Source organism: Haemaphysalis longicornis, unplaced genomic scaffold (assembly GCF_048455015.1).
Source record: "Haemaphysalis longicornis isolate Haplotype H1 unplaced genomic scaffold, Haemaphysalis longicornis Haplotype H1 scaffold_3, whole genome shotgun sequence".
Lineage (NCBI taxonomy): Eukaryota > Metazoa > Arthropoda > Arachnida > Ixodida > Ixodidae > Haemaphysalis > Haemaphysalis longicornis.
In genome coordinates, this window is record NW_027526335.1 from 134,607,330 (window position 1) to 134,679,418 (window position 72,089).

A 72,089-nucleotide genomic window follows, 5' to 3' on the forward strand; every position below is an offset into this window, starting at 1 on the left:
AAGCAGATGAGCGGCCAATTTTTTTGACGCCGTATGCGTAATCCGGACGTTCTGTCTGATATTTCATTACTTCCGCCTCTGCTTTCGGTCTTGGTGTTTCGATTCCGCACACTGCTCTCCCACGCAAAGGTGCGGACGTTTACGACGTACCAGTAACTGGGTGACAAAAAACATCAGACCCTCCAACACAGCCATTGGGGGCAGGCGGGAACGTACCGTGTCGGTCGACCGGGGCGTTGTTTCTTGACTCAGAAACAACGACGAGCTGCGGAAGTGAGACCGGCCAGATGGCCCCGCAGGCTCATGCCCCTCGCGTACGCCCTAAAGGAGTCCTTGTTTTTGTCGCGCCGTAGTACTACGATGAATTAACAACTCGCCAAACACGGCACTCTGCACACTTTGCCTTCCCGTCCGTGATGGCGTTGCCGCATTGCAAGGCAGGCACAAACTCATCCTAAGGGGAGGCTAAATGGGAGTGATAGTAACATATTACACATCACTCCAGCTTTGAGCGTGCTTTGAGCGCAGCTTCACTACAGAGTAGCTTTGCAACGAGGTGTGAATGTTGCAGGAGAGCGCGTACTTTCCAAACTTTTGACGTCTTCAGGGCATCTGGTTTGCTGTCGTTCTTGTTGCTTAGGCGTGACATAAGGAAATGCAGAAATGATAACAGTTAGGTTAATTTTGTACTCTCTGCGTGACGACGTCTCACTCAGCCACGCCTAGGAAAATGTAATCGTACCGGGTATGTGAAAAGGCAAGGAACGTTTGTTGACTAACATTTTAACCCGTCGTCATGAGACGTTTGTTAAAATTGTGGAAGTGGAGCTGCTTTCAAGTGAAATTTAACGCCATTAGTTTCTCTCCCAATTCAGTCCAGGACAATGGCGCTGAAGTTCAGTTACCTTGGTGTGGGAGCGTCAATTTAAACAACTCTATTTGCGCGACCACCTCCTAGGGCGACCATGTTATAGATGACAAACACCAGTTCCACAGACCGTAGGCCGGATGGCGCTCCGGGCCCAGCCTCGCGAGGAGGCAGCGGCAGAGTGAACTGGCTTTGTCTCTCCAACAATGTTGTTGCCAGTATAATGCGGGAGCAACCGTCAAATCTTGTTTCCGTTCCTGCAAAACCGCCAATTTAGAAGCCAATGTAGAACCGTATGAAACTACAGTGAAACATGCCTGCAACAACAACATGCTTCAAGGCTAACCGAAATATGTCCACGTTCCCAATTAGATACGAGTATAAAAAAATTGTCGCAGGCTGCACTAGTGGTGCATGGCTGGAGAAATAGCAAAGCTGGCGGCCCCTCGTCCTTTGTCGGCGACCCGGAGGTTGCGTCATCATCTTCAGCAGCCCGCTAGGACCACCGGAGGATGAAGGCCTTTCGCGCCGATCTTTAACCGCTCTGTTCCCGCGCCGTTCAAGTCTATTCTTTACCTCCGAAAGTTTTGCGAAGTTATGCTAGATATTTATAGTTTTTTTTAGCCAAGTAGTAAGCCTTGCCCCGCAAGGAATTTAGTTTAGCTCGGCCGAGTAATCACGCAGCCATGTCGGGCTTTAATCACAATTTATTTAATGTAGAGCTATGCACAGCTACGTACAACTATGTATAGCTATATTACAGTCGTAATCATACTCGTCCCGGTCATTTTTATCATCGAACCTGGACGGGGAAGAGGGCAAGTCTTCAGCCAGCACGTCTTCGCTATTCTGGACGTCCACGAGCCCGTTTGGGGATTCATGAGGCTGCGGCTGCAGACCTGAAAATCACCGAAGCACGGCGTGGCGCACTTTAGGCCACGTACCCAGTTTTCCCCAGTCGCACTGTGCGAATTCCATGGCGTAGAAACCCGTTTCCCAACGGCTCCCTCGCAAACCTTAGCCATCACGACCTAATGATCACGGTCTAATAATAATAACGACCTTAGTCATCACGGCATAATCGTTGCCCCTGATGCCCGTATGGCCAGGGACCCAAGACAAGCGTACCTCCTTCACGTGCCTTGGAACAAAAAATAATTGTGTGCGGTACAATAGAGAGTCGGAAGAGGACGTTAATGTCGATATAACTGCCATCGAATCGGATAATATGATTATTTTATGATTTTTGATACATGCTTCTGTGCTTTGCATAGAGTGAGAGCTATTTACTAAAAATCGCGCCATAAAAATGGGAGTGCAATCCGGGATTCGTAACGAATAAATTCAATCTAGAGATTGTGAAGAAGTACCAATTCCAGCTTTCTCACCATTTTGGGATGCATCAGTATAAAGCACAAAAGAAGCAGGATACTTGGATAAATATTAATTTAAAATAGTGGCTAATAGCGAGCGGCTGAGAAGTTTTGCAACCGAAGGGAATGGGTTTTGAAAGAAAAACTTCGTTTCTCGCTCAATTGTGGATACCAGAATAACTTAATAAAGCTTAACAGAAATGCGATCCAGTCATGATTGAACGAATAGCACTTGGGGGGTAATACGTTTAGGCCACGGAGATGTAAAAAATAAACTCGGATCACAAATAAATACAGGCTTGGAAGCTCAAGAGGGCGCTTCGTACATGCAGAGGTAAGTTTGAACCGTCAGCAAGATAAATCGGACCCTGAGTTCAGGAACGCGAGCCTCTAAGTACAGAATTCGGTTCGATACCAACCGAGGAAGGCCAAGGCAAAATCGAAGAATGCGCCTCTCCAAAAGGTATAACGGTCGCAGTTTGTAGGAAGGGCAACTGCAAAACAAGACTCACCCGAACTCCATGTCTGGCCGGACGTAGCATCGGTACAACAGCAAAAGTGTGTCCCGGCGCATTCCTGCTCGTTTCCCACATAGTCTTTTCATGCGACTAAATGCTCTCTCCGCTTTTGTGACTGATGAGGTAATATGTGTATGCCAATCAAGAGCAGAAGTGTACGTAACAATAAGACACTTCAGCGATCCACCTGCTCAATTACTTGATATTAGTAAGCGAGAGAAATTAAAACTGTTCCTGTAACCGGAAAGACAAGTAGAGGACTCTTCGACACATTTAACGTTAAGTAAATGCTGTCAAGTCATGTCTCCAAGACCGATAAATAGGCCTGAAAACGGTCATATAGCGAATGAATGTCGACTGCAGCCGTAAAAAACGCTATATCTTTAGCATAAACGTAGGTTGTTACACCTGGGAGTAGAGGAGCGTCAATCATAAGGATGTTAAAAAGTGAAGGCGATAAAACCAATCTTTGAGGCACACCTCTAGTTTGTGAAAATCTTCCTAAAAATGGCCTTCCGTTCGTACAAAAGAATTCTAGATCAGCCAAAAACTCCCTAATCCAAGCAAAAAGGTATGTAGGTAGGTTTATGCGCGCTAGTTTGTTAAGTAAGACACCATGCTCGACACTGTCATAAGCAATAGCTGCATCTAAGGTCACTAGTGCCGACACAAGTTTCCTTTTTTCTGCTAAGCGGATCTTCGCCTCTAAGTCCACATAAGCGTTTCAAATAGAACAACCCCGCCTAAAACCAATCTGAGCAGGACAGAGTAGTTGCCTGTCCTGCATGAAAGAAGCCAGCCATTTAAAAACTATTCGCTCTGTTAATTTTATCATGGTGGAGATCAGAGCATTCGGCCTTAGGTTGTGTGAATCGAAACCATTACCTGGCTTTTTTTGAAGCAAAAGTATCTTGGACACTTTCCAGTTGAGTGGAATCGAACAAACCCTGAGGGATGAGTTTATTACATTCAATAGAACCGGTTCAAATTCCTCACCCAAAAATTTAATAGCACCAACAGTCCCGCTGTTGGAAAAGGCCTCCATCAGATCACAAGATGAGACTGGCATAAAATAATCCGTTTCTGGAGGACTGATAAGATGGGAGTTACTACAACGAGAAGAAAAGCGAACCGCAAGTCCTCTAGCAGAGCGCTCAAAAATCCGGGCCTCTTCAGCAAAAGTCAATACCACTGACGACTGTAACTGCTTAATAGAAACCGCCCTATTGCTTGCCATGAACTTATAGAGCACTGCTTTATTTTTAGAATTCGAAAGAAAGTCATTGAGTTTTATAATATAATCCGTTTTAGCATTAGCAACTGTACGTTTCAACACTGCTGCCATGTACTTAAAGTTTATCCAATTTACAGAATAGTGATTGTGCAGAAAAGACCTTAGAGCTGCTTTTCTACGGGGATAATCTCGGCTGCAATCAGAGTTCCACCAGTTGAAGACCTTTGGCTTTGCGGTACAACGGAGTGTGAAGGGATGGCTTTACAGATTCGTCGTCTTCGTCTACGGCGCGACGAACCTGTGGTGCGTCGCTCTCCCCATGAGCCGCGTAAGCCCACGCGCAAGCCTGGACGATGCGGGCGGTAACCGCGAGGCACCCGCACACATGCGTTCGGGGTTTTCTGTCTCCATTGGACGGATTTGTGACGGCCTAAACACCTCTGCTGTTAAAAATAAAGACACATTATGCTCAAAATGAAATGTAAATTTCGAGCAGGTGGCTGTTACGAACAATGTTAAAGTTGTGAAAAAAAGTTGTTCTTATATAGTTAGGTATGTAGTTTCAAAATAATATTCCTTAAAGCAACATTTTATTGTCAAGTAGTCAAGGATGAGGCATAGTTCTTAAGAGAGTAAATTTAGTACAGCGAATTGGGGCTAGGCAAGGAACTTAATACACAAACAATGAAGAAACAGTCAGAAAAGTGACACCAAACGAAGTTCGGCGGAACGAATGGCACAGTGTTTCTTCTGCACGTATTTATCTACAGTGCTGTCGTTACTCTAAACATCAATTTAGATCTTTAACGTTATAAAATAAACAACAACGGTTTGCGAAACCAGCGCAACCCAGCAGGCTTTCCCTATCAAAACAAGATGCGCGGTGTGGCGTAATAAAGACGGTGTAAATGCATGCTAAACTTAGAACACATGATAGCAGGAAGGGGCCAGGAGCCGGTAAAAAAAAACATATATACAAAGAAGTCAAAAGTCATGCTTCGCGGCAGTGCATTTGAATGTTTGAATCAAGTAATCAATTTGATTAAACAAGCGCGTTATTTGTAATAAAAATGATGCGGACCCCGAAAATGTCTTGAACAAGTTTGCGAATAGTAATTTTAAAAATAGCCTAAACAATCTGTAGCAATAAATTCGGGTCAGAGGTCAAGCCGAAGAGGTTGAAAGAGCGGAAATCAAGGCGACTGACGGGGAGCACAGTTTATGAAGCGAATAGCTTGTTTCTGTGGTGTATTATAGTTAGAGGTGACAGGTAAATTGTGCAAGGGCTGCCCTACAATGTTATGCAGTAGCCAATATGGCAGTGAACGACTAACAAGTCCAGTCCTCAATATCAAAAAATCGGCGCATATTGCACTGGTGGTGCCAGGGTGGAGAAACAGCAGAGCTGTCGGCCCCTGTCCCATAGAGAACCGGCTGCTGCACCTCAGATAGATTTCCTAACTTGCCGCAGAAATATCTCCATGACTGGCCGTTCCGGATCGTTTCGATCACAGTCTTTCACATCTCTACCAAAGAGGACCGCGTTAACACCTGTTAGAACCCGCGGTCTAGTTCAAAATCAACGCTTGCGCAACGAAGCCAAAGGAAAAGAGGTGCGCCCTGAATGCCATGATAGCTGAATCGGACAGATGCCGACTACATAACGCGGGAGACCCAGGGCACTGGAAGCACTGTTTCCAGTTGACTGCACATGTTTGTTTTCTCCGCCGCTGCTAACCCCGTACCCCAAGGGCCTTTGGGGTGGCCCACTGGTTAGGTTGTTGATTTTATGGCGTAAATGTCCCGGGTTTGATACCCTGGACCTCCCGAAATACACTCTTTATTGACACTTCGAGGTTTTTTTACGCGACGGAAGGAAAGGTTCGCCCTAGGCAGATCTGCTGTTATAATTATTCACGCCGCTGTGGGGCCGCCCCTTCGCTACTCTGGGTGTCTTGTTGCAATATAGAATCGATGAAATACTGTTTTTTCTCCTCCCGACGGTTCCGCTCGGTACAATGGAAACCCTTGGAAAACTCACACAATGAGGTGATCAGCTGCCTGTGTGAGTCTTCATCTTGCCATTCGAGACGGACTTTATAAACACGCATACAAGATTCAATGGGGGTAGTTCCGTTACCTGAAGTTCGTGTAAGACTGTTCGGGATATCTTCGAATTTTCTCAGAAAGAATGTTCTTGCATTTATTGTTTCCTGTACAAGTAATTAAATCAAAAACACTCGAAGGATGTTGCTTTCTTATAAGATGAAATCCCGGTCTTCACGGTAACGTTCCCATACGTTACCACAGAGCTATCACTGCATGTTTCTTGTGGTAGAACAAACGTTTTAGCTGTTGTTGTTGGTTTTCTTGTTGTTCATAAACACTGGCCTGATTGGTTCGAAATCAAGACCTTTAAGTGGCTGTTGCTGATGTGCTTTTTTCGCAAAATTCCCACGAATGTGAACTGTTAACGCACAAGTTGCAGAAAAGTGCGTGTCCACGCTGTAAGAGGAAGAAAGAGAAACGAAGAAACACGCATCAATTGCGTAGTAGAAAACAAGCTGTACCAACCTGCATAGATGCTTCCCAAGTTTAAACTGTTCTTATCTGTTTAGCGGTCTCTTTGAACAAATCTAGCTCCCATTTCCTGAAGAACTTAAAACACAAAGCTTTCTCTAATGCAAATGCAAAGTCACCTATTCAACCAGCCAAGTTTCAAATCTCCGACAACGCGGAGCTAACCGAATGTGGTGGCATATTATTGTATTTATTAGTTGGTGATTGGTTGATTGGTTCATCTGAACGTGCTGATTAGCCTTACCCAGCGTTGTCGCTGATTTGCGCTTCTCATTCTTTAAGCGTGTGGGGTGTCTGCGCGCCTGTAAAGAATGTTATCATCATCAACATCACCATCATCGTCAAGGTCATCATCATCAAGCAACGGCATGACCCAAAACTGATTTTTTCATGTGTGTCTGTTAAAGATTGCCCTACGGCATAAGAAAATATCCTCATATGCACAACACTGCACCCGTAGCGCGCAAAAATTCGAGAAGAGACCGCTGCATTCGTCTACCACAATAAAACCCCTGATGCATGTAAAGACATCCCATTGTCGATCGGTGTGTTATCGATGCGCCCTAAACCCCTTGTGTAAAACTGATTCTCCTGGAGTAAATTTGGCTTTCCTGCAGGGAATTTTTCCAGACACAGCCACAAAAGAGGCAGAGGCAGTGTCAGTTCAAAACATATTTAAGCGGAAGCTTGTAAAGCTCTTCAGCGCAACGTAAGCTTTGTAAGAAGAAACTGCGCGCCCCATAGACAGCATCAATGCCTACAAAACACAGGCGAGATCAGGGTTGTCGTAATAGCAACTTATGGGGGTATGCTTTCGTTTTATTAGCCGCTGCTTATCCGCTTCACTGGTTATTTGTTCCTATAATCATAGCCAACCTCTTACCACCGGTTTAAATTTTAGACTTCCCTTCCCATGTGTTAATTCACTTTCAGTTTAACTAAGCCAGCTAGTATCCAACAGCAGTCTGCCAGCGGAAGAACTGCGGTTTTTGTTATGGTCACTCTTCCTATAATAAAACCGTGGAAACACCACCGACTTCGGCTGCGAAGCTAAAATAAACAAGAGACCAGATTAGTTGCAATGCCAACGACACCGGACAGGATAAGCTCCTGGCTCCAGTAGTCTGACGGTGTCACTCATGGGAAGCCGTCGTTACGCAGTTTTTACGGGCTTTTGCGCTTAGTGGTTGATACCTCATCACCCGACGTCGACGAAGAGTCGTGTCACGATTGACTGGGGCCGCTGCTAATGAACGTCCTCTGCAAGGCGTACCAGAGGATTAAATGCTGTAGGAAGCTCGACACACCCGCCCAATTCTCGCGGTCCAGATTATACAGCGAATACAATAGCTGGCGGCATTAGCTGAAGCTTCTTTTGCAGCCTTTCCTATAACACTCTGCAAACTATGATGACCTCTGCCGACAAAATGGTAAAGGGTATTATCTATATACAGTCACCCCCACGTGGTATACCTCACTACCCCCCATGTTGACCTACTAAAATTATTCGTTATTTAGACGAACAAAACGTGCTACCAGCCCACGAGATAAACAGTGGAAATTTTGGAGAATGCTGTTCGCGTCATAATCGAGCCAGTCGCCAAATTAAAAATAATAATTAAAACGACAGCAACGTATTGCGGACATATTACTCCCAGTGCATGTGAAGCGCGTTTAATGGATACGCGGAAAGCATTTATTACTTAACAAGACGTTGTTGGAGAAGAATATATTTTACAGGTTTTCAAATATACCACCATATCGGTACAAACGCATTCATAAGTGGCGCCTAATTTTGCTTCAAGTCTGGACATTGTATCCTCTCACAAACCGTTTATTCTCGTACTTTACACAAAATTGGTATGTAATAATACGTTTTTGTGGCTATACTCTTGTGTACCTCTGGGACTGCTAGGAGTGGATACATCGGCGCATTCCGCGACTGGCGCTAATTACGCTCTTTATTAGAACATTCTGCTTCCGACTTTCGCTATTGTTTCAGGTGGGGAGCGTACCTTTAATTCGAATGCGTCCTCTAGAGCCCGGTTCACATAACCGAAATTCGTATAGCAGTACACAGTATCGACCTCCTTCAAGCAGAGCTACTTGCACCTAAATATATATACGTTGCGAAGAAATGCTTGATTTCATTGTGTGTTTTCTCGCTCCGAACGTTCACGTGGACTATAAAACGTACCATATCGGAGGACTCCGGATCAATTTCCACTATCTGGAGATCTTTAAAATTTGCCAAAATCTCAACACTCGGCCGTTTTTGCTTTTCACCTACATCAAAAAAGCCACTACCGCGGCCGAGACGCCGAATACATGTCTGTGGCTAAGAGTACAACGCATTTGCCTCTGAGCCGTCACAGCGAATGTGAAGAAATGCTCAAGTTGTGGTTATGGCAATAATACAGTGTCAGTTCTCACAAACTGTGGGAATGTGGGCTATCGTCTACAACGCTTGAGTCGAATTTGGTTCAGCATAAATCTCAAAACAAGGAGAACGTGTCATAGATATGCTTTTATATATAACCTTTATTACGTCAATTCCAAAGCGAGTACAAATAAGCAGGAACAAAAATTTCTCTCGCCACTGTCGCCTGCACTGACACTGCGTACACGTAAACAAAACGCATAAGAGAAAAACTGCGAAATGCAGTCACGAGTAATACTTCGAGGAATTCACTTCAGTGGCACTTTGCCTCTTCGGCCGACCATACCAACAGATTACGCCTTTCGGCTGGTATAAATATAAGCTGAACTAATTAGAAAAGTTTCAATGCAACGATAAACTTCTCCTACGTTCGCACATTTACGGGTTCAATACTCCAGATCACAGTCGGGTAGCTCTGTCCTACTTCAAATCGACTACACAGGCTCCTGCGGGCTAATTTGCTAATTGAGAAGAAACATCAATTTGAGCATTACCGTAGGCACGAGGAGACAATCTAATTACTACCGGGTCTCTCTAAATGAGTGCAATTAGGGCTCCAAAAAGGGACGCCGGAAGCCATGCGGCGGAAGGGTTTTCGCCGCTTTCAGGCCTCCAGTAAAATACCCTTCAGCAAAAAACCCGAATCAAGCTTGCACGTGAAAGCCCCCGCCTGCAGTCTTGCTCCAAGCCAGAATGGGTTGAAGTATCGTTGCAGCAATTCTAGCACTGACAATAATTAGCATAAGTCCGTACAATTTAGGGTTCTTAGTACGCAGGTCGTTTCACTTATTGTCAGCTTTTTTATTCGGAGATCTTTTTTTTTCTTCCAAGCTTGACGCGTTGAGCCTTCAAGCGGACATAATGTAGAATCTCTCTACACGCCGTGGTTGCCTGACGGCAATGAAATAAAAAACGAGAAAGACTTTAGGAACGTGACTGGGAAGAGCAGCGGCTGAGTTTAGGTCGTGCTTTGTTTGTTTTGTTTTGCTCTGAGCGTTAACAGGAATGTTTTTCCTCTCAAGGTCCGCACAAAGTTAACAAAGTGCGATCAATTCCACAAAGCGCAAACAAACGACCTGTCAAACTTTCGTCAGACGAGCATCTTGTAGAAGGTGGAACTTTACGGGGAACAAGAAATCGCTAACACAAGACGAGGGAGCACCATGCACCTCCTGAATCTCAATACCGTGCTGTCAATAGGAATGAATAAGACTGTTGTTATCCTTAAGCTGGTGATACTGTACATCGTGTGAACTTATATATCATCAAGGGGACGAATATCAGCGCGTTGTTTTTGACAATTCTCATCAACGAGGCATCCAGATTTTTTTTTTATTACGGGGGAAAATACGGATTTGCGTTTTGTCGCAAGTGTCGGAATACTTAAGGACATTATGTATGGTTTTTATGCATTCCTTGGTATTTATTACCTTTACATTTTACAACTAGGACCAAAAAGTGTTGGAACCGGGCTTGTAGGTAAATAAAATCTCTCCAAATGTGTTCTTTGTTACGTTTCTGATGCGAAGGGAGCCGACAATACGTGTCTTTGGTGCCAGCAAGACCCGCAGGAACCGAAACTGTTCTATTCACGTGCTGCCACGTTCCTTTGACACGCGGTATGGACTGCTTTAGAACATATGTTCCACCGCTATTTGCGTGCAGAGTTAGTGCAGCAGTATTGCACTGGCCTGCTACTCTGGATACTCGGGGTGAAATCTAATTGGTCAAGACGTTTTTTTTTTATTTACTCTATACAGTGGCGTTCATTTTCTGTAGCGGACGTGAACAGCTACTTAAACAACAACGTAGGCATTTCGCTGAATGGGCACCTAGGCCTTTCGCGGAGATGAGACGTGCCGCGCGCTGCTGCTGACCGCACCCACCACGCTTCCGGCGGCTACGTCCCATAGTCCGGCGGTTTGGACAGCTAGAATGTGTACCTGTGCCGTTTGGATGAATTGTACGTTTCCACGCATCTTCTTTCGTGCGTTCTAAGTAGGTCTCCGTGTAGGTTGAAGCCGTATATTGGAGACTGGTTTTACCAAACAAGCTTAACAATAACTCAGAGCAAGTGCATCTATAAGATTGATTTATGATGCCCTTCCTGGGATTCCTGCGGATCGCACGTGGAAATTCTCTGCTATTTCTTTTTCTAATTTTTTATGAAGCCAGGCACTGCGCGAAATATTATACACTGTCGTGACAGAAACTTCTGATCTTCGCGCATTTTGTGTTGGTGACCTGCTGATCAAATAGTGCGTGTTTTCCACCGGTTTACGCAAATGAACATAATTACGCTTTCGCCCTTCTCTGGAAGTTTCGGCGAAGTTAAACGGCGTAACGTAGGTAAACTGAACTGCTTTTCTTTCAGCTGTGCACATGGCTCATGACGGCCGCTATTTACGCGTGATGAATTCTTTTTAGCAATTTTTCTCTGCAAGAAGCAAATATAAATCGCTCCAAATTACGGAAAAGGACCTTTAGCAGATTTTATCTATACTTTTGGGCCAGGCGTCCTCAATGCTTTGACATAGAGAAGCTAAGACATCACAGCAGCCCTTACTCTGTGCTTCTATGCTTACTTTAAAACTCTAAAAATGCGTGATTTTATTTATATGCGCGTTCCACCGCGCGCCGGCGGCCTGGGATTCTTTGGCTTATAAATGCACATACATGATTCTTGGTGTTGAAAAGCGATTTAAATTTCTCGATGTCATGGCGTCTTACGGACGAGTAGCTAGGGATGCTCCACGCGCTTAGACGTAGCACATTGGTTGGTGCTTGCCAAATACAAATAACAAGTATTATTATAATAAAGAAAACCTAGTAATTCCCATATTAAAAGGTAAATAAGGTTAGACATGTGACGCAAGATGCAATTTTACGTTTGGGTAAATGGGTACTGCGTTAACTCTTTCCCAATAGTCTTTATGTTATGTGCAGAATGTGCGTGTGTGCATGTGTTCGTGCGTGTGTGTGTGTGTGTGTGTGCGAGGGTAACAAAAGCAAGACATCGATGGTCACATCAGTAGCACAACACCGGGCCCTTCTTACGGCTCGTAGCTCCATCACGCCCAGTAATACGGGCTGACAGAGCTACGAGTAAACGTAGCAGATAAGGTTGCGGGGGTAGTGTGCGCCCTCAGTTGCGCAAGAAGTGGAACGCATCGCGAAAATTGACGCTTGGTGCAAAATGATTTTGATTTGATTTGATTGTAGGGTATGACGTGCCGAGGCAACGTAGGCGATTAGGCGCGCCGTAGTGGACGAATCCGCATCCATTTTGGCCACCTGGGGATCTTTAACATGTGCCGAAATGTCGCACACACGGGCGTTCTTGCTTTTCGCCTCCATCAGAAAAGTGGCCGCCGCGGACGGGAATCAAATCCGCGTCCTCGTGGACAGCAGCGCAACGCCTTAGCCACATAGGTGCAAAATGCCAATCTAACTAAGCTATTGGGGAGAGGGAGGCCGACAATCTGATCTTGGTTAGAGCCAGCAAGAAAAGCTACCGTGAAAGCAAAGTGTTATTATGTTTTAAATTATCCGAAAAAGGACATAAAAGCGAAATACTGCAGGAATCCCTCCCGCCCCGTCCAAATTCAACGTCAGTGGAGGACGCCTAATTATACAAACAGCAAACCATCGAATCGCACAAAAAATAACCGAAATTCACTCCTTTGTTCTAAGTCTTTTCCGGTAACTCACTAATGACCACGTTCCTATTCCCCAAAACGCGCCACAACGGTGACTTTCTCCCGCGCTAGTCTCCTAGAACTTCACGCCATGTGCACCGGCGCATTCGTCCAACTGACTAGGGATCTGGGTAGACACAGAGCTTTTCCTTTTCGCCTCGAACACTGCAATAACGTTTCGTTCACCACACTCGGAGCCGCTATTAGAGTTGTGTGCTCGCCCCAGACTCACTCTCAAGGCATTGTGAGGCACGACAGAGCCTCACCAAGCGCTGGAAGCGACAGCGGCAGAATCGCAAACTGCGTCTCCGAATCGCACTTCTAAATCAATAAGCAACAGTGTACGCCAACCATCTTTGAAAAGAAAATTGGCTACAGCTGTATGACATCCTCCAAACTACCCTGAGAACCAAAAGAACTTGGCACCTGCTCCGGCATCTCATCGACCCCCAAACCTATAGTAGCGCTTCTCATCGAGCATTGACCAAAACTCTTCATTCTTTCAATGGGCCTTATGAAGACCTCATGCGCGCATAGAAAATAAATACCTCCACACAGCCAGAAATTTCACTCCTCCTCCCTACACAGGCCAGCCAAATTCGGGCCTTGTTCGAGAATTTCAACTTTACGAACTCCGCACATCTTTTTCCGATTTCAACAAGAACAGCATTCGGGCCCAGATCATGTGACCTATCGTCTCTTAGCAAACTTGGATGATGACTCACTGGAACAATTTCTGCAGCATATTAACGCCCATTGGAAATCCGGAAAACTTTCCCCACAATGGAAAACAGCAGAGATCCGCTTTATCCCGAAGCCTAACAAGTCCCCCCACATGGACAACCTTCCTCTTCTTTCTTTAACATCTTGTGTGGCTAACTTGGTGGAGCGCATGTTACTCCGACGTCTACAACCCTACCTAGAAGCTAAGGATCTCATCCTAAATACAATGTACGGGTTGAGAAAACATATCTGCACTCAAGACATCCTTCTCCGCATAAAGAAAGAAATTCTCATATCAGTCTCCCGAAATTTACCTCGCGCAATTCTTGCATTGGACTTAAAGGGAGCCTTCGATAACGTCTCTCATTCTGCCATCCTCTTCCGTCTCAACGAAACAGGCTGCGGCTTGCGTACTTACTCCTACATTGCCGATTTTGTCACCCACAGACAGGCGATCCTGAAAGCAGGCGATGTGAAATCTGATCCAATCACCCTAGGAGATCGAGGCACACCTCAAGGTTCTGTTCTTTCACCTTTGGTTTTTAATATCGCTCTCCTAGTCCTCCATCATTAACCTAAAGATATTCCATGCGTTCATCACGCACTGTATGCGGATGGTATTACCATTTGGACTGACATGGGTTCCTTAGGTGAAATTCAAGATATCCTTCAAAAATTCATTGACACTGTAAAACAATATGCCTCATCAATTGGCCTTCGTTGTTCTCCTGAAAAATCTGACCTCATCATTGTACGGAAAAGCCCCCCTGCATTCAATAAAGAATCAGTTCAAATTACCCTCGATGGTCAGCTTATACATCCCAGACCTTCAGTCAAGATACTTGGTGTTACAATCCAGGCCAATACAGGCAACGATCAGACAGTATTCAAGCTCACCACAATATTTACTCAAGTTACCCACATTCTTCGCTGAATCACCAATCGATATCGCGGCATGATGGAGGCAGACGTTCTCCGCATTATCCGCGCCTTCTTCACATCACGGGTCATCTATATCGCCCCCTACCTAATTTTCAGCAAAAGTGACACGGAAGCCATTGATCGCCTCATCCGCAAAGCTACAAAGAAAGCTCTTAATCTTCCTATGTCCACCGCGACAACAAAACTGCTCCAATTAGGAATTCGCAACTCGGTCACGGAACTCATCGAAGGGCAGCTTTCCAGTCAACGTCTCCGCCTAACTCAAACAACAGGACTGGCACTTTTACAGGACCTCAAAATGTCAACTCCTCAGACCACGAACACAAAACCTCTTCCCCATAATTGGCGTCAATACATTCGTGTCCACCCTCCTCCCAAAAATATGCATCCCACTGGGCACTCCGGTCGTCGACACGCCTGTAGCCAAGCCCAAGAACAAATCTACGGAAACAATCCTAATGTTTTGTACACAGATGCCAGCCCTTACTCCAATCCCTCCCATCACTCAGCCATAGCAACCACTAAAGACAAGATCACCACCTGCGCTTCCATCTATCTGGGCCGCGGAAAAAATTGCTGTAGCCCTCACCATCACTCAAACACCCGCAACGATTCTAATTACGGACTGTCAAACCGTCTGTCGCAGCTTTTTATCCGGTTACGTGGCCACAACTACGTGGAACCTCCTGGCTCAACATGCTCCCAACAATAACATCGACATTTTGTGGATCTTGTGACACTCCTCACTAACGGGCAATAATTTTGCCCATAGACAAGCCTGCGATTTCTCCTCCCAGGTCTCTGAGGAAACACGAGCCTCGTTCCCCTGCTCACATTTCACGACATTACGCAACATTACCGCACATTAAGACAACATTTTCCCCCTTCTCACCCGCAGCTTACTAAAACAGAAGAAGTAATACTCCGAAGGCTTCAAACAAGCACCTTTCGTCACCCAACTTGGCTACATCGGATGTACCCCACCCAGTACCCTGCCACATGTAAGTTCTTCCGTAACCCATGTACCCTCATACACACGATCTTGGGGTGCGCACACAACCCAGCCCTCCCACCTTTACCCGCTTCCCTTCCCCTCCCAGAGCTGTGGGAGAACCTGACGACCATTCCGTCTTGGATGCAGAGCAACTCCTCGTGTCCACGGCTGAGACAGCAAGGTCGTCCCATGGTCTCCTGGACTGAGGAGCCACTCCCACATCACCAGGCTCACAATAAATTTTTTCCTCCTGCTCCTCCTCCCAGTCTGGGCCGAACGTCTACGTGGCCCTTGAAACGTAAGCTCCTCTCTTCACGAATCCTCTATTTTGGCTTTGAATAAAAAGGTGTTCTTCGGTAACTTCAGCATCTGTAGAGAGAAGAAAAATGCGAAGCATGGCTTTTGATGAAAATGACTTCAAGCCTTGGGAGCTTAGTACCTTCCTCGAGCATATATTTGTAATTCATATAATTGTTACGAGGCAGGATGGATATTTTTATTTCTCAGGCTATATTTGAACTAAAATATATGTACTAAATTACGTGTTATTGTGCCCTGTTTTCCACAACAGTGCTTTATCTGGACATACTCCCGCTATTGGTACCTCCGAAAGCGGCATTTACCGTAGTGTGCTAGTTAAAATAGCTTTCTGTTACCCAACTGACTTCGCAATTGTTGACATCTTCATCAAACGCAATTCCCATATTTCTTATTTTACATATTATTTCTCATTCCACAAACGCAATTCACATATTCATAGTTCAATGTGAGCTCGTCGCACTGAGGAATGTGATACCAAAATCCCTGGAAAACTCCCTGAATGTCAAGTAGCTGTGTTGGTCTATATACATGCATTCTGTTGTGGTCTGACATGTTTAATGAATGTGTACAGCCGCGGATGAAGTCTACGCAGACACGTATTTAATGTTAGTAGTGTAGGCACGTGCAGCTATGGCTGGAATTTTTATTATACTTTTCAAACAGATCATATTAAGCTCACCTTTCACTTACCGTTTTTCCTTCACGTGCTCATAAAAGTGTCATATTATTTCTGCTTTGAAGTATTTACCAAGCTTCCGAAATTGAGCACTGAAAACGTCTTACTATACAAAAAATATAGGCACGTACGAAAGGCACCTAGTTTTTAGCAGAGATGCCTGATAAATTTGAGCTCTGCCCTACTTCAATATTAACATTCATGCATTTTTTTGCGTCCTGTAAACATGGTCGGCAAGATGCACGAACTGTGTTTTCATAGTTTTTTTTGTTATTCTTCTCTACCTTAACCTCAACGCCCTTAGGCCCCATCGGTGCACCTAAATGACATAAAAGGCGACATTACGCTGCATATTACGTGTATGTGTGCATTTACCTGGAGATCGCCACGACATAAAAGAACATGCACACGAAAAACGTTGCGTAGTAGCTACCGTTAGAGACTTAGCTTTCACTAATTACAACGTGTTTCCTAACCAAAGTGGACACCGCGTGCGAAGCTGGCACTATCACTATTCAAGAGATATCAACATTCAGCTCTCTGTTTGGAAGCACAAAACATTTTTTTAAAGACGAAAGCCTTTCTTGGGCTACTTGGACGTCCAAATTATGGCCTGTATTGTCTGTCTGTCCCCCGATTCCCCACCGGCCACGAGTTAAATATGCGAGACGTTTACATAGGTAAACTTTTCACAAACAATTAAATCCGGGGGCAGTGTTCACACTTTTCAACATTGTTGAGCAATATAAAGCGTTAGGCATATTTGAAGCGAAACATTAATAAATACTTTATATATGCAGTGTTCTTAATTAAAGTACCATGGGTGATGCATATTTGCAATAGCATATAAACCAATACACATTAAAATTGTCTTGACTCAGAATACAAAAATTGGCCGCGTATCTCCTCCTTTCGTTGCAAATGTCGTTAAAAGACGATAGTCTTTGTAGACATTTGTAGACATTTTTAGACATTTGTAGACAAGGAAATGCACCCCTTTGCTTTCCCGCTCACCTCTCATGCTGCTACTCTACCGTCGCTGCCATCCCAAGGTAAGCACACTAAAGGTTTGCGCAAGGCGATTTGAATTTACCATGTTCCACTGCTACAGGCCGGGTTCCTCGATGCCAGTGCTGTAGTACGGCGGAGACGCACGTGAATGGAGGCTGCCGACTACAAGGTTTATAAAACAGCGTGGCCGTGCTCCACATGCATTCCAAGAAGAACGTGCAACCTAGCTAGTGGAGCCTTTCGTTGCTGTTGCCTCGTGATTTTTCATGGGCCGCCAGGAGGCGGCGGTTTTCTGCCGTAGATGTAGAATATCATTTGTTATCGAAAAACCAAGCACCCATGAAATTTTTTAATAAAGGAGCACTGTAAATGTCCCTTGTGTACTAATTTCGTGTCTTATATTTGCGTAATGTCTTGTTCTTGTTCAACAAAGTTGACAAGTATGAACATATAAACCGGGCTTAGACGTTTACATTTGGCTGTGAGTATATAAGACTATTGCGCAATTTTACTTTGGCCGGGTGGCGGATTCGAGTTACAGACAGACAGAAGGACAGACAGGCAGACAGACAGACATACAGACAGACCAAAATTTCCGGGTTTAAGTAGCCCAAGAAAGACTATCGTCTTTAAAAATGGTTGGGGCTTCGCTCAGCTAACCTTGGATAGGCAAACTAAAAGTTTGGCCTAGTCTGGTTGGGCCTTGGTTTCGCTTGCTAAATCTTTGACGTAGCTGTAGTGCCGACCACAGCTCAAAGCCATTCGGTCCCGTGCAACGCTCCCCGAAGAAGACCCGGCCTCGCTTTCATTCACAGCGAACCCGGCGTTCCTTTCCACCGGGCGCAAGACGAGTCACGTAGCCCAAAACGGCCTTGCGCCAATAAAACCCAATTATCATCATCATCACGTAGCCCAAAACGACCCAGCTGTGCATGCGTGCGAAACTGCAGGGTTGGTCGGGTTCGATCAGCTGAGCGGCCGCAACCGAGGCGGCATCCGCCGCTAGCTGAGCAGAATGACTGAAAACGAGGCCTTGTGCGCAGGGCCGAAAGCGTGCCTTTCAAATCACGCGATGCGGTTCAGAGGTGTGTCACGGGGGGTGTGCCTGCGGTCAAAAGGTGAAGTGCTTTAAAAGGTCAAAAGGTAAAACCCACGGTCTAAAGGTCAAAAGGTGAAACCGCTGAAGTAATGTACTAAAGCTTTGCTTTAAAAAGCGCGAGCGCGCGACACTAGCGTTCCTGGCGGCGTTGCAAGAAGTCCCACAGTAACAGAAGGTTCAATAAGATGGAGCAACGGTAGTGGAACGCACTAAAACAGCATTCACTTGAGCAAACCTCATCCGTGTTTACCGTGGTAGAACCGAGACGGGACTGGAAAAGCATGACATTTGGGCGGGCATGTACAGTGCTTACGGATTGAAACGCGACACTGCGAGCGCGTGAGCTGCGGTACATGCAGCGCTGGGCTACACCACGAGGGTCAGAGCGTTTTAACCGTAGGCTTGCTGCTCCCGGTTGCTAATAAGCGGGGCTGTGGTTCCACGCAGGGACAATGGTGCGCTGCGAGCATGGAGCGCGTTTGTGCGCCGGTGGTAGCCGGCCCGCGGTTCGCGCAGCCAATTTCGCGACATCGTCTCCTCGGGCGCTCTTCATACGCGTGCCATTTCCATGCGACACAGATAATGTGCGCGTAAGCACGGTTACGCTTATCTGAGTAAAACGAGCGTCTTCAAGAAGGAACAGCCAACTTTATTCCATGATATACACTAAAAAAAGAGGAGAGCCGACGAAGGACTAATGCACTGCACCACACGAGAATGTGCCTGCAAAGGCGTCTTACCATTTTTTTTACTTTACATCCTGGAATAAACTTTGCTGTTCCTTCGTACAGAAGTTTCTTTTATTCAGATAAGTGTGACGTTGCATTACATTAACATTACTGTGCCGCATTTGAAGTGTACGCGTAACAAGAGCGCGCGCACACGATGTCGCGAAATCGGCTGCGCGCACAGCCTGGCTACTGTCGTCGGCGCACACACGCGTTCCAGCGCTCAAGGCTCGCAGCGCCCTGGTGTCGCTGCGGGGAACTACAGTCCCGCTCATTTGCAACCGGAATCAGTAAGCCTACGGTCAACACGCTCTCATCCTCGCGGTATACCACAATGCAACACCTAGCCTTCATGGGCGTCGACGGGCGGCGCTGCATGTACCGGTGGCCACGCGCTCGCAGTGTAGCGTTTCAATCCGTGAGCACTGTACGTGGCAGTGGCGGCACAATCCTATCGTGTTTCGAGGAAATTTTCAGCGAACTAAGCAGATACGCGGACAATTTTCTTTGCATTGCATTCTTCCGCGCCCCCCCCCCCCTCCCTCGCGTATTTTTATTGCTTTTTTAGCTGTTGTGTCTCTGTTTGTTCTTCTCCTTTTTATAACACTAACATTCATTTTTGAGCGTACCTCATCAAGTCCTTCGCTCTGATGAGATTTCCCCACTGGTTTTTAGCGCCTCCTGGGGTCGCAAAACGACACTACCCTTACCCTGCACCCACATGTCGTTAATCAAAAATGCCCTTTGCAGCGCCTGCAGTGTTTCTCCATATGCCTGTTTCCAGCACCGCCTGAACGACTTCCTTGACAAGTGTCAGGCTTCAGGACGCTCATCACATGTAGGCATTTGATCCAATGTTAGTGGCTGGCGGCCTGCCCCATTTCTCAGCCATTACCAATTTGCGTGAAAACTGAATTTCTTCACGACCCATAAGTAGAATCGTGTTTCATGTAATCAGAAAAAACTTTACTCTTCCTTCGCAACTTTGGGCGCTCTGGAAAATTTGCTGGCCCATTCCTCACAAAAATACTTTTGGAGCCTGCGAGTTTTTCTACAGACCTTGTTTTTATGCCGCATTGTGAGAGGTGTCAAAACGAATGCATACTTGCAGCTACAACCTGCGTAGATTATAATACTGGAGCTAACCACCTAAGCTCACAAATTAGGTAACGCGAAACAGTCGTGTTTAGCGCAGTCTTGCTTTTATTGCCTCTAATATTTGCTTACATATCGCCTGTTGGTTTTATTCAGGGCTGCGAAGGCTCCAAATTCACTACTACTATCGCTTTTGCCGTGAGCATGGCTGTATGCTCCCAGTATAAAACGTTAGCGCATTCGCGTTTTTCTAATATTAAGTGATGCAATAGAATGCGTGTACTATTTACTTAAACGTCCAGCCAATCACATCAACCATTACTGCAGGAAGTACAAAATCATACAACCTTCAATATTAGGCAAAATATAGCATTTTACTTCATACAAAATTTTGCTGAGGACAGTGCAGCTTTCTGTAAGAAAGCGTAGAGTTTTCAATACTGTATGCCATTACAATCATATCGCTTGAAAACAACGTTATAAGTATACTAGAACTTCATGATGTTAATAAGCAACTATTTTAGTAAAGAATGTATATCAAATATTGGGAATGATTTTCCAGTTTCTTTTTTTATATATAGTTTGAGCTACCTACGTTTACCAACTGATTTAGTTTCAGCAGCAGGAGTTTACGAGGGCAAAGCTACGACGACAACTAAGCCTTTCATATCATCCGGGGAATGTAAACGGATTTGTGTTCTATTAACGCCTCCTGAGCGTTTCCCTTTTGATTGATTGATTGATTGTAGGGTTTAATGCGCCGACGCAACGCAGGCGATGAGGCGCGCCGTAGTGGAGGGCTCCGGAGTAATTTTGACCACCTTGGGATCTTTAACGTGCGCCGAAATCTCGTACACACGGGCGTTTTTGCTTTTCGCCTCCATCAGAACAGCGGCCGCCGCGGCCGGGAATCGAACCCACGACCTCGTGCTCAGCAGCGCAACACTTTAGCCACTGAGAGCGTTTTCCTTTTGACGTTTTTCTTATGCAACCACAGTGGCCACACTGTTGAGCCGCGTAGCCAGCATTTGCACTTGTTGCGTCCTGGCTGGCTGCCCACGGCTGCACTTGTGGCCGAGAAAGCAGGATGAACGGCCTGAATGCTTAGCTCTGCTTTGGCTGAAATTTTCACCAGCAGAGGAGCTCTCTACCGATGGCAGTGAGCTCTTTCCATAGAAAATTATTCGTGGCGATCGTGCTATAAAGAAGCATGCGCACCTTCCTCTTGTGTTTTACTTTAGATGCACCTGCAAAGAAACACGCCATAGTAAAAAAAAAACATAAGGCACGTTTCTGGTTTGTGGTGAGTTCGCTGAAACGTTCCTTGATACTTTCCGTCAAACGTCAGTTGAACTTGCTTTGTACTGACATTCGACGTCTTTTGACAGATGTAATGAGAGAAAAGACAAGACGTTGCAAACTCCCGGTGAGACTTCTATAATTTCAGACAGGAATGTTGTAGCAAGTCTTAACCTTTACTGTGATAATACAAATTCTGGCACCCTTTTTTTGACCAGGGTCAGGCCGAGTGCGCTCCTCTATGCATGACCGAGCCTACCACCAGAACGTGTGGCCTTGCATGCTGCAGGTATAATCTTTTTGTTGTGAATTAGGCCGAGTACCAAAATATAGGGCTCACCAAAAAGCCAAGCTGGTTGAGTTAGGTTCAGAATTATTATATTAGGTGCTTCGTGAAATACATCCACTCCACGCTGGTTGAATCAATGTATTTGCACCGGCGAAATGCGAGAAAAAGTTTTGTTGTTGAAGTTTTGTTGGGCAGGAAGGAGCGGCAGCCATGCGGCCTCTCCTAACGCCGTTCTGTTTTATTGTACAGATGCTGATGACCTCGACATGCGCGGATGTGGTTCCACGCACGTGGCTTTCCCCAAGACACATGAATCTTGCGCCGTCAGCGTGCTACCCCAGCGTGGAAGCTTCACGGAACCAGCCCGGTCTGCTACCAGTCACCGTCAGTGAACTGGACACGTTGGCGCATGCTACACCGGTGGCCCAAAATTCGTCCGGAAGCGGTGCGTCATCGCCTTACGTCACTATGCGCGGCTGGATGCCACTTCACAACTACGCAACATCGACAGCAGCGCCACCACTGCACGCAGGGGACTTAAAGAGCTTCCTTTCCACGCGGTGCCTCAGTGGGCAGGAAGGAGCGGCAGCCATGCGGCCTCTCCTAACGCCGTTGTTTTATTGTACAGGTTGGTACTCCTCCATCTCTTAACTGTAAGCGTTCAAATAACGCATTCTTGCTGCTCCTTCCTAGCCCCAGCGTATTGTTGTCTGTGACAGCTGATTGTGTTCGGGTTGCTAAATTATTACTAATGTGTGGCGACGTTGAGGAAAACCTTGGGCCTACTGACGGCACAGATGTTACCACACTGTCTGATGAGCTAAGGACTGTTATTAAATCAATTACTTCACATGTTGATTCCCGCCACGATGAGCTTAAGAAAGTATTAGATGAAGTAAAGTCGACACAAACCAAGTTAGAAAAAACGGTCTCGGATATTAACTCTCGACTGGCCGCGGTTGAAGGTCGGGTAAATTTACTGGACGAGAACCAAGAAGTCCAAGTACACCAAGTGGTCACAGACACTGTTCGAGTGGAAACCGCCGAGATTCGTTCTCGCCTAGACAACTTTGAGGACTGGTCTCGAAAGGACAATCTAATATTTTACGGTTTAGAGGACACAGCTGAGGAATCTTGGGCTGAATCTGAAGAGAAAGTTCGCGCTCTAATATCTGCGTCTCTTGAATCTGTGATACCCGAAGACTCTATTTCGCGAGCCCACAGATTAGGGGCTTACGTGCCCAAAAAATGCCGGCCAGTAATAGTAAAATTATGCTCATTCAAAATGAGAGATGTTGTACCGATCCACAACGTTGTACCGATCCACAAAGGTGGACCCAAAAAGGAAGCTGTCAACTATAGACCAATTTCATTAACATCAATTGCCTGCAAAGTACTTGAGCACATCTTGTACAAGGAAATAATGCGACATATAACACAGCAAAAATTGTTAATAGAAAATCAGCACGGATTCCGTAAAGGGCTATCTTGTACCACGCAGCTCGTTGAATTTTATCACGATTTATCATCTAGTATTGACGAAAGTGGGCAGATTGACTGTATTTTTCTTGATTTCCAAAAAGCTTTTGATTCGGTTTCGCATGCTCTCCTTTTGCAAAAACTTAAGTCATTTAATTTAGACCTAAATGTGATAAGCTGGATAGAAAATTATTTAAATCATCGTCGCCAATGTGTTGTTTTGAATGGAAAAGCATCTAGTTATGTTGACGTGACATCAGGTGTGCCACAGGGCTCTGTTTTAGGTCCTTTGTTGTTTTTAATTTATATCAATGATATTTCGGTTGGTATCTCATCGTCTATCCGGCTTTTTGCCGATGATTGTATAGTCTACCGGAAAATTAAGAGTGAGCAGGATGCCTTCCAACTTCAAAACGATTTGGTGCGTATTCATGACTGGTGTACAACGTGGAAAATGTCTTTGAATTTTAATAAGTGCGTTAATCTTTGTTTTTCAAAGAAGAAAAAGAAGATCGAATATAGATACTGTATAAATGGTGTGCCAGTTACCACGAAGACAACTTACAAATACCTGGGTGTTTTCTTTTCTTCTGACTGTTCATGGAATGTACATGTGGATTATGTTGTCGCGAAAGCTGCGAGAGTGTTAAATTTTATTCAGCGTAACTTAAGATGTTCGCATCAGCGACTTAAAGAATGTGCGTATTTGACGTGTGTACGACCAGTCTTAGAGTACGCCTGCGCTGTCTGGGACCCGGCGCAGGTATCTCTCAGTGATAAGATAGAAAAAATACAGAACAGGGCGGCAAGGTTCGTCCTGGGACGGTATCAATGGCGGGAAAGCTGTACCGCTATGAAACAAGAATTGAATTGGGAGCTGCTTTCATCACGTAGAAGAAAATTGCGATTAAAACTTTTATATTTAATATTTAATAATAAAACTGGAATCAACAAGGACATGTATTTACAGACGCCATATTATTTGTCAAATCGAATTGATCATTCCTTTAAACTGAGGGAATACCGTCCCAGGACTGCAATTTTTGCAAATTCCTTTTTTGTCAAAACGATACATGAGTGGAATGGGCTCTCAAATGTACAAGTGTCTGCTGTGAATGAAAACTTGTTTTTTTCGAACCTGTAACCCCCCTGCTATAACGCCTTCGGGCGCTGCAGGTATATGTTGAATAAAGAATAAAGAATAAATCTAAAGTTAAAGGCACAAAAATAAGCATCAGCGATGACTTCTGCAAAGCTACACGTAATTCCAGGAAAAAGCTAATTGATTACGGCAAAGCAAGTGGGCAGAAGTACACCGTCCGCTACAACAAACTATTAATTAAAAAATAATGTTTCGTGTACTGCGCACAAACGGATAGCATTTGCGAAATAGCCGATAACTCTGAACTCGAATCCCCCGGCTCAGCTGTTCCTAAGTCGCCCCCCGCATCCCTTTGTAACGCCAGCAGCCCGCAATAGCAATCCCAGTCTAAGAATCAACCTTGTGCTAAGAATGAAATTTCTTTCCTTTTTACTAACATCCGTAGTGTAATTACAAACGCGACGATTTATCTTCAATTATCGATGACTGCTAAGCTGATATCGTTGTGTTAACCGAAACATGGTTGTCTAGTAAAATTCGTGATTCTGAAATTTTTCACTGTGCGAAGGAATTTCGAATTTACCGATCAGACCGCCAATCAAGAACGGGTGGCGGTGTCTTGATAGCTGTCTCGCATGAAATACAATCTTATGTTATACCCATTGTTTGCTCCCTTGAACTTGTGTGCGCATGTGTTAGAATTGATCATCAGGATGTCTTTGTATGGGCGTGCTATCGCCCACCCAATTCTCCTGCTAAGTTTTGTGATTCCCTTCACGATGCTCTAAACAACCTAAAAGTACGCTATCCAGCTTCGCAGATTTTTCTGCTTGGTGATTTCAACTTCGCTGATATTTGTTGGGGTTCCGACCAAACCTTATCTGTGTCGCGCTCATCTGAAAGCACTACATTTATTAACATTTGTGCCGACTTTAATCTAACCCAGATAGTGCGACATCCGACAAGTGTTACTTCAATTTCTTCCAATCTCTTAGACTTGATTCTGACTACCACGCCTGATAGCATATCATCAATCAAACATCTACCCGGACTGAGCGACCACTGCATACTGCATTTTATCGCTAACTTTAAGCTTTGCCGTCACGCACCCCGTACTAAGGTCATACGCGATTACAAAAGGGCTGACTTTGATTCTGTTATAACGAACTTTCACTTTTCCTTGATTCATATTTACGCGGTTTTTCTCTACGCTCCGTCAATGAAAACTGGATCATGTTTAAAAATAAGGTAATATCGCTTATGGATAGATTTGTCCCTCTCGGTACCGTCCGTTGTGCCTATCGCTCCCCGGGGTTTACATCCGCTTTAAATAGGCTTCGCAATAAAAAAAAGAGGTTGTACAGGAAGGCGTTGAAAGCTAACAATAGCGAAAGGTGGTCTCTTTATAACACTACGGTTGCGGAATATAAACAAGCTTTGAAAGAGGCCAAACATCTGTTCTTTTCCACCACACTTCCTTCGCTACTTCAAACTAACCCGCGTAAATTTTGGGAGATAATCAATGGATCAAAAGAAAAAGCGATCACACTTTGCGATCACCGAGGAAATGTTATGTTATGCTGTATAGCATTGCAAAGTGTTTTTCTGCAATCTTTTTCGAAGGACGTTAACTGCAGTACGCCAACTATTAGCGATGAATGTTTTCCTACAATGGACCCGGTCTTTGTCGATTGGGAGGGCATAGCAAAGCTCATTCAAAACTTGAAATCATCCTCATCACCTGGTATCGATGGAATCACATCACAGTTTTTGAAACATACTGCCACGTATTCGTGAATATTGCTGTCTGAAATCTTCACTCAGTCCCTGGAATGTTCGATGCTACCCGGTGATTGGAAGGCGGGGAGAGCGGCTCCAGTACCGAAGCAAGGTAACTCTACACAACCCACCAACTACCGACCAATCACCCTAACTAGTATCCCTTGTAAACTTTTGGAGCATGTTATCTATTCCCATCTTGTAGAGTTTCTGGAATCTAATAACTTCTTCAACAAGCATCAGTATGCCTTTAGGAAGTATCACTCCTGTGAAACCCAACTCCTACTGTTTACAAATGACCTATTTTCCGTCACGGATCGCGGTTCTTTCGTTGACTGTATCTTTCTCGACTTCCAAAAAGCCTTTGATACCGTTTCGCACCGTCTTCTATTGCTAAAATTAAGCAAACTTAATATTGATTATAACATACTAAGATGGAATAAAAACTTCCTGCTTAATCGAACACAGTACGTTACTACAAACAACTACAATTCACCTGCATGCCCTGTATCTTCTGGTGTACCACAAGGCTCTGTGTTAGGTCCCCTTCTTTTCCTAATATACATTAACGATCTACCTAACAACATCTCTTCCTCAATCCGACTATTTGCAGATGATTGTGTAATTTACCGTGAAATAACTAATCCTAATGACTGCTCAGTACTTCAAAGTGACCTGAACAGCGTTTCCTCTTGGTGTGATGACTGGTTAATGACACTGAATGTGAGTAAGTGCAAAGCTATGAGAATTACACCTAAGCGTAACAACGGCCTTCCCTACCCGTACCTACTAAAAAATAGCTCTCTCGACGCTGTTAATACGTACAAATATCTTGGTGTACACATAAGTAATAACCTCTCGTGGCAAACGCATGTTGATTACGTAACCAGCAATGCTAACCGCATGCTTGGCTTCCTGCGTCGTAACTTTTCCCTCGCCCCTCTTTCTTCAAAACTACTGTTGTACAAAACCCTTGTCAGATCATAACTAGAATATGCCTCTTCTATTTGGGACCCGCATTTATTATTCCTTTCCACCTCCGTTGAATCCATTCAGAACCGTGCTGCCCGATTTATTGTATGCAACTACTCTAGAACGTCCAGTGTATCTTCAATTAAAATGCATTTAAATCTTCCTGACCTTTCAGTAAGAAGAAAAATAGCCTGGTTGTGCCTTTTTCACAAAATTTACTTTACTAACCCCGGCATCAAGTGCGACCTTTTTGCAGTTCCTTCATATGTTTCCTCGCGCATTGACGACAAATTCAAGGTTGAAGTGCCATCCTGCCGTACAAACTTGTGCTTCAATTCATTTGTACCGAAAACTGCGACGGAATGGAACCACCTCCCCGCTTCGATCGCCAGCATCACTGAAGCTTCATTGTTCAAGACGGCCATATCAAACTCTTTTTAAAAAACTTGTATGACCCACTCCTCTCTGCAACGCCCTCGAGGCCATGAGAGTATTGTTATAAATAAATAAATAAACAAATAAATAAATAAATAAATAAATAAATAAATAAATAAATAAATAAATAAATAAATAAATAAATAAATAAATAAATAAATAAATAAACTCCGTTCTTTTTATTCAACAAAAAATGGCTAAGCAGCTCCTTTTGTTGCTCTGTCCTGTGTTTCGAATGATTTTGTCCGAAAATGTGTTTGCTTCCACGGCCGAGCATGCAATTCTCTGGATTGTGCAACTGGAAGAACTCTTAATCGTACGCATAAAGTAGGTGTAATGATCAATGGTAACAATAATGCTTGTTCAATGTACTAAAAAAGCAAGTCTTATGACGGGAACATTCACTTTTTGATGAAATTATCATCGCACGAAAAAACGCTATGAAAAACAGCGAATAATCCCCACGCACGCCAGTCATCAAGTCAGTAAGTGAGCAAACAAAAGGGCAATCAAGGTAACTGAAATCTTGGAACGCAGCAAATACCACACGCAAGACGGCGAAGATTCTATAAGGAATTGGCATATTACCACAGCCGGGCAAAAAATAAACCACGCTCTCAACCAAGCAGGTTATGTTACAAGATGCGCCACCATGGCAACCGCCACAACCGAATTATACACATGTCCACAAAATTCATGTAAAAAACGTGTGTTGTGCAGGCGGTTAGTGACAGTAATGAAGATCAGTTTATCTTGAATTGTCTTGGGCTTTGAACACTTTATCCTTCTGCATAAACGGTGCCTTCGTGAAAATAAATCTATTTACATATTTCACTCGTGTCCGTTCTGCCCTTGTTCATCAAATAAGTTCCGATTTTCTAAATGTTAGGGTGCTTTCCCCATAGGTGACGCAAACCACCTATATAGCGCCGCAACAGCCTTCTCCCGGCCAGAAGCCGCTCACTGCTGCGTTATTTTGTTGGAAATGGCAGTGAGGATCATTATACCGTATCTTACAAATTTTGTAACAGGCTCTCTCTACACCTGTACGCTTTCGGAGAGCCCTTCACTTACAAAGAAGGGTTGGGGGGACTTTATATCCAGATAAAGTATCAGCGCAGAGCATGTCGGTCGATAAGCATAGCAGGGCTAGTTAATTCCGTCCTTGTTCCGACGCCAGCCAAGCACGCTGGGAGTTTACGGGAAGGGGATGAAGATCAGGCGGTGTACTTGAAACAGGGCAATATAGAACACAGCCATGTTAATTAGCGCATGAAGGGGCACTTGGGAAAGAGGAGTCTATTCTTTAAAGACGATAGCATTTCTTAGGCTAGTTAAACTTGTAAGTGTTGGTCGATATGTCTGTCAGCCCGTCACTCGTTTCAACCGCCGATCAGAACACTGAACAAATACTTGACAAAAATGGCGCGTATATGCCCCTTTCTTTGCAAATGTCGACAAAAGGCGATATTCGACTAGCGCTCCGACCAAGTAAATGCATCTATTCTCTTTCCGCTCCCTTCTCATGCTGTTCCTCTCCAGTCTCGTTCCTCAAAGATAACATGCTAGAGGTCTGCTCAAGACAATTTAAATTTACCACGTTCCACTGCTCTATGGGGGTGCCTCGATTGCAGCGCTGCGGTACAACGGAGACGCGCGTGAATCAAGGAACCCTTTAACAGCGCTTATCCGAAATCGGAAATCGGAGCCTCTCTATTGGAACCTTTCGTTGTTGTTGCCGTTTGATTTCTTGAATGCCGCCAGGAGCGCGGTCAACAGCAGGCGACGGTGTTCTGCAGTTGATGTAGTATTTCAGTTACTATCGCAAAAACCAAGCATTCATCAAATGTTTAATAAAGAAACGCTGCAAATATCACTTTTGTATTGATTTGTTCTCTTATATTTCCGTAATGTCCTGTTCTTGTTGAAAAATGTTGATAAGCATGAACATTAACCGCGGACTTCGACGTTTAGATTTGGCTGTGAGTACATAAGAGTAACGCGCAGCTTCTGTTTCACTTTGGCCGGGTGGCTGATCCGGATCGCATACAGACAGACTGCCATACAGATAGACCAAAATTTCTACGTTTTGGTAGCCCAAGAAAGACTATCGTCTTTAAAAATATATATCGGCAAAACAGTTCCAAAATGCTGAATTTGGTGGCACATTGTTCTTCAAAGGGGAAAAGCTGAGGCATATTTGCAGCAAAGCACAGCACAGAACTGACACTATCAGCATTCTTTTTGTTTGAAACTATACATAGATTTCGGTTTAAAAAAAGCGTGGTGGAAAACGGGGTTGAAGAAGGGCGACAAACATAAAAATACTAAGAAAAATATCGCTTGAAAAGAGTCGGGTCGGAAGCAGGGACGTCCGCCTCTTGAGATATGCGAGCGCGTTAAAAGTTAACAGCTGGTCAAAAGTAATTCGTGACCAGCCACTTTCATTATATTTATAGGCCATGCGTTGTTTTGGCTCACGAGGCCAGCACCTGAACTTTCTCGGAAGCTTCAGGAACGAGTTTCTAAGTTGAAACAACTTTTATGAGATGCAACGCGAAACTTCATTCTGCTAGAAAGCATCTGCTCTTCGAAATCGCCAACGGCTGCCCGACTTTAATGCAACAGCCACGCTTAGATACGGGCAGGGTGATCAGGGTGTTTGTTTGGACATTGCCAAGCGTGTGTTATTTTAGTATGGTTAGTTCGCATGGAGCCCAAGGAAGGGGTGAAGTAGTGCTCAAACTGCGTGAAAGGAAGGAATGTGGAGCCTGTGAGCAGCAATGCCTCGTCTCCCGTGGATTGCTTGACCCAGGGAATTGCCGGGATCTTGTTTTAATGCCACGGGCTGATTTCGCAAACGTTCCTTAGAGTAGCCATATTGTAGGGTAATTTGCGTATTCATGAGAGGTTGTGGCCGTTACTACACCAGGGTGGCCAAATCCTGCTCTGGTGAGGGAGTGCATTACCGGCAATGGTCGCCGGGGTCAGGCCGCACACCAAGCCCCTTTGGTGCAATTCCATCAATACCGCGGATTTTTTTTTTAATCCGGTGGAAATTGTCCGGCACCGGGATTCGAACCACGGTCCTTCTGCACGCGATGCGGGTGTTCTACCTCTACGCCATCGCATAGCGAACGAGAAAGTAGTTCAGAGTAACCACAGTAACGACAAAAGAAGTAAGGAAGGCTTTGAAAAAAATGAAGGCGTCAAAGCGCCTGGCGAAGATCAGAGGACAGCAGACCTCTTGAAGGACGCGGAAAATTGTACTAGCAAAACTGGCAAACCTGTACCCGCAATGCCTAATAACCGCGAGTGTACCAGAGTCTTGGAAGAACGCGAATATTATCCTAATTCATAAGAAAGGTGACATGAGGGTCCTAAAAAATTACAGTCCGATCAGCTTACTGTCCGTCGTCTACAAGGTACTTACCAAAGTAATCGCAAACAGAATTTCTGCCACCTGAGATTTCAGTCAACCTAAAGAACAAGCAGAGTTTTTTAAAGGCTATTTAACAATGGAGCATATTCATATGATCAGTCAGGTGACAAAGAAGAGCGCGGAGTACACTGAACCCCTATATGTAGCCTTCATTGATTACCAGAAACCATCTGACTTGGTCCAATCCTCAGCAGTCATTCAGGCATTATGAAACAAGCGTGTAGACGAGCAATATGTAAGAACACCAGAGGATATTTACAATGGGTCAACAACTACCATATACATCAATAAGGGGAGCGGTAAAATACCTATAAAGCAGGGCGTCAGACAAGAAGACACAATCTCTCGAATGTTATTGCCAGCATGTTTACAAGAAGTATTAAGAACATTGGAATGGGAACAGGTGGGAGTAAGGTTTAATGGAGAATACGTCAGTAACCTCCAATTTGCTGATGACGTTACCTTGCTAAGTAACTCGGGGGACTAAAAGTTAGCCTAGACTCATCCAGTGCGCAGCTCAGTCAGTAGCAAAAGCCTACAGTTCCCAGTTGTAGCGACAGAACAAACATAGATGAGCAAGAAAGCCGAAAACAGATCTGAGCGCCGTAATTGCTCTTTCATGTTTTTTTAGCGTACATTGTACACAGGAAGTATTTATGGACAAATGACTCAGCGTCCGGGCCGTAATTACAAGGCGTGCCGTAGTTATCGTCCATATTTTCAATGAAAACCCACTCACACACTTCTTGTAAGAAAACCTATTACCACCCATTTTCCCGGATCCTAGGCCTCCTTTGAGGCTTGGGTTTCATTTCCGAGATTGGTTAATATCTACTGGAGCTCCAACAAGGAATGGTACTCTCGTATCCATGGTTTCTGTAACTAGATAACAATTGGACCATGTCTGTGGCGAGCAACACGTGCTAGTATTGTGGCGGTATCTTTTTGTGTGGTAGAGCTGCGCACGTATGTCGTATTGTCTCACTCTGTTGTTGCTTTTAGAAGCAGTCTGTAGCCCAAACTACTACTGTCTCAATAAAACCCAATTTCAACTTCGACTTCTTCAAACAACCACCGGTTTGAGGCTTTTCTTGTGCATTTAGCGTAAGGTATCCCTCCCGCGGAGCGCTTGCTCCTGTGGCAGCCAGCTCTTGACAAGTTATCACGCATTTGCGATGTTTCAGGCTCGGTGCTTCCGTTCACGCAGTGTAGTATATAGCATGCTGATCTAAGCGTAAAGCAGTAGGAACGCGTCATGGTTTCTCCTTTTGTACGCGGAAAGAGAATCCCCAAAATAAATTTTGTTCCTCCGGTTTGACTAATCTCGACGATATAATGAACTAAAGAATCTATTAAGGCTGGCTAGCTGGTACATAAATGGTTATTTTTTTTTAAACTTAGGCAATATTATTTTTGGGAAAGTTTTAAATCCGGCGGCAGGGTTTGTAAAAATGAATTTTTATGTAATTCTGCCGGGACGTAAAAGAGAATAGCCTAAGGGAGCAAATTTTAGGGTTTCTGAGCAGGCTCATGTCAGCATGCAGGCTGAGTAATTAGCAGAATATTCTCCCTACTTCTTCGGCTAATTAAAATAAGCCACCACCACCGCCGGCGCCGGGCTACGCCCTTCGTGTAGTTTGCTTATCAATCTCAGGCTTTCCGCTATTCTTTTATCACTTTTGCTTTATTCATGTCTTCGTTCAGAATTCAGAAGTTTCTACAATTTTCCGCGCTTACGCTGGTTCGAGGGATGTAGTAGGTGAGAGGAAACATTTACTAAAATTGCAAACTGCAGTCCTCATCAAGGGGGGGGGGGGGGTTTCGCTGATAGTGTTTTATGAGAAGACAGCGATGTGAATGAAAAATAAATTGCCTTGAAAGCTTTTCCTGGCCGTACTTTCCTGTTCAAACTCTAAAACAGCAATAATACTTAATAAAATGGATTGTTGGGCGAGTTGGTTCATGGCTTCAAGAAAATTAAAAAGAGCGCAAAGGACGAGGACAAAAAAACACAGTAGACGGGACGCGCGCTATTTAGCGCGCGTCCCGTCTCCTGTGTTTCTTTGTCCTCGTCCTTTGCGCTCTTTTTAATTTTCTTGAAGCAATAATACTTTTGAGTGGAATCACCATTTTTCTCTAACTTGTTTTTTTAGTGAAATAATATCACCGCCACTACAGTCGCTATGTCGATGTTCTGTTATAGACGGTGTGGTATACGCTCTCACAAAAACAGACAGAAAGGTGCAACGTGCTAAGGTATGGTTACGACGCACTCTAAAATAGTCGCAACTTATTAGCAGCAAATGTTTGATGCAATAAATGTGTGAGACAAAAAAGAACAATCAATGCTGATTCGAAAACCAGCAGTCATTTTTTTCCTGCATGTCAGCTCAAAACTTCATTCATTTTCGTTCTAGTCCATGTTTCCCGCGCGGTGATTTGAGTATAGCTTTGTTTCAGTCATTGGATTTGCGTCAGCACGCACAAAAATTTTTAACTTTAACAAGTAAGTGGAACCAGCATAATTGTTTAGGCATAAAAAACATAAAGAAATTCAAATAATCGCCTACTATTGAGTTGCATGCTTATGCCGCTTGTCTTGAGTGTGAGTTGTTTACAGCCAAATGTTTTGATTTTTTTGTAAACCCTGTCCGACGCATTATCCCCATTTACGCTGTTAAAACGATGACAGGTAATACTTGCGCCAAATGTGCATTTATAGAAAAGAAGGGCGTTACAGGGTTCGCCATTTTCGCTTTTTTTATATCTTTTCTATTTTCTGATTTTTAAAAATTTTTATTTTACACTGTTACTCGAAATTTCTGTTTGTTTATGCTTCATGTGTGCTATTATAACAGCTAGAGGTGTAACTTTCCCGAAATCTGCCCTATTGTTGAAATGCAGAGAGTTACACGGCTCGCCATTTCCACAATTTTTTATATAATATTCTGTTTTTATTTTTTCACTGCTTTCCACCAATTATCTCTATTTACGATGTTCTAACGATTACTGTTGAAACTTTCGAGATATCTGCAGTTTTGTAGAAATGCAGGGCGTTGCAAGGCCTGGCTGACGGATAGTCAGCAAAGAATGCTGCGCAATAAAACCAACGTCGCATTTTTGCACCTTTCGTCCACAAATAGGTCAAATGTGTGGTAAACAATTCCAGCTTCTGCGAAGTCCTTCTTTATATAAACGTTTTTTCAGCGCGTACACCCGAAAATATTTGTTTTGTATTTAGCCCCGCTATAACTTAAACAAAACCAATTCTTTTCCATTTGGCTTCAACTAAAAAAAAAACGGCACACTCAATCAACCGATCGGTTCCTAACTCACTGAAAATTGTATTGTGCTGCATTCTTTGCCAATTACCCACACAGCTAAACCCATATAACGACCTCCATTTTTATCAACACACCACAGATTTGGGAAAATTGCACCTTTCAGCGTTACAATAGCGTGAATGCAGATAGTCGGTCGAAGACAGGCCGGAAAAACTAGAAAAAAAAAGAAAAATAGAAAAATAAATTTTCGCAAAAATTATCTGACCAAGAAAAAAATCTCCAAAAACAGAAGAATAAAGAAAAAACGTAGGCAAAAGAATGACAGAAATACGCATAAACATGGCGCAAACAGACCAATTCTGAACTGCGCCTTGCTTCTTCGAAAAAAAAAACACAATGAGCGAAGTAAAGGCACCTCATCGCTATAATGGTACAAAGTTACATCATTGGAGAGAATAAACAAAAAAACTTATAAAGGACATACTTTTCCCGGGTATTCGATGCTGGTAGCCTTATTTGACTGTAAAGACTTTCCACTGTAGACAACTGGAAAAGGAATGCTGCGTATTAGCAGACGATTCTCTGAATTTCTGCTATTTTTCTTTTTTTCCAGTGTCACTAGTGTTGCTAGTCAATAGTGCCCCTAGTGTCGAACATTTCCCCAGATACACGAACAACATTTAGACGAAGTATATATTTATGTTTCTCAAAATTTTGGTCTGCAATAAACGGCAATTTATTTTTATACTCTACATATTGACGGGCAGAACTAATTTAATTTGTTGCCTTGATTCGGAAACAGCGAAACGTGTTTGCATTTCGAAGACACTTAGCGATGCCCTTGTAGGGGCGAAGCCCCTTTTTGGTATCGGGCTGTCGGCGTCTCCTGTCGTCGTCATCTTATCTTGTAGGCACGGTAATGGACAACGGGACACTCGTTTTTAAGCGCCTCGTGCTGGAACGTAACTCTTACTAAAAGGGTTCACCGGGACACTGGCTTTGCAACTCCTTGTGCTAGAACGTTTAATCTCTTTGAGAACAAACGCGTTCGGAAAAAAGACACTGCGGCAAGCATTTCCCAACGCCTCGCGCTAGAACGCTCAGTGCTTCAAAGAAGGGGACTTCTTACAGCAATACTGTATACCTCTACACCCCAATGGTTTAATCTCCGTGGGCAGAAACACCAAGGCGCCAAGAATACACCTTTACACGGCCTGCTTCGCCCTCCCCAGGTTCCACGTTCATGGAGTTGGCCCAGGTTTTTTTTTTATTTGCACACGCCGCTCCCACCGCATGAAGTCATCGCCCGGTTTGAGATCACGGCTTATTCTTACTCCCCACCAACTGCCCCTTTCTACCATCCAGCGACACCAAAGGCGTCACTCGACGCAAAACGTAACGACGGCTTCCTCCTGCCGACCCTGTGTACCTCCTTGGTTGCGGCGATGGCAACAAGAGAGAGAGAAAAAAACGTTTATTTAAAAATGGTACCGCAATTGTCCCAGGGATGGTGCCCTCTTTGCGTGCCCCAAGAACCTTGTGCTCTTCTAGGGATCGAAGAACCAAGTTCCTCGAAATCCCACGGTCAGAAGTGGCCAGAGCTGTCTCTCATAGCTCGACTTTATTCGTGGTGGTGTTTACTGAGGGCTCGCGGATAGGGCAGGTACATGTTGAGTGAAACAAGTCGAAAGGATTTCCGCATATATTGCACGCGTTTGTCTGTGTTACAAAAACATTTTGGAAAGCCGGGATTAGCTTGGTGCAAGTGTTTGTCGGTATTTGTCTCAGTATTTGACACGACTACAATATTGCGATCTAGGCAGGCTTGTCAACACCATCTCCGCTGTCAAGCCTGCCCGTAATGATGAACGCCTTGTGACAGGCCATGTTCTTGCCTATTAGTTGTAATCCGTCTCCTGGATTGGCTGTCACCTTAGGCATGCAAAACAGAAAACATAGAGTCTGTGAACTGGATTGACTTTTCCACTCGGTACCGAAGCCTGTCAATGTAAGTGGTGTTGGCTGGCAACCACAAACGACATCCCATCCGCCGCATTGTCATGTGTTTAATAAAGCAAAGCATTCTATGCTTCACTGATATCGTTCGATGTCCCGCCGATACTCCCCGCAGGAGAGCCAACCTTGCACAATGAGTTTCAAAAAACGATCATGATAAGCGATCCCAAAGCAAGCGCACAAAAAAACGGTTCCGTGTTTGGAGTCGAACCTGTGTTCCTCGCGTTATGGAGCCGGCGTACACCCAATTGCGCCACTCCGACGCGGAAAAACCAGCTTCACCTTTTAACCACGTGTCGCCTAAGAAAATACCTTTGATTTTCCTTTATTTATACGCAGTTGAAGCTCCAAAAATGGCTTATATCTCTGGTTAAGAACAAACTAAGTGAGACCTGAATACAGATCTTTCAGAAAAGACGTCTCACAGCCCCCCTGCCTAGGAACCAGTCCTAAAATGCTGGTGCTTTTTAGTATTTCCCAGGTTGAACCCTTCTTGAAATTACTATTTCATATGTGTGTCTCCCTGCTGGATAGATGCAGGCCATTTTGTGTGTGGCTCGATTTGTTTAGCCGTTTCCCGATTTCAGCCTATGAAGAATAGGCGGACACTTACACCTTCTTGGCTTAGGAGGCAAGCTGCATTTAAGCATTAGTTAGCGCCGAGGAACCATAACTTTAGCTTATTTTTATCCGGTGGTTTTCCCAACCAATATAATTCAAATACATAGCACAAATGCATAAAAATCCTATCTTCTATACATTGCGTAACAAAAGGAGCGCAATCCAGAATACGCCAGCAACATGTCACCGTGAGCTCGGAGTATCAGACCGCGTTCCGAAACATCCAAATTGGACGTATTTCAACATGCACACCACCTAAGATGCAGCCATTTTCCTTGCGACCGCCTTTGGCAAGGAACACGTCGCAGCCATCTCACACTCTTTGTGCGAGCCGAAACTAGCCAATTGAACTCACTTCTACATCAACAGTCCTGTAGAAGTAGCAGCTATTGCCCTTGCAGCGATCCCCGGCAAGGGATGTGACGTCACCATATCAGACTCTGAGACGTCGTGTCGAAACATCCGAATGGACTAAAATTCAACAATAAGTGCCAATATCTTTTCTACCCCAACTAAACAATTGTATTGATTGATTGATTGATTGATTGATTGATTGATTGATTGATTGATTGATTGATTGATTGATTGATTGATTGATTGATTGATTGTAGTGTTTAGAACACCTACGCAACGCAGGCGATGAGGCGCATCGTAGTGGAGGGCTCCGGATTAATTTTGACCACCTGGGGATCATAACGTGCGCCGAAGTCTCGTACACACGGGCATTTTTGCTTTTTGCCTCCATCAGAAAAGCGGCCGCCGCACCCGGGAATCGAACCCGCGTCCTCGGGCTCAGCAGCGCAATGCCTTAGCCACTTAGCCACCTCGGTGGGTGTCAGCAAATGTAGATACACATTATTTGGACACCTGGCTAAGTCAGCCCTGGAAGAGAACAAGTGAGCTTCATTCTGTAGCACGCCTTTGCACGCACCGTGGCGTGGTCTCCCGAAATTGCAGCTAGTGCTCCCACAAGCTCACGAGAGTAAATCCTCAGGAGGTACTCCTACACCCCGGCAAATTACCACTTGTAACGAAGAACTTTCGAACTCCATACCTCAAGATGCCTCTTCAAAGACGTGGCCATCTGTTGACAACTTTAAACACAGTTTCATTGGGATAAATTGAATACACCCGACTAAGAACACAACACATACAGTCCTGAATTCTGCCCAGAGTCATGCACTCTCTGCCCCACAAACCCCTGCCCCAAAACCAAACCCCTCATCTGCGCAGTGGGAGGCTTGTGTGACCGCTCAAACATGGATCACCAACACCTGGTGAACTGGGCCGCACAGCACGCTCAACCTCCGTGTTGTCTGGACTAAGAAGTTCCGTGCACAGGTGTTCAACGAAAACAGCGTCTACTGCTAAAATAAACGTTTACTCGTCATCATAACAAGTCGCATTTGCTATTTTTTTAATGCCGCATCCTTATCTGCACCCGCAATTGATCGTGTACACGATTTAATGGCAGAGGCTTGCTTCCATAGTCAAGTGAAAATATAAGGTGCACGGCAGGTCTTCCGGATATGCTTGCTGTTAACAAAACCTCAAACCATTTCACACGTGCAGTGAAGTAGTAGATGAAGCGTACTATTATTTATGGGCCGCTTCCTGATGGGTGTCCTACAGTACCACGGTTCTCCAAACCTTCCGGCCAGAGATCTCTACTGCGAGCTATTAGCTGTCAGGTTGGCTGGAGTAACGAATAAACATATTTCGAATAAGTTGTTGTGTCCTGCAATAGGGAAAACAAGAATCCCATCACGTCTGCTACGAATGGCGGCGATGCACTGCCCTGTCACGCTTTCAGTGGTTGTAGGGTGTCAGTGATACAAATCCCCTCTTATAATCCTTGCAAACACCACAAAGAACCATGCATTTTTCGGGTTATTCAGACGGCGCTTCAGTGCAGCACCCCAGAAGACTGTACGTGGTTGCAAATCATTTAAAATAAATAAATAAATAAATAAACAAATAAATAAATAAATAAATAAATAAATAAATAAATAAATAAATAAATAAATAAATAAATAAATAAATAAATAATAAATAAATAAATAAATAAATAAATAAATAAATAAATAAATATTGCAAGAACCGCTAACCTTAATTCTTGCGAGATTAGAGCTTGCGAGCGAAAACAATGCACGGTGCAGAGACCCAAAAGTGGACCAGAAAAGTAAAACGCAGAGTCTACAGTGCCGTCCGACGGTGCTCCAGATGATCATTGCAGGCATGGCTAGAGTGCCACCCGATGACATTAGAATATTTAACACTAGGCTAGCACCCGCCAAAAAGTCTGTCGTTGTAGTATAGAGGATCTGTGTCAGCTTCTTAATCCCAAAGTCCCAAACTTATTGTTTGCAGTACAAGTTAATGAAATCAAAATTACTCGAGGTATGTTGCTTCCTTTTTTGTTAAGTATGGTACCGATACTATAGTAAAACTTGCTAAGTTAAAAGGAAACTCATGTTCGTTTAACTAGGCACACAGAAAGTTCGGCTGTACCCACACCTAGAATAACATATGAACAAACTCTTTCTTACAAGCTATCTTCCTTGCTAAATTTATTAAACAAAGAACATTTTGATCTATCGTATAATCCAATCTATAGCATCAAGCACTTCGCCCTGCTCATATCATCTCGGAAAGAGTACATGCCTCAAACGTTACTCCATTTTATTTTAGATTGCTGGTTTTGTGTTCATGTCACTTCATGACTATGCCTATGAACTTTTCTCTACTTTATAGCGTTATGTTACAAAAGTTTGTATTACTCAGTGATAAGTAACACTTGTCAACTTGTTTGTACTGATTGCTCATGACTGACCATAATGCTGATGTTTGATAACTTGTAATGGTGTCGGGACCTCGTCAAGCTGCTCGACCTTTTAGCTGCTACTCCTCCTTCTGAAAGGAAATAAAGCTGTTTGATTGATTTATGGGCTAAACCTTGGTCTTCACAGTAGCAGCCCCATTCGTTACCTCTGAGCTATCACCACATGTTTTATGTGCTAGAACAATGTTGTACCCATCGTTGTTGTCGCTTCTTTTGTTGCACATACACACTGGGTCGGTTGGTCCAGAATCCAGACCTTTGAAGGGATGTTGCCAGTGCGGTTTATTCATAAAATTTACAAGACTGTGAAGTGTTAACGTACAAGTTGCAGAAAAGTGCGTGTCCCACGCTTTGAGAGGAAGAAGCAGAAATGAAGAAAGACAAGCATGAATGGGGCAGTAGAAAAGAAGCTACACCAACCTGAATAGACGCGTCACAGCTTTAAACTGTTCCGTATCTGTTTAGCGGTCTCATTGAATAAATTTTGCACCCCTTTGTAGGAGGAAGAAGGTGGAAGCACAAAGCTTTCTCAAATGTAAAGGCAAAGTCCACAATTCAACCAGCCAAACTCCAAACCTCCGACAGCACAGGACTAACCAAATGTGGTGTCATGATTTGTATTTATTAGTTGGTGGTTGGTTCATCGGAACGTGCTGATTGGGCTATCCCAGCGTTGCAGCTGATTCAGCGTTGTCGCTGTAGCGTGTAGCGTGATCACAACGTGCTATATGTGCGCCTGTTAAATAATGTTATTATTATCAGCATCATTATCATCACCACCACCACCACCATCATCATCACCATCATCATCGCACGATGGCATGGCCCAAAACTGCATTCGTCTACCACAATGGAACCAGCGATGCATGTAGAGACATTTCATATTTCAAGCGGAGTGTGATTGATGTGCTCTCTGTGGAAACCCATTGGGTAAAGCGGCAGTTCTGTAGTAAATTTGACTTTGCTGCCATGCGTTTTTCCTGACACCATCAGAAGTCATTAACAGGAAGCGTCACTACGAAAGATAATTAGCTTCAAGCTTGCAAAGCTCCTAATCGCAACGTGAGCTTCGTGTTAAGTCCACAGTAGCAAGAAACTACGCGTCCCCATAGATGGCATGAATACCTAAAAGACAAAGACGGCATCAGCGTTATCGTTATGGCAACTAATACGGGTATATATTTGTGTTATTAGCCGCTGCTTATCCGCTTTACCCATCATCTGTTCCTATAATCATAGCCAACCTCTTACCACCGGTTTAAATTTTAAACTTACCTAACCATGTGTTAATTTACATTCAGTTTAACCAAGCCAGCTAATCACCAACGGCAGTGTGAAAGCGGAACAACCGTTCTTTCGGATATGGTCGCTTTTCCTGATATAAAACTGTGATGACATCGTCGACTCGGACACGAAACTTCAAATAAATAAACAAGAATCCGAATTAGTGGCGATGCCAACAATAGTGGACAGGATAAGCTCCTGGCTCCAGAAGTCTGAAGGTGTCGTTGACGGCAAGCTTTCGTTACGACGTTGTGATGGGCTTTGGCGCTTAGTGGTTGATATCTCAGCACCCGACGTCGAAGAGGGATCATGTCACCGTTCAGTGGATGGCCCTGCTAATTAACGTCCTCTGCGAGGCGTACCAGCTAGAGGATTAAATGCGAGTGGGAGCTTGACACGCCCGCCCAGTTTCCGCGGTCCAGCTTATGGAGAGAATGCGATAGTTGGCGGCATCAGTTTGAGCATCTTTTCTTGCTTTTTCGGAAAAATTCGCTAATATATGACGACCTCTGTTGACAAAATTGTATAATTTATTACCCGTACAGATTCACCCACACGTGTAATCCCTCCCTATCTATCCCTGTTCACTGCTAAAACTATTCTTTGTAAAGTCGAACGCAACGTGCTGCGAGCTCACTAGATATAAGGTATAAATATCGCGAAACGCTGTTCTTGTGACCTTCGCACAGGCCAGTCGCCAAATTAAAAGTAATATATAAAAACGTACTGCAACATAATGCAGAGATATTAGCCGCAGTGCCTGCGAACCACGTTTAATGGCGATGCGGAAAGCATTTATTACTTAACAAGACGTTGTTATAGAAGAAACTATTTTACAGGTTTTAAAATATACCACCATATCAGTACAAACGCATTTATAAGTGGCGACTAATTTTTCTTCAAGTCTGGAAGGTGTATCCTCTCACCAACTGTATATTCTCGTACCTTTACACAAACTTTGTATGTAATATTACGTTGATGGTGGTTCTTTGTACCTATGTGTGCGGTGCATCACCCGAGAAGGCCCTGTGCTGTTGGTGAGCACTTCAAATAAATAAATAAATAAATTTCGGCTCCTCATTTATTTATGAAAGCTGCCGGTGGCTCATATATCGGAGTCGCCTACACGTGTAGCTGTCAGGCTGCGTTCCTTTTATGCCGCCGCAGGGACGCGAAGTTGGGCGTTGCGAGTGCATGCTTCCTGCTCCTCGTTTTGTGTGGCAGAAGACGGGAGCGCTTAGCCCGAGTACCGCTGTTGATATGCGGTCGTTCGGTGACGAGCTGACGGGAAGCAAAAGGGTGCCGCCTCTTAGTGTCGAAAAGGTGCGCGACGTAGTTTTCGAGGATTTGCGAAGCTGGCGTCGTCGCTGTTCGTTGATGGTCGTTCGCTTCTAAGATGGGTGCCTGGGCTTGTAGCGGCTCTTCCTGTGAGTCAGACAGCGTGCGGTGGTGTCCCTTAGCCTGGGAGGAGAGTAGCCACAACTCGCTTGTTGTGCCGACGCGCGCACGCGGACCAGTTCATAAGAAATTAGCCACGTGAAGACGATCTAAGCCGTCGGCTTCGGTTTTTATGCAGGCGCCACCCGCTTAATGTAATGATTTGACAACTCGGCACGGTCAGTGATTTCAGGTGGCAGATGTCTGGTATTTGTATTTGCTTGTCGGTTGCCATAACGTGCGTGGGAAACGTACTATGTGTGCGTGAGAGAGATTGTTGGGTCACGTAGCTAGAGGTGGGGACACGTGTTGCATTGGTTGGTACTTGAGGCCAATAAATGGTTCATAATAATTATTTTGAAAGGGGTTTTTGCTCTTTCTTGAACGCCCCCTTTGGAGGCGTATATTGTGGTGTCAAAACCGGAGTGTTGGGTTTTGTCCGGGGTCGGTCAGTATAGATCTAGTTCAGTATAGATATTGGCCGAAGAGGCTACTGCAGGCAGAGTGTCATTGTAACCGTCATTCTGTGCTGATGTAAATACTTGTAGTAATGAAAATAGTATAAATAAACATAATATCTAGTAAGAAAGGCAATCCCCATCTCTCAACTGCTTCAAGCATCGGACGTTGGTCATCGGAGCGAGTCGAGATGGCCCTCTCGGCTGGAGCATCAAAAGAACTTCATTATTTCATCTTCATCAGTCACCAAGAAGATGGTAAGGGTAAATCTAACTGGCGCAGTCGGCAGGATGGCCACGACCATGTCCTGGAGCTGGTGGGGCATTTCGGAGAGACTCCTTCAACGCAAGGTTCGGCTCCGACCAACGAAGAGCCTGACTCCAAGCATCGACGAGGCGTCACCTCAGCGGGAGACCTCGTGAGCTCCGGCTCAGGGAGGCGGCAGTTGCGATTCAACGAGGCGGCACCTCAGTGGGAGGCCTCGCGAGCTGTGGCTCAGGAGAGCGGCAGCCGTGATTCAACGAGGCGGCACCTCAGCGGCAGGCTTCGTGAACTCAAGCCGCGATTCAACGGCAACGGAGCGGCACCTCAGCGGAGGAATCGTGAGCCACGGCTCAGGGCGGCGGCAGCCACGATTCAAAGGGAACGGGGCGGCACCTCAGCGGGAGGCTTATGAGCTCCGGCTCAGGGCGGCGGCACCCGCGATTCAATGAGGTGGCACCTCAGCGGCAGGCTTTGTGACCTCCGGCTCAGTGCGGTGGCAACCGCAATTCACCGGCAACGGGGCGGCACCTCAGCGGAGGCCTCGTTATCTCCGTCTCAGAGCGGCGGAAGCCGCAATTCAACGGCAACAGAGCAGCACCTCAGAGGGAAGCCTTGTGAGATCCAGCTCAGGGCGGGGAAACTGCGATTCAACGAGGTGGCACCTCAGCGGGAGCCAGCGTGAGCTCCAGCTCAGGGCGGCGGCAGCCGCAATTCGACGAGGAGACACCTCGGTGGGGGCCTCGTGAGATCTGGCTCAATGTGGCGGAAGCCACGATTGAACGAGGCGGCACTTAGGTGGGAGGCCTCGTAAGCTCTGCCTCAGGGAGCACGGCCCCATTCCAGCGAAGACGGCGGCACATCGGGTGTGCGAGCTGCTGATCAGCGACACTGCGACCTGGCCGAACCCGGAATGAGCATAGGTGGCCCTGATTTGTTTTCTCCGGGTTCACCATGGCCACTATGCCAACGGGATGTTGCGGCACCGACTGGAAGGTTAGTACCATTGTGCTCGAAATTGAGGAGTTGAGAGCTAAATTAGCTCTCGAAAATGGTCAGCACGCTTTAGAAAAAGAAAGGCTGACGGTTTGCGGGGACTCGGGTAGCCCGTCCGAATGGACGGCTGAAAACCTTAGAGCTCAATTAGCCCAAGGAAGAGCGGAGATCACTTACGACAAAGCGAAGCTCCACAAGATTGGTAATGTCGAAGAGGGCACCAATGTTTTCACAGTAGTCGTTCCCTCGTGAGCGCTTAAAACGCCACAGGCTAAGGAGAGTACGAATGAGGTTGAGGTGGCCGAAGCCACTCCAGTTGTTGAGCAACCCCTTAGCGTTCCCACTGCGACAGATGAGACAAAATAATGAAAGCCGCCTGTGGCTCATGTATCAGCGTCGCCTCCGCTTGTAGGTGCCAGGCTGCGTTCCTTTCATGCAGCTGCAGGGACGCGAAGTTGGGGGTCGCCGAGTGCATGCTTTGTGCTTCTTTTTGTGTGGCAAAACGACAGGGGTGCTTAGCCCGAGTGGAGCTGTTGGTATGCCGTCGTTCGGTGACGAGCTGACGGGAAGCGAAAGGGTGCCGTCTCTTAGTGTCGAAAAGGCGCGCGGCGTAGTGTTTGAAGATTTGCGGAACCGGTGTAGGCGGTGGTCGTTGATGGTCGTTCGCCTCGAAGATGGTCGCCTGGGCTTGGAGGGCTCTTCCCGTGGGTAAGACTGCGGGCGGCGGCGACCCTTAGTCTGGGAGGGGATTAGCCCCGACTTTCCCATTGTGCCGTCGCGAGCGCGCGGACGAGTTCGTAAGATGTTAGCCGCGCGAAGACGCTCTAAGCGGTTGGCTTTGGCTTTTGAGCAGGCGCCTCCCGCTTAACGTAATGGTTGGATCACTCTGCACGGTGACTGCTTTAGGTGGGAGATGTCTGGTATTTTCCTTGTGGCCAATCAATGGTGCATATTAATTATTTTAAAAGGGGTTTTCACTTTTTCTTGAACGCCCCCTTTGGAGGCCTGGTTTATGGGGTCAAAACCGGTGTGTTGGGTTTTGTCCGGGGTCGGTGGAGGGAGATCTAGTTCAGTATAGGTGTTGGCCGAACAGGCTGCTGCGGGCAGAGTGACAATGAAACCGTCATTCTGTCCTGATGTAAATACCTGGAGAAATGCAAATGGTGTAAAAAAACCTAATATCTAACAAGAAAGGCAGTCCCCATCCCTCACCTGCATCAAGCATCGGATGTCGGTCACCAGAGTGAGTCGAGATCGTCCTCTCGGCACGAGCATCAAAATAACTTCATTATTTCTTCTTCATCAGTCACCAAGAACATGGAGAGGGGAAATCTACCTGATGGGGCTATACCCTTGTGCACCTCTGGGGCTGCTAGGAGTGGATACTTCGGTGCATTGCTCGAGTGTCGCTTTGTGCTCTTTATAAGAACCACGGAGTGATTAGAACATTCTGCTTCCCCCGCCTTGTTCAACTGTTGCTACTGTTCCAGCACTTTAATTCGCATACGGCCTCTAGAGCACGGTTTAGGTACACAAAACTTGTACATCTGTACACAGTATCTATCTCCTTTAAGTAGAGCTACTTCCATCTAAATATATATACGTTGTGAACAAACGCTTGATTTCATTGTGTGTGTTCTCGCGCCGACATTTCACGTTGACTATGAAACGTGCAATTGTGCAGGGCTCCAGATTATTTTCCACCATCTGGAGCTATTTAAAGTCTGCCAAAATCTCGACACTGCGCCGTGTTTGCTTTTCACCTACAACAAAAAACCACCGCCGCGGCCGAGATGCCGAATATACGTCTGTGGCCGAAGAGTAGAATGCCTTATCCCCTAAGCCACCACGGTGTATATGAAAAAATATTCAAATTGACGTTATGGAACGGTCGTCGTTGATGAAAACAACCATACAATGTCAGTTCTCAAAAACTGTGGGAATGTGGGTCGTCTTCTACAACGCTTCACTCGAAGACGGTTCAGCATAAATCACAAACAAATTAGCAGGAACAAAATTTCTCTCGCGAAAGTCCCCTGCACTGACGCTGCGCCAATCTATACAAAACGCATAAGAGAAAACTGCGCAATGCAGTGCCAAGTAATACTTGACGAATTCATTTCAACGTCACTTTGTCTTTTCGGTTACCCATACAAACAGATAACGCCTTTCAGCTCGTCTAAATGTAAGCTAAACGAATTCGAAAATTTTAAATGCAAAGATAAACTTCCTACGTTCTGCACATTCACGGTTTCAAGACCCCAGATCACAGTCAGGTTGCTTATTTGCTAATTGAGAAGAAACATCAACTTGTACAACAACGTAGGCGACCGGGTTTCTCTAAATGAGTGCAATTAGGTGTTCAAAAGCGGAAGCAGGAACCCGCGCGGCGGAAGGGTTTTCGCCGCTTTCATGCCCAACATTAAACTAACTTTCAGCAAAGAAACCCGAATCAAGCTTGCACGTGCAAGCCGCAGCCCAGGCTGGCACCAAGCCAGGATGGGTTGAAGTATCGTTGCAGTAATTGTAGCCCTGATAATATTTAGTACAAGACCGCCCAAATTTGGGTGCTTATTACGCAGGCCGTTTCGCCTATTGGCAGCTTTTTTTATTCAAAGATCTGTTTTATTTCTTGTTTAAATTTTAATGCTACCCACTGTCAAGCTTGCCACATTGAGCCTTCAAGCGGACATAAATAAGAAACTCTCTACACGCCGTGGTTGCGTGACGGATACAAAATAAGAAAGGAGAAAAACTGAAGGAACGTGACTGGGGAGAGTACGGGCTGCGTGGACATCGTGGTTTGTTTGTTTTGCCTTGTTCTGAGGGTAAAGAGCAAAGTTTTTTCTCACAGGGGCCTTATAAAGTTAACAAAGTGCGATCAATCCCAAAAAAAATGCAAACAAACGACCGGTCAAACTTTTGTCAGACGAGCATCTCGTAGAAGGCTGAACTTTACTTCGGTCAAGAAATCGTTAACACAGGACGAGGGAGCACCATGTATCTCGTGAATCTCAATACCACGGTGTCAATAGAAATTAATAAGACTGCTGTTAGGCTTCGGCTGGGGATACTGTAAATCATGCGAACTTATATATCATTAAGGCGACGAGTATTGGCGCGTTTTTTTTCTGACGATTCTCATCAGGATGACATCCTTATTCGGATGTCTATTTTACTGGGGGAAATACTTGCGAGGTGTCACAAGTGCAGGAATACTTAAAGGCATTACGTATGGTTTTTATGTACCGATTCGTATTCATTACCTTTAATTTTTTGAGCTAGCAACCATAAAATGTTTGGAACTGTGTTAGTAGGCAAACAAAATCCCTCCACATGGGTTCTTTGTTACGGTTGCTGGTGCGAAGGGAGCCGACAATACGTGTCGTTGGTTCTAGCAAGACCCACAAGACCCGAAACTGTTCTACTCACGCGGTGCCACGTTCCTTTGCCGCGCGGTATGGACTGCTTTAGAACATATGTTCTCCGCAAGAATATACATACCCAGTCAGCGCAGCAGTATTGTACTCTACCTGCTACTCTAGAGACCCTGCGTAAAATCAAATTGATCAAAACATGCATTCTTATTTACACTAAACAGTGGCGTCCATTTTCTGTAACCAACGCGAACAGCTACTTCAGCAACAACGTAGGGATTTCGCTGAATGGGCACCTAGGCCTTTCGCGGAGATGAGAGGTGCCCCGTGCTGCTGCTGACCGCACCCACTACGCTTCCGGCGGATACGTCGCACAGGTAGGAGGTTTCAACCGCCAGCTGCGGTGTCTGCCCCGTTTGACCAAGTTCTGCGTTTCCGCGCATCTTCATTCGCTCGTTCTGAGTAGGTGTCCATGTAGGTTTAAGCTCCTCAGTGGAGCCTCATATTAGCTGTATATCCGAGACTGGTTTTACGAAACGAGCCTAACGATGACTCACAGCAAGTGCGTTTATAATATTCATTGATAATGTGCTTTCCGGGCTTCCTGTGCAAACCACTTTGCGTAATTTTTTACGAACCCCCAAATATGCAAACTAGAACTCACACCGGCGGCACAAAACTCAGTTTTTCACGTATTTTGTGCGGGCGACGCCCTGATCAAATAGGGCATGTTTCCCACCGGGTTACTCAAATTAACGGGATTAAGTTCTCGCCCTTATAATGCAGTTTTAGCGAAGTAAACGGTGTAACGTAAAACCGCAGTTGTGTTGGATGTATACTGAAGTACTTTCTTTCAGATCTCAATATCGCACATAACTACCTCTACTTACGCGTGATGAATTCTTTTTACCCATTTTTCTCGGCAAGAAGCAAATATAGATCACTCCTATTTTCCGAAAATTACATTCAGCAAATTTTCTCTGTATTTTAACCTCAGAGTTCCTGAATATTTTGACTTATACGAAAGCTAAGGTATCACAGCAGCCCTTACTCAGTGTCTCTAAGCTTTAAAACCGTATAAACGTGAACAATTTATTTATATGCACGTCCCACCACGCAGCTGCGGCCTAGGACTTTTTCGCTCATAAATGCGCATATAAGAGGCTCGGTGTTGAGAAGCGATTTAAATTTCTCGATGGCATGGCGTCTTACGAACGGCTAGGTAGGGTTGCTCCACCAAAGGCATAGACGTGGCACATTTGTTGGTGCCTGCCGAATACAAATACAAGTTGTAATATAATAAACAAAAACCTAGTAATACTCCTAATAAAAGGTAAACAAAGTTAGACGTATGACGAAATGCAATTTTTCGTTTGGGTAAATAGATCACTGCAGTCAACTCTCTCTCTCAATATTTTTTTGATTATGTGCAGTGTGCGGGTGCGCATGTGTTCGTGAGTGCATGCGTGCGAGCGTAACAAAAGCAGGACATCGATGGTTCACATTAGTAGCACAGCAGGGCCCTCTTACTGCGCGTAGCTCCATCACGCCTAGTAACACGGGCTGGGAGAGCCACGATTAAACTTAACAGGTAAGGTTGCGGGGACAGTGCGCCCTCATTTGCGCAAGATGTGGAACACGGCGCGAAAATTGACGCTGGGCGCGAAATGCCTATCTAACAAGGCTAGACGGGACGGGGAGATTGACAATAAGCTCTTGGTTTGAGCACGCAATAAAAGCTACCGTGAAAGCAAACCATTATTATGTTTTAGATTATCGGTACCAGGACATGAAAGTAAAATACACAACAGGAAACGGTGAAGCCCCATCCAAATTTAACGTCAGAAGAGCACGCCCAAATAAACAAACCGCAAACCATTCAATCCCACAAGAATAACAGAAATTCACTGCTCTCTTCTTAATCTCTTCCGGTAATTTAGAAATGAACAGGTGCTCATTCCCCAAAATGTGCATCCCTACTGTGCCCCCCCGCTAATGTCCCACAACTTCAGGCCATGTGTACCGGGCTATGACTCCAACTGACTGGAGATCGGGGTAGACGCAGAGCTTTCCTTTTCCTCCTCGAGCACTGCAATAACGCTTCGTTCACCACACTTCAACCTGCTACTAGAGTTGTGGGCTTGTCGCAGTCGTGCCCCGCACGGGGCACCATGAGTGATCTTGGTGACGGTATTGGCGACACCGCGGACCCCGAGCCCCCATACTCACGCAGCAACCGACCGTGTAATGAGTTTTAAGGTGAAGAGTAGAAACCTCAAACGGTGGCCGTCGGAGCCCACCTCAAGCTCCGGCGGATGGGCTCCCTGTCTGTTTACCTGGCAGAGAGCTCCGGGAACTCTCTCGGTATCAGGGGAACCCCAGCAAAGAAAGTCCCCCTTTCCCCTACTTTTATACTAGACCATATGGTATGTTCTAAACTCCTCCACCTCACCCCAAACGTAATCGGTCCCTGAAAAGGGTCCGCACCGATGATTCTTTTCTTCCTTTGCAATCAATCTCGCTCCCAAAGCCCGATAAGTTATTGCGCTTTTTGATCATGCAATCTCTTGATAAGCAAAGCCAGTCACTTCTCAGTCTGTCTTTCTGATCTCGGAGTATATTGAAAGCCCTGTCAGCAAGTTGTACAAGGCAAAGAAACTGAAAACGGGAGAACTCTTGATTGAGGTAGACAACAAACAGCAGTCCGCAAACCTCCTCCCTGAAACGCGCATGGTGGATGTTGACATCAACATTACGCCCCATCGCAGTCTTAATAGCTGCCGGGGTGTAATATCTGAACTTGATCTAATAAATGAGACCGAAACAGATCTCCTCGAGGGCCTTCGTGACCAGGGCCGTGAGGCGGATCACCATTCGTCGAAACGACCAAGTAATACCAACCAAACAAGTAATCTTGACATTTGACCACTCAACACTTCCAGAGTCAGTAAATGCAGGCTTCTTGAGATATCAATTCCCTACCTACGTACCGAACCCGCGCCACTGTTTAGAGTGTCAGCGGTTCGGGCACGGTACAAACTCCTGCCACGGCAAACTGACATGCGCTAAATTTGCAGCACAAGCCCACCCGACAGAGAACTGCAACTCCACTACCTTGTCTTGTGTAAATTGCCAGGGACCTGATGCAGCCTTTTCCATGGCTTCCGAGAAGTTCAAACAGGAAAACCAAATAATCAACTTGAAGGACACAGAGAACATCACGTTCCCAGAGGCGCAAAAGAGGTTCGCGTCTTTCCCCCTGGGGAGGTACACCGACGCAGCTCGGGGGGGGGGGGGGGGGGTTGGAGTGGCGTCTGGTTTCCACGGGGACCCAGTTCAGCGGGTCTGACCTGGTACCGCCACCGCCCCCCCCCCCCCCCCTGGGCTGCATCAGGCAGCCCAACCCGTCACCACGCCGCTTGCTGAGGCAGCAGCGGTTGTGGTGCCAACCGTCTTTGTCGGAACCGATGCCGCTCCCGCCACTGCATCCGTGTCCTCCATTACGTTGGAGGGTGCCGAGGGGATGGACATCGGGGGCCCCGCATCAGCTTCCCCCGCCTCAGCACCGCCCGTGCCTCTTCTGGCGTACCCGACGCCCGCGGCTGTGGCGGCTCAAACGAAGGGCCCCCGAAAGGCGGCCAAGTCCCGGGGGCCCGGTTCGTCGGGCACCACCAGGACAACTGACGACAAGATGTACGTCCGGCCGTTGTTTTCTGGAACGCACCTCCGATGACCAAGCTAACAGAAAGGCCCAAAAAACGCCCTCCAAGAGTACAAGCCCCGAAAGATACATGAACACACATACACACAGACTCCAGTAGCTCCTAAATCTCCATAATGGGAAGAGAAAATATTATTCAATAGAACTGTAGAGGCCTCCTTAAGAATCTTGATGTTGTCTGTGATTTATTGCATTCGAATCAACCAAGTGTGATGTGTCTTCAGGAAACACATTTAAACTCTAGACACACAAATTTCTTGAATACCTACATGGTGGTGGTACGTCTTCAGGTGGTGTGGCCATCATTGCCGGAAATTTTTAGCCTGTCTCCCTATACATCTGAACACTGTCCTTGATGCTGTCGCACTTTGCACAATTATATTCAACAGGTTAGTAACAGTATGCTCCCTCTACATTCGTCCTGATCACGCGCTATCGAGCTAAGAGTTTGGGGCTCTCATAAACGAGTTACCAGAACCATTTCTATTACTCATAACCCCCTTTGTGGTTGTTTCAAAACGAATGTTCGAGGACGCCTCATTGCGCAGTTTCTAACCCCATCGGGAGCACGCCTTTTTAACAAAAAAAGCCTACATACGATAATCGAGGACACAACACATATTCATACCTTGACTTGGCACTCGCTTCTGTAGTTCTCTTTCTATCACCCGAGTGGTACGTGGGCACACACCCATATGGTAGCGACCAGTTCCCAACCGCGTTGACATAGATAGGTAAAGGCCCCAGGAGTTCATCTTCCCATAGCAAGTTTAACGAAGCAAAAGCTAACTGCAGTACTTTCACAGATACATCTAAACTACAGCACAAAGCCATAGCACACTTACACGTATAGGAAGCCGCCAAACTCCTCGCGGCGGACATCCTTGATGCGGTCAGAAAGTCCATTCCTCAGGTGTCCGGTGCCCGGCGCAACCGAAGCAGGCCGTGGTGGAACGAGCACGAGAGGCCCTGCACAAGGCGTGGTGCCCCACGTCGGATAACCTCATTTGCTTTAAACGGGCAAAAGCACTTGGGAAGCGCTTGAACCCTGAGGCGCACTGTCCTCACATCCATAAATTCGTACACAGACACTCACAAAGTCTGTACACACATATGAAAACTCAAATGACAGCAAACACACAGCCTGTCTCTGGTTAGTACAACAGGAGGCACACTCGAAGACCAGGCTAACACACTTGCACAGCACTTCCCACACGTGTCTAGTTCAGCACACTACACAAACAGTTTTATGAAACACAAAATGACTTCAGAAAAGAAGCCGGTGCGTGACTGCAACAAGTCGTCTACATCTTACAATTCTCCCTTTTCAATGAGCTGAAGGCTGCTCTGACCACATGAAAACCTTCAGCTTCGGGTGCAGATAAGATTCCTTAAACCATAATACAACACCTAAATTCAGACATCCTTGAAACGCTTCTGCGTCTATACAATAAAATATGGCTTTCGGGGGACATTCCACGCTCCTGGAGGGAGGCCAAAGTAGTGGCGTTCGTGAAAGAAGGAAAGCAACCTTCCTCTCCGGCCAGTTATCGTCCCATTGCCCTGACAAACTGCCTGTGTAAACTATTCGAGAAGATAATAAACAGGAGACTGGTGTACTTCTTAGAGTACAATGGTCTTCTCGAGAGCTGCCAGGCAGGCTTTAGAGGGGTGCGATCTACCAACGATCAATTCGTTTCATTATAGTCGTATATAAAAGATGGCGTCCTCCACAAGCAGTACTGTATCACAGTATTCTTTCATCTCGAAAAGGCGTAAGATACTGCTAGGCGGTAAGGTATCCTCAGCGATTTGAAGTCCTTTGGCATGTCATGTAACATGATAAACACGCTTGTCAGATATATGTCTGAAAGAACCTTTTGTGTAAGAGTTGGAAGTGCACTCTCTAGGGTTCAGGTCCAGGAAAATGGCGTGCCGCAAGGCGGAGTTTTGAGTTGCACTCTCTTTATTGTAAAAATGAATTCACTCAGAAAGGCAATGCCACGATCAATTTCCTGTTCAATCTATGTAGACGACGTACAATTATCTTTGAAGTCTTGTAACCTATCTGTGAACGTCAAGTCAGGATTGGTGTTAACAAGACAGCTGTCTGGGCAGATAGCAACGGTTTTAAATTTAATCCAGGAAAGGGTCGTTGTGTTTTGTTTTCGGAAAGGCGTGGCATTCAGCCGGATCCACATATCAAACTCAATGGTGTCTCAATTTGTCAGAAATGAACACAAGTTTTTAGGTGCAGTACTTGACGAAAAGCTCACGTTCATTTGATATATAAAACAACTTAAACATAAATGCTTAAGTCTATGACTATACTGAAGGTTCTCTCCCACGCTTGATAAGGTGCTGAGAAACTTCTTTTACGTGTTTTTACTAGCTTGATAGGTTCACGATTGGACTATAGAAGTGTTTTTTAGGGGTCAGCAAGTAAAACATCCCTCAAAATGCTGGACCCAATGCTTCATTTGGGGCTTCGCCAAGGCATGTGGCGCCTTACACGCAAGCCTGGTCGGCAGCCTCAATGTGGAGTGTAATAAATGAACCCTAGAATGTCAGCGAGCATACACACATCTCCGTAAAGGGGGAAGAGGACCGAGGAGGATCTCCAACCTCTTCTTTTTCCCACCGGGCACAAAATATAGTTGTTCTCTCTCTCTCTCCGTTATGCTTCTAAATTTCATCCATGCCTCACCACCTTTTTAAATAAGTTTTTTATGATACATCTATGACTGAACTCCTGCTAAAGCCACCATCGTTCTCTTCGCCCTTCTCTTACAGAGTTAGAGAGCAAGCGTCAGAGCTTGCTGTCTCCTTTTTAGATACCATCCAAACTTCTGTAACAGATTTTATGTAACAGCACCATGGCATCTCCGCCCTTTATCATGCGACACATCTTTTACCATATAGATAAAAACCAAGCTCCCAAATATGCAATTCTGCAGCACTTCTTGTAATTGCAGCAGAAGTATCAGTGTTCTGAATTTTACACGGACGCCTCTAAAACTGCCACGTCTGTGTCCTGTGCTGCGCATAGACCCGGCCTTAATGTCACCAACTTTCTGAATGGTAATACTAGTATCTTTACGGCAGAGGCCTATAGTGTACTTCTTGTTGTTAATCATATACTTCGAAGCCACATCCCACAATCCATTATCTATACAGATTCCCTCAGAGTGATGCGGGCGTTGTCTTTAGCAAAGTCTTCCAAAAAACAACGTTGTCAATCTGATCGTCAAGGGTATTATGTCTATGTATGTGCGAAAATTTGAACTGGTTCTTTCCTGGGTCGTCCCTGGCCACTGTGGTATAGCCAGGAATGACGCCGCTGATCGAATGACTGCTGCTGCTACACTGTTGAATACAGTAGACATAACCACATTATCCTACACCGACGTGAAGCCACACATCAGAACACAACTTGGCAAAACATGGCAGACACGCTGAAGTGAACAAACAGAAGTTACACGTAATAAAACCACACTTGCGACCATACACCACCGACACACGCAACAGATACACAGAAGTCGCCCTGGCTAGATTAGGGATAATGCACACACATGCAACGCAATCGCACTTTCTCACTGGATCTCCAAGACCTCTGTGCAGCAGGTGCTGAGAGGCCCTATCCATGATCCACATCCTCATACAATGCAAATCACTTGACCCAACACGACTCAAAAGCAAATATATGGGCATATAACAAAGACACCTAATTTTAACGGGGATACCTGATATCTTTGAACTATGCTCCACTCCAATAATAATAATTAAGCGTTATTTTGGCGTCATGTAAAGAGTGTCTGCAAGATGCAGGAATTGTGTCCTCGCAGTTCTTTCTTATTATTCTTCTCTACCTTAACCTCAACGCCTTAGGCCCAATCGGATCACCTAAATGACATAAAATGCGACATTACAATTTGTTTTATGTGTTTACCTAAAAACCAGTGTTTACCTAGAAATAGCCACCGAATAAAAGGACGCGCATTGGGAAACGTTGAGAAGTAGCTACCGTTCGAGACTTACGTTTCATTGATTACAACGTGTTTCCTCACCACAGTGGGCACCGCGTGCGAAGTTGGTACTCGTAATATCAGAATTCAGCTCTCACGTTTGGCAGCATGAAAGAGTTTCTGAAAAGGAAACTTGCAATAGCGGAAGCTAGGGCGAGTTCGCAATTCATTGCATTAGCCGGAAGCGCAAACTAACACGGGGACAAGAGCAGAAGACACAAACATAGACGAGACACGGCGCTACTATCAATTGAAATGTTATTTTGAACCAACGCCCCCTATATACACTAACCTGGTGTCACTGTAACATAAGCAATATATCAGGTAGCTTTAAAAGATAGCCTTAAGAACTCTACATTGCTCCTTGAAACACTCAGCCAATTTACACCTATTCGCCACGACCCGATAGATGGTACAGTTCTTGTGGTGACAGTGATACAAAGGAAACACTGATACCGTCGTCACCTACTCTAACAATTTCCGCGGCTTCTAAAATTTTTTTCGGGTAGTCTGTTCTGTGTGTCGGCCTATTACCGTGCATTCTTTGAACCGCGGCCTGCAGGCGCACCGGAGGCAATGCGAGCCCAGATGCCCACTAGCTGCATTTGATACGTTGTTGCTGTGTTCGCAGAGTCTTTCGTTATAATGGCCATGCAGACAATACACAAGTTTGGTTCAATGGAAAGACTACCTCGTTAGAATCTTACTGACACCACTGTAAACGTAAACATCGCTCAAATAAGCTATACAATTAGGAAAAAAGGAATTGGCCATGCGAACCACTGACTCATTTCCCGCAATAGAACCTACGATATCATATGCCCTCCTCTGCGATTGGCTGAGGCTTGTAAACGCAAACGCAAATTAGGCAGGACTTATAAGCTTGCCGAGCTACCTATTTGCACTTAAATATAATGCATATCCCTTTTACAGCAGTAAGATCGGTAGGGTAAACAAGGAAAGTTAAAAAATACACGTAAACGTAGAGGTACGATGAGCACTGCTGTTGGTAAAAGTCACACTATGCTTGTTTTAGCTGCACAGCAGACCACCCGCCGCTTTGGAGTTGTCTCGCACGACACTCGCCGATTGGCGCAGGCGACATTGTCTCAAGTGACTATGTTTGTCGAGCATACCCTCATGTTTGGAGAAACGACTACTTTCAACGGCAACAAAAACAAGCCTGGAGCAAATACTGTCAAAAACAAACCAACTGCGTACAACAGCCCGCGGGTGACTATGGTAGCGCCATCTGGAAGGAGTCACGGTATGCAATGCTGCAGTGCCTGATGACGCACTGGAAGTTCATTTGAATACTCGCCCTCGTGACTTCATGGCAGACGTCACGAAAACACATGATCTGGCGGGAGAATCAAAACTTTAAGCTAAATTGAATAGTTTCTTAGTGAATGCGGCATATTTTACAGCTGTACAAGCGCTGGGGCCCAATAAAGCGCGAAATCGTCCGAATAAAACAGACTTGTATTTTGTCTGCATAGCCCCTTTAAGGGATCGGCCTGTTTGGCTGACGTAACGCTTGTTGCATAGGTGGAGGGGTAGCGAATACGCAACTTGTTCTACACAAGGCACAAACTTTGCTCTGTGCTACTTATCGCACCTGTTCCCTTGTGAAGGCTCACTTTTAACTTTTGTTTAAAGTCGCGAAAGCTTGTCGGGGGCAGAAAAAAATCTCTGTGAGTCCTAAATCCTGCGCAATTTTCTTTAGTATGTGCATTCACGGAATGACGGTTATCTTATCTTTCTCAATTCTGGATTCTTTTCCTTAAGATTCGAGTGAGCTGTGCTTACCTAGTTCCTTGAACAGCCCCAGGAAAATGGAGGACAAAAGATGTCTCGGGCAACCCGCTTCTTCGTGGCGTTGTGTTTGACTTCCGAAGCTCTCGTGGACTTTATGGTAACAGGATTTTCTGAGGGCGTTGTTGTAGCTACCCTAAATAACAGATCTTTTTAACAGCTTTTAATGGGCAGAATCAAAAGGAACTAAAGGCTTGGTTGAAGGCCAAATTAAGTTGGCCTTGAACCGGCGCTCCATTGGTAACACGCAGCGGCGCCATACACGCTGTGAACCAGTCAAATACATCGGATGGCACCCTTTCCAGAAAACCGGGGTATGCATTGAATCGTATGTTGCGCCAATGCTCAAGGACGTAGTCCTAGCAAAAATTGACAGAGTTTTAGGTCAGAAAATGCAATACGGGCGTATCGCCAAAATATTTCGTGTAGATGGATGACTACCTTGTGCTTATGGATGCAAGACAGGGTGCTTAGAAAAGGGTACAAGCCAATAAATTTGACCTGTTCACAGCGTGCATGGCGGCGCTGCGTGTTGCCAGTGGAGCGCCAGTTCAAGGTCAACTTAAGTTTCTTGATATCAGGCTTTCATGTTACCCAGAGCATACCTGTTGGACGTATAAGCCGAGGGGCCGCAAAAAAAAAATTTTACCTTTTTATTCTGCCCACTGTAGGGTGGTAAACAAAGCTGCAATTGTGCTTGCTACAACAACGCCCTCCGGAAATCCTGTCACCATACGGTCCACGAGAGCTTCCAAAGTCGAATACAACGCCTCAAGAAAGCGGGTTGCCCGAGGCAGCTTTTGTCCTCCATTTTCCTTGGGCTGTTCAAGGAACTAGTAAAGCATTGCTCACTCGAATCCGATGGAAAAGGATCGGGAATTTAGAAAGATACCATAACCGTCATTCCGTACATGCATGGGCTCTCTCACCGAATAAACAAAATAGCGCAGGATTCAGAGCTCACACTGGTTTTTTTTGGTACGGAGTACCAGGAACGGACAATGTCGTCCTCATCCGTGCGCATAGCATTTACAATCGCAAAAAATCCCACATGCACCGGCAGGACTCGAGCCTGTGTCTGGTACGCCAGACAGAGTTAGTGTCAGTCGTCTTACGCATTGGGCTAAGACCGCGAGTTAGTACCCAAGAGTCAAACGGCTTACTCCCTCACCTGTAACGGTGCGAAGTACCTTGGGACCTCCCAATGTCCGTCCGCGTCCATTCGTGCGCACACCACCATCAAGCGAAACTCAAGCGAAATTCGATGTGAGCCGTGAGTTGCAGTTTCATTTAGGGAGTAATCAAGGTGCAACTCACCGCTCAAATCGAATGACGGTTGTTGCGCGAGTCGGATGTAACTAGTGGCGCAACTTGGATGTGATTTCGAGTCCCCGTACTCCGCACCCTCGCCATCATCCACGGTGTGGAAATGCTGTTATTTTTTCTGCCCCCAAGAAGCTTTCGCGTCTTTACAGAACTGTGAACAGTGAGCCTTCACAGGGGAAAAGGTGCGAAAAGCAGCACAGAGCAAAGTTTGTGCCATGTGGAAAAGAAGTTGTTAATTCGCTGCCCCTCCACCCATGCAACAAGCGTTACGTCGGCCAAACAGGCCTCTGACTTAATGAAAGACTGCGCGAACACAACAACAACTTATCAAATGCTGCTAGTGGCCATGTGGGCTCGCATTGCCTGCGGTGTGGCTGCAGGCCTTGGTTTGAAGATTGCACGGTTATAGGCGGACACGGAAAAGCAGACTGTCCGAGAAATTATAGAAGCCGTGGAAATTCTTAGATTAGGTGACGACGGTATCAGAGATCCCTCCGTATCACTGTCACCACAAGAACTGTACTATTGATCGGCTCGTTGCGAATGGGTGTAAAGTGGTTGAGTGTTCGAAGTTACAATGTATAGTTCTTAAGGCTATCTTTTAAAGCTACTTGATATCTTCCTTGTGGTACAGTGACACCATGTTAGTGTATATAAGCGTTGTTGTTTGAAAATAAAATTTCAGTGGATATTAGTGCATCGTCTTGTTTATGTTTTTTGTTTTCTTCTCTTGTCCCCTTGTCAGTTTGCACTTCCCGCCAGCGTAAAGAGGAAAGTCTTTCTTGGGTTACTTGAACGCAAAAATTAGTCTGCCTGTATGTCTGTCTATTCTTCGATTCCAGACCTGCCAAAAGTTAATTATACCACACGTTTACACAGGCAAACCATTTACAAACGACTAAATCCGGTGACAATGTTTATACGTGTCAAAATTGTTGAGCAAAAAGAAAGGTTAGCTATATTTGAGGCGAAACGTTTATAAATAATCTATATATGAAGTGTTCTTTTCATTAAAATACCATGGTTGCTGGATATTTGCGATAGCAAATAAACTGACACGCCTTAAAATTGTTTTGACCCAAAATACAAAAACCGCTAGCTGGCCACATTAGCCCTCCCGGCGGCGTTTCAAGAAGTTTTAAAGTAACGAAAGGTTCTAGTAGATGGAGCGCTAGCAGTGAAACGTGTTAAAACTGTTTTGACCCAAAATACAAAAAGCGCTAGCGTGCCACATTAGCCCTCCCAGCAGTGTTTCAAGAAGTTCTAAAGTAACGAAAGGTTCTAGTAGATGGAGCGCTAACAGTGGAACATGTTAAAACTGTATCTTCTTGAGCAACCCTTCTTCGTGTTCACCGTGGTAGTAACGTGACGGGAGTGGAAAAGCATGACAGGTGGGCGGGCATGTACGTGGCAGCGGTGGCACAAGACTATCGTCTTTCCAGGAAATTCGCAGCGAGCTAAGGGGATACGCGGGCAATCTTCTTAGCATTGTATTTTCCAAGTTCCCACATTATTATTGCTTTTTTAGCTGTTGGTTCTGTGTTTTTTGTACTTTTTATAGACTCTAATATCCTTTTGTACGCGTAGCTCGTAAAGTATCCGCTCTGATCACACTTTTTCCTGCGATTTAGCGTCTCCTGGTGTCGCAAAAGGACGGTACCCTTTTCGCAGGTACTGGAAATGTAGTTTCAGCGCATGCGGTGTTTCCCCATATGCCTATTTCCAGCACCACCTGAACGACTTCGTTGATAACTGTGACGCTTCAGGACGCTCTTTACATGTCGTTGCTTCAACGATAGCAGCTGGTGGCGCGCCGCGTTTCTCAGCCATTACCAATTTGCGTCAAAGCTGAATTTCTTCACGACCCAGAAATCGGATCGTGTTTCTTGTGGAGAGATAAAACTCAACTCTTCTTTCGCAACTCGGGTCACTCTACAAAATTGGCTGGGCCCATTACAGACAAATACACTTTGGAAGCCTGGGAATTTCTCTACGTACCTTACTTTTAAGCAGCACCTTGGTAATTCTCAGAAGAACCCATACGTGAAGCTAGATCCCGCGTAGCTGATAGAACTGGGATCAACCACCTATGCTATCATGTCAGGCACCGTAAAACAACTGTATTCAGTGAACAATCTTCATTTTCGTCGCTTATAATACTTTTTTCGATATCGCTGATTGTTTTTGATAAGGTTGCGAAGAATCCGCATTCACTGCTGCTATTCTTTTGCCGTAAGCATGACTGTACGGTTACAGAATAAAGAGTTGTAGCATTCATGATGATTCAGTAATGGGGGATGCATTGAATGCGTGTACTATTTATTTATACATGCAGCCAATCACCTCAAGGATTCCTGTAGCAAGTACAAAATTACACAGCCTTCAGGATTAGGATACATACAGCTTTTTACCAGATACAGAATTTTGCTGGGGACAGTGCAGCTTTCTGCAAGTAAGCGTACAGTTTCAATACTGTATGTCATACCGATCATATCGCTTCAAAATAACGTTTAAATATACCATAACAATATGATGTCTAATAAGGGACTGTTGTAGTGAAGGATCAATATCGATAATTGGGAATGATTTTCCAGTTACAGTAAAAAGATTTCATACGTTAGAGTGGTAGAAAAGCAGTAAGGTTAGTTGTTGTTCTTCTTTATTGCATTAAATCAACCTCTGCGGCATCGGTATTCACGGAGCGTTAATAAATGCGTGCGTTCTTCTAGTATACTTCCTAGTTTCTATTTTTATATATACGTAGAGCTATCCACATTTACGAACTGGCAAAGCTTCAGCCGCGGGAGTATATGAGGGTAAAAGTACAAAGACATAAGCATTTCATATCATGCGGGGAAGGTAAACCAATTTGTGTTCTATTAAAGCCTACTGCGTGTCTCACTTTTGACTTTCCTCTTAAGCAACCACATTTGCACTCGTGGCGTCTTGGCTGGCTGACCAGGGCTGCACCTCTGGGTGAGATAGCAGGACGAACGGCCTGAGTGCTTAGCTCCGATCTTGCTGAAATTGCCGCAAGCAGAGGCACTCCCTATCAGTGGCAGTGCGCCTTTTTTCATCGGAGTTTTTTTTTTTTTTTTCGTGAGGATCGTGCTATAAAGGAGCGTGCGCTCCTTCCTTTTGTGTTTTACCTAAGAACCACCTGCAAAAAAACACGCCACAGTCACTACAACTTTATGTCACACGTTACTGGTTGGTAGCTTTTTCGCTGAATGAGTTCCCTGATACTTTCACGTCAATAGTCTGTTGAACTTGCTTTGTACTCAGTTTCGCGGTCATTTTAAGAGAAATGAAGAAGGAAACGACAAGACGTTGCAAACTGACGGTTGGAGGTCTCCAATTTCAGACAGGAGTGGTGTAGCAAAAGTTGGATTTCTCCTCTGAGAGTGCAAATTCTGTCGCTCATTTTTTGACCTGGATGAGGCCGAATACGCTCCTTTATGCATGGCAGCACGTACCACAAGAACGCGCAGCCTTGCACGCTCTAGGTATAATCAATTTGTTGTGAATTACGACCACTTAAATATTATAGGGCTCACCACATGCCATGCTGGTTGAGTTAGGTTCATAATTATCAGGTTATGTAGTTCTTTAAATAAATGCGCTCCAGGCTTGATTAAGTGATGGGTTTGCCTCGAAAAATTGCGAAAAAGGTTTTTGTCGATATAGTCCTTTCTTTTTATGGAACAAAGAGTGGTTACGCAGCGTTTTTTTTTTTTTTTGCTTTTTGTCAGAAAGTGTGTTTGAGTCCACTACCCCGGACGCAACAGAAATGATTATGCAAATGAAGGATCTTATTCGTAGACACAAACACGATGTAATGGCCATTGGTAACAATATTTCTTATTCAAGGTGTTAAAAAAGCAAGTCTTCTGTAGGAAACAACTCACTTTTTGCTGAAAATGTTGTCGCATGCAAGAAGTAAAAAACACCGAGATATCCACCGCTCATGCCCGTCAGCAAGTCAGTAATCGAGCAAATAAAAGAGCAACCAAGGGACCTAAAATCTTCGAAAGGAGCAAATACCACACACAAGATGGCGAAGAATGGCGAAGATAGCAGGAATTGGTGTATTTTTGTGCAGCCGGGCCAAACACCCCGCATTCAAGCAAGTAGGTTATGTTACAAGACGCGTCACCATGGCAACCACCACAATGTAATATACACATGTCTACAAACTTTGTCTAAAAAGGTGTTTTGTGCAGGCGGTTTGTAATAGCAATGAAGATCAGTTTACCTTGAAATGTGTTGGGCATTGATAACTGAGCCTTCTGCATAAACCATGCCTTCGTAAAAATAAATTCATTTGTATATTGCACTCGTGTGTGTTGTGACCTTGTTCATCTATTAGGTTCCGGTTTTTTAATCGCTTGGTTGCTTTCCGCAGAACTGATGCAGACCACCTAGCTCCGCAACAGCCTTCTTCCGGCCAGAAGCCGCTCCCTGCGAAGTGTCGTTGAAAATGGAAGTGACGGCCATACCGTATCATACAAATTTTGTAATAGGCTTACTCCACACCTGTACGCTTTCGGAGAGCTCTGCGCTTAGAAAAGAAGGGGGGGGGGGGGGGGGGAGGACTTTATTTCCAGTCTAAGTGTCAGCGCAGAGCTCGTCGGTTGATAAGCAGAGCAGGGCTATTTAATCGCTCCCTTGGGCCGACGCCAACCGGCACGCCGGGAGTGGTGGGTGCGGGGGATGAAGATTACGGGGGTTTACACGAAACGGGGCAAGAGGGGACACAACGATTTTAGTTAGCTCATTTTTATTTATTTATTTATTTATTTATTTATTTATTTATTTATTTATTTAAAAATACTGCAGCCCAAATAGGGCTATAGCAGGAGTGGGTACAAAAAGTACAAATACAATAGCAGACAAGTTTTCACATCTAAAAGCAGAAAAAATAACAAAGAAGAAACACCAGGTCCAGACTAGGATAGGAGGAAAAGCAGATAAGGTAAAATAGCGTGAAGTGGTCAGTAAATGACGTATTCATTTGTAGAATTAAAGGGGCACTGACACAAAAATTTAGCATCTTGTTTTTTTCATTGCGATAAGTAGCTAGTGACCTACTTATAACCTGTAGAAACCTCATTTGCTTCAGCGTGCGACGGTTGTTTAATTAGAGGGATTTTGAATGCGGCCAGTCGCAGTTTCGGTTTCAGCGAGTGCCGCGAAACGATAGATTTTGTGGATTTTGTGTGAACAAAGCTGACCACGTGACCGTCGGAGGGATATCACACAGCAGAGCCGCCGTAGCACTGTCGAATCCGCATCGACGGCAGTTTCTGCGAATGCCCCCACGTACTGATCTCGTGAGGCGCTTAATTAAAAAGCGACCGTGGATGTGACGCAGGCGCTGCGAGTGCAAATGCTACCGCGGCTAAAGAACGACGCGCGACGCTCGAGACGGTGGGTGGCAAGACGCGCGCTGGGGGCAGCCGGCCGGTCTGCCTACAGGTCCGCCTACAGATGTGTTCGGCTCAGCACTGCGGCGGATATTCGAGTGCCGCTCTTGTAAGCGGTGCAGATGACAATTTTGAATGCAACCCGCCATCGCATCATTAACTCCTTTCTCATGTAAGCCACTATGGTCGGGACTTGGGGACAATTTCGTGCAGCGGTAACAAGCTATCACTCGAGCTACCTGCGCCGGCCTGGGCCACTTCGCGGCCGTGGCCGCCGCCTGCACAGCGACCGTGCGGCTAGCTCAGTGAGCTTTTCGTGCCTCCGGCGCGTTTTCGCATCCAATGGTAATAAACAGTAATAGAAATAGAGTGCCTGGAATCGCTGTAGAACTTTGGTCACGGCCAGCTGCCCGATTAGCTGGCGAAATCACGGCGCCTCCGCCGCCAACGATCGGGTCGTTCGTTCTCGAGAGCAGAAGCTCCGCCCTCCGGCCCTCCGATTGGAGCGGCGAGCCGGGCGAGCCCGCGTAAAACGCCGGTAGTGCGGAAGCGGCAAACACAAACTCGTGACGTGTTTGGATGTTGTTTATATACAATTGCGCGTGGCCCTCTGCTGGCTGCTCGGTTGCGTTTCGCACACTTCAAAATTGATTTTAAATATGTTCTAGGCTGTATTCACCGCTGATATTTGGCAGATGATGTATATGTGTTCCCACCAATCTATCTCCGACGTTATCTCGCCTTCAAAATTTTGTGTCAGTGCCCCTTTAAGGTACATCCTATAATAACTATAACAAATATAAACATAACAAGCATGAAGGAGCACTTGGGGAAGAGGTGTCTGTTTATTAAAGAAGATAGCATTTCTTAGGCTAGCTAAACTCGAAAATGTTGTTCGGTATGTCTGTCTGCCCGTCAACTGTTTCAACCGCCGATGAGAATGCTGAACGAATACTTCACCAAAAATGCCAGCGTATCGGCTTCTTTCGTTGAAAATGTCGACAAAAGACAATATTCGACTGGTGGCCCTGACAAGTAAATGCCTCCCTGCTCTTTCCGAAACAACTCTCATGCTACTCCTCTCCCCTCTCGTTCCTCCAAGATAACACGCTATAGGTCTGCCCAAAACAATTTAAATTTACCGCGTTACACTGCACCAAGTCGGGTGTCTCCATGCCAGCGTTGCCGTAGGGCGGAGAAGCGCGTGAATCGAGGCACGCTACTACAACGTTTATATAACCACGTGGCCCTACTCAACCAGCGTTTCAAGCGGAGCGTGGAACCAATCTAGTGGAACCTTTCGTTGCTGTTGCCGTTTGACTTCTGAAATGCCGCTAGGAGCGCGGGAAACAGCAGGCGACGGTTTTCTGCAGTTGATGTAGTGTGTCAGATACTATCGCAAAAACCAATGATTCATAGTTTTTAAAAAATAAGGGAACACTGAAAATATCAGTTATGTATTGATTTGCTGTCTTATATATGCGTAATGTCCTGTTCTTGTTCTAAGCAAGAACATCGACACCTGACTTGGACGTTTAGATCTGGCTGTGACTCTATAAGACTATTGCGCAGCTTATGTTTCATTTTGGCCGGGTGGCTGAATGTAGTCACAGATATACAGACAAACATAAAGACAGACCAAAATTTCCGCGTTTAAGTAGCCCAAGAAAGTCTATCGTCTTTAAAAATACATACAGGCAAAACCGTTTCAAAATGCTGGACTTGGTGGCGTGCATTATAGATATCAACATTGTTCTGCAAGGGGAAAAGCTTAGGAATATTTGCATTAAAGACCACGTGCATAACTGACACTAACAGACTTCCTTTATTTGAAAATATACATAGAAATCCATTTATTAAAAGCATGGCGGAAAACAGGGTTGAAGAAGAGCGACATACTTGCAAATACTAAGAATAATATCGCATATGAAAGATTCGGGTCGAAAACAAACATTTCCGCTTTTTGAGATATCCGCGCGCGTTAAAAGTTCCCAGCCGGTCAGAATAAAAATGATGATGAGCTTTATAGCCATGTTTTGATTTGGCTCGCAAGGCCACCACCTGAAATTTACCGGTAGCTTGAAGAAGGAGTTGCTAAGGTTGAAATGACTTTTAAGCGATGTAACGAGAAACTTCATTCCGCTAGAAAGCATCTCCTCTTAGAATGCGCCAAAGGCTATCTTCCTAATAGCCACAGGTAGAGAGGGGCAGGGTGATGAGGGTGTTTGTCTGGACATTACAAAACGTGTGCTATTTTAGTACGGTTAGTTCGAATGGAGCACAAGGAGGGGGTGAAGTAGTGCTCAAACTGCGTGAAAGGACGGAAGGTGGGGCCTTGGAGTAGATATGCCTCATCTCTCATGGATTGCCTGACCCAGGGAATTGCCGGGGTCTTGTTTGAATGCCACGGGCTGATTGCGCGAACATTTCTTATAGTTCCTTTAATGTAGCATACGTCATAACACAAACTGGAAGAACACAAAGTTTGCCTTATGTATTGGCTGGCCCACAAACAAGGAATTCATAATTTACTTGACCTGGACGTGAGCCTCCTGTTTCTAGGCGAACCTAATTTAGAGCAAGGATTGGCTTGAGTAAACGTTGCTCCAACTGTAGGGCTTGCGCATTCATGTATTTCGCACATATATTTCTTAACATCATTAGTTGCAAAACGCCAGTGGTAATATGTGCGCCAACTCAAAAGGAGCTGTGAAACATAGTTAAGTAGCGCGGTTATAGACTGGGTTATAGTAGTTATAGACTGGGCAATAAGTAGAGACCACACCGGACTAGCGGCAGACATCAACTGAAATTTTTACTACACACATAAGAAGACATACAGGAACGGCGCATGCGTGAACATAGCCAAAGCACCAAGAAAAATTGCTACAAAGCCAAGTGGTGCATTTTTTACGCACGTGGCAATTTCGCATTAAGAAAATCTGTTTCTTTTTTTAACAAACTAATAGACGCCGTGTTTACACAGTTATCATCAACTTTCATGATGCACCACGCTTCAAACAATTCACGGCTGCTTTGGTCCTTAAAAGAGCGCAATATCAGTGACTTCTCGAAAAGTGGAACGCAGTGTAGAACCCACAGGCAGTGGCGGCAATGGTCAGTTAATGACCCCCCGCTGCAAGCTCTTCAACAGCTGTACGGTGCTCTCGGAGCATGTCATTATTTTTTTTTCACTTTATTTTCAATTGCAACACGAGAGTTCAAAAAATCTGCTTGGACCCATAGCCAAAGGCTAGTATAGGATCCAATGTTGCAATACAAGGCATTGTAACAGGCTACAAAATAGAAGATGGTAAACATTGCGAATATAGAAAAGGAGGTCAGGGCATTGTAAAAACATATATATTCACATACTCTCAAACTTGGGTTATATAACAGAAATATGCAATTTTTTTACACAAACAAAAGAAAGGCAATAAGTAATAACAACTACGCAGTAAACTTCCGCTGGACGTAGTGATACTTGTAGACAAGAGTTGAACGATTTTATTGCTATTAGGGGAGTGACGGACACTCATTAACGTTTGCAAGCAAATGTTTATTTGAAGGGGAAAGTTAACCGCTGATGTTATATCCTGGGGCAATCTATTCCAGATTTTCGTACCGATGAACTGTGTAAGGACGGTGTCTATTAATTGGTTAAAAAAAGCAGTAGATTATCTGAATGCGAACTTGCCACGTACGTAAAAAAATGCACAAATTGACTTTGTCGCAATTTCTTTTTGGTGTTTTGGCTAAGTTCACGCATGCGCCGCTCCTGTATGTCTTCTCATGTATGTTAAAAAATTTTAATTTATGTCTAGCGCTAGCCCTGTGTAGACTCTACTCATTGTCCCCTCTTCACCACGCTACTTAACCATGTTTGACAGTGCGAACCAACTAGCCCACATTTATGCGTTGTCAATAGTAGCCCATTACAGTACTTCCGGCTGCGTTTTTTTTATCTTCAGAAGTGCCGCTTACCATCACTCATTCGTTTGTTTAATCAAACGTACTCTGTCTTGATAATTCCTCTAATGAATACTGAGAAATCTGAAGCTACTGCATTACAGATCTGAACTGTGGGCGGCAGTCGTCTAATGTCCTTGTTTTTACGCGTGACAAAGACAATCAAGCGCGAGGGACCTAAGAACTGGAGATGAGATCGTCCTATAGATGTCGCCACTCCTGCTGTGGAAGAAAAAGAAGCGGCAGAAACAGAGGGGTTGGTCTAAGGCGTAATCTGAAGGAGCGACTGTATTTAAATATACTGTTCTGCATTTGATGATACACTGTAAGGACGAGCAGTTCTTATTTCTTGTACGGACCTACGTCGTTGTAAAAATTATGAAATAATATGCCGGTTGTAAACATAGATATCAAATTTAGGAGGAGAACGGAGCAAGGGGGGCCGTAGGTGAACGAATAAATGTTAGCCTAGACTCATCCACTGCGCATCTCAGTCTACGGCAAAAGCCTACAGTTCCCTGTCTGTAGCGACCGAACAAATATAGATGAGCAAGAAAGCGGAAAACAGATTTAAACGTCGTAATTAAGCTCTCATGTTCTTCCAGGATGCTCTTCGCGTACATTGTACACAGGAAGTATTTAGGGACAAAGGACTCAGCGTCTGGGGCGTAATTACAAGGCGTGCCGTAGTTACCGTCCTTTTCTTCAATGTAAACCCACTCACACAATTTTCGTAACCAAACGTATTACCGCTTATAATCCCGGCTCCTAGGCCTTCTATGAGGCTTGGGTTTCATTTCTGAGTAGGTAATATCTACTGAAGCTCGAACAAGAAATGGTACTCTCTTCGCCATGGTTTCTGTAACCGGATAACAATCGGACCATGTCTGTGGCGAGCAACACGTACCGGCTAGTATTGTTCCAGTTTCTTTTTCTGTGGTAGAACTGCGCACGTATGTCGTATTGTCCCGCTCTGTTGTTGCTCTCAGGAGCAGCCGGAAGCCCAGGCAATTTCTGCCAAATTCAGCTTGGACTTCTTCAAACAACCGCCTGTTTGCGGCTTCTCTTGTTCCAATTAGCGTAAGGGATCCCTCCCAGCAACGACGGAGCGCTTGCTCCTGTGGCAGCGAGCTCTTGACAAGTTGTCATTATTTCCAATGTGTCAGGCTCGGTGCTTCCGTTCGCGCAGTCTAGTGTATAGCACGCTAAGATAAGCATAAAACCGTGAGAACGCGTCACTGTTTTTCCTTTTGTACGCGGAAAGAGAATCCCAAAATATTATTTTGTCCCTCGGTTTGACTAATCAAGACTATATAAAGAACTCAAAGAATCTATTAATCCAGGCTAGCTGGTACATATATGGTTTTTTTTAAGTTAGGCAATATTACTTCTGGAAAGGTTTTAAATCTTGCGGCGGATTTGTAAAAATGAATTTATGTAATGCAGCCGGGAATTAAAAGAGAATAGCCTAAGGGAGCAAATTGTAGGGATTCTGAGCACGCTCATGTCAGCATGGAGGCCGAGTAATTAGCAGAATATTCTCGTTTCTTGTTAGGCTAATTAAAATAAGCCACCACCACCACCGGCGCCGGGCTGCAGCCTTCATGTAGTGTGCTTATCAATCCTATGGATTCCGCTATTTGTTTACCAGTTTCGCTTCAGTCACGCCCTCGTTTAGAATAAGGTATTTAAGTTTCTCCCGTTTTTCATGCTTACGCTGGTTTATGGGCTGTAGTACGAGACAGAAAATATTTACTAAAATTGCAAAGTGTAGTTCCTCAAAGAGTAGTTTATCGCTGATAGTGTACATGAAGAAGACAGCGATGTTAACGGGAACTAAATTTTTTTGAACGCTTTTTGTATACGTGAGTTTCGGTTCTTTCTCTAAAAAATGAAGAATACTTTTTAGTGGACTAACGAGTCTGATGTAAATTTTTTTCTGCCACTGAAATATTATCACCGCCCCTGCAACCGCTATGCCGATTTTCTGCTAAAGACAGTGTGGTGTAGTTCCTCAAAAAACAGGCGGAAATGTGTACCGTACCAAGGTATGCTTACGATGGGGTCTAGAAGAGTCGCCAGTTATTAGCAACCCTTGTTCGATGCAGTAAATGCGTGAGCTCAAAAAAGAACATTCAATAGTGGTGGGAAAACGACAAGACATTTTTTTTCTGTATGCCATCTGAAACGTTCCGTCATTCTCGTACCAGGCCATGTTTTGCATGGTTTGTTTCAGTGAAGCCTGGTTTCAGTAATACGACATGCGTCAGAAAACACGGTAATTTTGGTTTAAAAAGTAAGTGGAACCAGCACGATTGTTTAAGCAAAAAAATCAGCAGAAATTCAGATGTCTACTAATGGGTTGTATTGTTATGCCGCTTGTCTTGAGTGTGAGTTGTTTAGAGCCAAATGTCTTGGTTTTGCTATCCCATGTTTGACGAATTAACTGTAATTACACTATTATAATGATTACAGGTGTTATGTGCACCAAATATGCATTTTTTGCAAAGGAAGGCGTTATAGGGTTCGACATTTCCGCCAGTTTTTTAATTTTTCTATTTTTTGGTTTTTCAAAGTTCTGTTTGACCAATCATCTCCATTTATGTCATTTATTCAATCATTTATTACATACTGTCCCGCACGTCTTGGTGGCCAAGGCAGGAGTAATACAAATTCGCATACTTGCAGCCGCGCAACACAGTACATTTCCCGGTACAGAAATAAAATCACCACATAACAGGCTTGCGTGGGACATGTATACTCGGGTTAGAGGAGCAAAACAAGAGTGGTATCGAAATACAATCCAACTTTTGTCCACAACACGAAGTGGAAAAGCATGATAAGAGGAATTGAGACCTGCACATGTGACCAGACAGCTTTTAGAACAAACAGGCAGTGGCAGCTGATAAGAATGCGTCGGGCGCTGCAATGCTAGTGACGTCACGGGGTAATTCATTCCAATCGGAAATTGTTATTGGAAATAAGGAATATCGCCGAGAATTTGTTTTTGTAAGCGGCATCACTATGGTTTTATCATGCTTGTTTCGAGTTTTTCGCGATGTATTGTACTGCATGTATGTGTTACAGGCGAGTCCTAAGTGTCCATTGACTATGCTTTACAGGAATTTTATGCGATGTAGCTTTCTACGGGACTCTAATGTGGGAAGACGGGATCTATTACGGAGTTCTGTGACTGAAACGTTTCTACGGTACGTGTGGTAAATAAACCGAAGGGATTTATTTTGGATTCCTTCAAGCAAGTGTTTTTCTGTTTGTGTGTCGGGATTCCATCCAACGCCAGCATATTCCAACAATGAACGTATACCAATGAAGTGTAAGCGACTAGTTTTGTTTTGCTGGTACAGTGTCTCACGCGATACCTTAAGAACCACAATCGCCGTAGTGCTGCTGATGTTACACCTTCGATATGCATTTTTGAGCTCCAATAAGAAGTAATTGTCAGTCCAAGGTATTTGTACTGGTTAACGGTTGTTATAGCAGTGTTGTTTAGCATGTAAGTTAATTACGAGTTTTTTTTTACGTGTTATGGTCATCTTGACCATAACACGTTATTATAACTATTATTATTATAACGACTATACCAACGATTTCAGGTGGAACTTTCGCGAATTCAGCCTTATTGTGGAAATGCAGGAAGTTACACGGTTTTGCATTTCCCGTATTTTTTTAAATTTCTTATGTTTCTATTTTTTTTTAGAATTGCGTTCGCACAACTATCTCCACTTACGCTATTCTAAGGATTACACGTGGAACTTCCGAGATATTTGCGTTTTTGTTAAAATTCCCGGTGTTTCAGGGCTCTGACTGAGGGGTAATCAGCAAAGAACACTACGCAGTGAAACCAACGTCACAATTTTGCGCCTTTTGTCCACAAATAGGTAAAATTTGTGGTAATTAGTTCGAATTACTTCGAAGTGCTTGCATATACAAACATTTTCTCAGCACGTACACCCCAAAATAATTTTTTTATATTTATCCCGGTTTAACATGCCAAAACCAATTATTTTGCATTTCGCTTCGAATAAAAAAAATGACACACTCAAACAAAATTAGGAGGCAACCGGTCGGTTAGTAACTCGCTCAAATTGTAATGTGCAGCATTGTTTGGCGAG

The 72,089-nt window shown here is 44.9% G+C and overlaps 1 protein-coding gene across 1 annotated transcript; it reads left to right on the top strand.

Moving 5' to 3' along the window:
- Positions 1-22,510: 22,510 nt before the first annotated feature.
- On the top strand, positions 22,511-51,407 carry LOC144175438 (uncharacterized; the record flags this gene model as incomplete). Its single annotated transcript, XM_077704511.1, has 3 exons — positions 22,511-23,219; positions 43,391-43,642; positions 51,109-51,407. Coding segments are annotated over 3 exons (1,260 nt in total), but the record flags the coding sequence as incomplete, so codon positions are not given.
- Positions 51,408-72,089: the final 20,682 nt, after the last annotated feature.